We start from the raw sequence: 70,905 nt of genomic DNA, 5'->3' as shown, positions 1-70,905 counted from the left end.
TGTTGTGCATGTGAAATTCAAATTTAATGGAACATCCTGTGTTTTATCTGGCAACTCTGTGCAGCAAGAAGGGGAGGCCTGGGTGGCAGGGGCAGTGAGGCTGGGGGCAGGCCTGGGGCGAGTGACAAGAAGACTGCCTGCCCCTTTGTGACAGGCAGCTGCTTGCTGTGCAGTGTGGCCAGCGACCTGGAGACCACAGTCAGTGTTCTACCGGAGGGAGGTGCCTCATGGGGGTGGACATGGGGCTAGGATCAAGGAGAGGAAGGCTCTGTCTCACATTTGGCTTGGCACAGGGACAGACAGAAAAGCAGAACTGCCTTGTACAGGGTGGAGCCCAAGAAGCCGCCAGGCAGGAAATTGGAGCAGGGTGTCAAGGGGTAGGGGGGCTGGCACAAGACCGTCTCCTCCATCCCCTGAGCACCAAAGCGTTCTCAGTGTCTGGGAGGAGCATTGAACTTGAGGGAGGTGGGATGGGGCTTGATCCAACCTCATTACTAGACTCCAAGGAAAGGATGACTCCAGTTGACCTTGGGTCACAGATACTTGTATACGTACACGTGTACATGTGTGTGTGTATGATCTTACCTGTTACATGTTAGTTTTATCAGTCTAACTCTCAGAATCCTAGGGATACCTTATTGTTATCCTTAAAAGGGACCTCCAAGACCAGTTATTTCAGTACCCTCATGGTAGACATGAAGAAATTGAGGCCCAGAGAGGTGAAACAGCTTGTCCAGAGTCTCACAGCTGAGCCAGAACTAGAATCCCCTGCGGTAACCACAGCTCCGTCTGTTATTCTAGGTTTTCTCTCCACATTTAAGAGTTAACATTGCTGTGTCTCAGTTTCCTCATCTATAAAATGGGGACAATGATAGTATCTCACAGGATTGTTGCAAGGATTAACTAAAATGCTATGTGATTAGAAGTGTCTATCACGGCTACCTGTTCAATAAGGGCTGGCTGTTTTTAATTGTCATCTGTTTATGCCTGTGTTGTTTCAGTCTTTGAAAAGCTGATGCCACGACAGAATTAGACATGCAAAAGATTAACTGGAGGAAATGCCTTAGAAAGAAAAAGAGGAGTATATTAGTTACCCACTACTGCATAACGAATTACTCCAAAACTTCGTGGAAGTGGAAGTTAAAACAACAGACATTCATTATTTCACAGTTTCTGCAGGTCAGAAATCTGGAGAGACTGAGCTAGGTTTTTGTGGCTCAGGGCCTCTTGGGAGGTTGCAGCTGAGTTGTCAGCGTGGGTGACAGTCAGTTAAAGGCTTCCAAGCTCACTCAGGGGACTGCTGGCTGGAGGCTCCTTGCCGTGTGGGCTACAGCTGCTCAACAACAAGGCTGATGGCTTCCCCCAGAGTGAGTGATCTGAGAGAGAGAGCAACCAGGCAGAAGCTGTAGTGGCTTTTATAACCTAATCTCAGAAGTGACATGTTATCACTCGTGCTCTATTCTACTGGGCACTCAGACTGACATAGTACAGAGGGGGAGGGGACGGCTGAGGACCGGGGTGGAGGGAGGGGCCGGGAGGAGGCACAACTGTGCTCACCACCAAGCCAGTGTCCAAAATGCCTGCAGGTGGGAGGTGCACTTTCTCTGCCTCTCCTCCCTCCTCCTCCTCTCTCTCTCCTTCCCTCTCCTCCCCTCCTCGCCCTTCTTCCTTCCTTTCTCCCTTTTTATTTTTATTTTTTGTTGGGGGAGGTAATTAGGTCTTTTTACTTATTTATTTTTAGAGGAGTTACCAGGGATTGAACCCAGGAACTCATGTATGCTAAGCATGTGCTCTACCACTTAAGCTGTACCCTCCCCTCCCTTCCTTTTTATTTTTTCAGACAAATGCAATACACAAATGTTACAGGAAGTCTTACTTAAAGGGTGGGAAATCACATACAACCCATCTTCTTCACCTTAATACTTTTTTTCACTCCCAATTTTCTCATCTACATACACATTTTAACATAGCTGCAGCCACACCTAAGCACCAGCCTATAGAGGCATGCAGGTGGGGCCAGGCAGCCTCCAAGCAAGAGAAGAGGAGGGGACATGAGAGGCGGTTGGGTTGCAGCTGAGGCTGGGGTAGGGACTGAGGCTGGGATGGGACTGAGGCCGGGGTGGGACTGAGGCTGGGGTGGGACTGAGGCTGGATAGGGACTGAGGCTGGGGTGGGACTGAGGCTGGCAGCAGCACTCACAACAGCGTCTCACTGGGAGGGATCAAACATGGGGGGCATTGCATGTAAAAAAAATTGAGTTGATTCTTCCTGGGTGCCCAGAGTGACAACTAATAATTAAAGAAGGTTTGACAGGATGAGGGAGGGAAGGGGGAAAGATGGCTCTGAGGATGTACCAGAGGAAGAAGGCCACGGAGATGGTACAGCCTGTATAATGGAGCAGAAGAGGCAGAAATGCCACAGCGAAAGACACCGAACAAGAGAAGGATTGGGGTAGGCATCAGAAACAGGCTGGTGGTCAAGGAGCTTCTGTGCCGAAGTTCTCATACCTTGGAGTCACATCACATCCAGGAAGGAGCTACATCTCTCACCCCAATCTCCATCGACTTGCAGGTGGTCGTGGGTCCTCAGGTGGAGGTGAGAGAGATGACTCGGCAGGCTTACTGACCCTGGCCGATTAACGAGGGAAAGAAAGTGCCAGGCTGATGAAAGGCAGGACACTTCTCTTATCCCACAGGTGGCTCCTTAATTCCAATGACATAGTACTGTAGGACGATTTATGATTTACAATTGCTGCATTAGTCCCAAGGACATACCCCAGTATCTCTTTCCTTGTTCTCTTTCTCCCCCTGAAGTTTCAGGTTTAGGGCTGAGCTCCATGGGAGGAAAGAGCCAATAGGGGAAGACGACTGGCCCCACTGGCCCGGAGGGAAGATCACGATGGCAGAGTCTTCTGATCATTCTCCTGCAGCCTGATGTGGGCAGGGGGCTGTCTCCACCAGCTACCAGGCTGACGCTCCCTGCTCCAGTGTTTTCCTCTCTGAGAAATAAAAGCAGTTCTTTTTTTTTTCACTTTGTCCCTCTGCCTCTACTGAGAATTCTTTCTCCATTGATGGACAAGGACCCACACATTTGGGGTGCTTTCCAGTTTGGGGGTCTCTATCCCTAACAGAGTCACTGAGGAGTCACTCCTCTGCTTTGCTGCGGCAGGAGGACTAAGGAAGATGCTCGCCTCAGCCGGGGGCCTTCAGCTCCCATCCGCCCACAGTGAATGGCTGGAAAGGAGAAGGGGCCGCCCCCACTAAAGGGAAGCTGAGGGTTTACACTGGAAAAGGGGAGAGTCAGGCCATTGCTGGGAAGGGGAGATTGGAGGTGAGGAGGACCTTCTAGGGGCCTGGGGGTTGTGGGGCAGAGCAGAGGTGCCTCCCACAGGGGCCCCAGGGAGGCGCGTGGGGTGGGGCCTCCCTCAGTTGGGGGGGCCTGCTCTGTACCCGCGCTGTGCTCCGTGCCCTGTGCCCTCGGAGATCCGCTGAGCCCTGCTGAGCCCTCCCTCACAATAATCCTCTGGAAGGGGACTGCTTCCTGTCCCAGCCAAGAGGAGACTGAGGCTCAGGGAAGTCTAAATCGCTGCTTCCCACGGTGTGGTCCGCAGACCTGTTCTGGTCACTGTGAGGTTAGTACAGGAATTGAGAGCAGGTAACTGGAAACCTTTACAGCACTTTGACAGAGAAGTTGTCTTCTCTTGTATAATAAAACAGCTTGAAAAGAATTGTGAAAAAGTCTTATGAAGAAAAATTTAAACTGTTAATGAAAGAGTTTTAAAAGTCCTGAATAAACAGGCAGACATGGTGTGTTCCCAGATGGAAAGCACTGATAGTATAAACATATTCATTCTTCCCACATTCATCTCTGCAGTTAGGATAAAAATGCTACTGTTATTATTTGGAACTTGAAAATGTGATTCTGGAGCTCATATGGAAAAATAAATTTTGAGTAAATTGCCAGACATCAAAATGTAAAACTATAGCAACTTAAAAAAAAGTATAGTCTTGGTCCAAGAATTGGTAAACAGATCAATGTAAGGGAATAATATTAGAGAAAAATTACGGAAATTAAATGAAGATTTTTGACAATGTTGAAACTCTGGTACTAAATGAAATAATATCCCTCTGTAGTTAATACACGCGTCTCTAGGGATGTTAATTCCACTTCATACTGCGCTGGGGAAGTCTATATTCAGGGGACCCATCAAGAAACACTCATCGAAAACAAAATTTTGAAGAAAAATTCCACAAGGAAGAAAAAAAGAGTTGTTTGCTTTGCAAGAGTGTGATTTGAAAACCAAAATACTCTTACGGAGTTTGATAAATCCCACAAATGTTTGGCTGAAATGGGAAGGGTTTGCAGACTACGGCCCACAGACCAAATCCAGCAGCAGCCTAGTTTTTTAAATAAAGTTTTATTGGAACACAGCCACACCCACTCATTTTTATACTGTCTATGGCTGCTTTCATGCCCTGATGGCAGAGTTGAGTAGTTGTGACAGAGACTGCATGGCCCTTTAAAGAAAAAGTTTGCCAACCTCTGCTTTATGTAATTAAACTAGAATACATTAAAAGTTAGATGGAGTGTTATAATTATGCTATAATTTATTTTTAATCAGAAAAATACTCTGGGCAATCATTGTGTATTTATAATCATAAAAATGTTGCAAATTATACCCTACAATTTAATAAATATGAAATAAACATATTATCATATAAAATGTTGGGATTAATGCTTTATATGTCTTTGGGTTTTTGTTTTCCTTTTTCTAGTAATTCTCTTTTTTTCTGTTTTTTTCTTCCAGCTTTATTGAGTTGTAACTGACATGCAGTGCTGTATAAGTTTAAGGTGTACAGAATGACAGCATGATGACTTGACTTACATCATAAATGATTGCCACAATAAATTCAATGAACAGTCACCATCTCACATAGATACAAAAGGAAAAGAAAAAAAAATATTTTTTCCTTGTAATAAGAACTCTAGGGTTTTCTCTCTTAACAACTTTTGTTTATGGTATATAGCAGTGTCAGTTATCTTTGTCATGTTGTATATTACATTCCTTGTACTTACTTATTTTATAACTGGAAGTTTGTCCCTTTTGACTACCTTCATCTAATTCCCCTCCCTCTGCCTCCTGCCTCCAGTAGCAACAAATCTGATCTCTTTTTCCATGAGTTTGTTTGTTTTGCTCTTGACGTATAATTGACCTACAACACTGTGTTGGTCCCTGGCATAAAACATAATGATTCAATGTTTCTGTACACTTCGAAATGATCACCATAGTAAGTCTAGCTGTCATCTGTCACCATACAAAGATGTTATGTAATTATTGACTGTATTCCCCACATCATACATTTCATACCTGTGACATTTCTTTTCTGATCGGAAATTTGTGCCTCTTAATCTCCCTCACCTATTTCTCTCATGCCCCCACACCCCTTCCCTCTGGCAACCACCTGTTTGTTCTCTGTATAAATGACTCTGTTTCTGTTTAGTTATGCTTGTTCATTTTGTTTTTTAGATTCCACATATAAGTGAAATCATATAGTATATGTCTTTGTCTGATTTATTTCACTTAGTATGATACCTTCTAGGTTTGTCCATGTTGTTGCAAATGACAAGATTTTATCCTTTTTTATGGACAAGTAATATTCCATTGTGTATGTGTCTGTGTGTGTATCACATCTTCTTTACCCATTCATCTAGTGATGGGCACTTCCTTACTTTCTGCATTTCTACAAGATGCTCCAGTTCATCTTCTATCTTTCTTGCCTGAGTCCTAGAATTAGTCATTTCTCCAAGGAGCCCAGTCTCCTTTTTACTGGAGAATAGCATTAGAAACTAAGATCTTGACACTAGTTGTGCCCACTGCTACCACAGTGTCTCTCAGCTGACAGAGCAAGGAAATACATGTATATACTAACCCACATACATACACATATTTATATTTTGTATATACCCATCTGTATCTATGTTAAGCTAAACATGAGTTTGTGCTGATATCTGAAACTCCAATCTGTTTCCACACGGATAAATCTAGCCTTCTCCCCTTGCTTACCTGTAACTTCCCACTCCACTAGGGAGGTACCTCGTTGCCACCATCACCAATTACTTAATGTCTCAATTCCAGTATACATCAGAATTGTTAATATGTACCCCCTTGAAAAACAACTTGATATACGTTTATTTTGCCTTTAGTCTTCTACACACCACTCATTTGCAAAATTACGTATGTCAGCACCATTTCCTCCACCTCCTTAGTGAGATGGTTTCGTACATGTATAGCACAGTTAGACTATTTTGTTCCATTCTGCATTCTGTTGTGGGATTCCTGACCTCCTGAATGACTTTTTTTTCATTTGCACACATTAAGGTTTCCTCTTTGTGCTAAAAAGTGTTATGGGTTTTGAAGCAGAGGGGAGGGATAAATTAGGATTTTGAGATTAACATATACACATTACTATATATAAAATAAATGAGAAGGACCTACTATATAGCACAAGGAACTATATTCAATATCTTGTAATAATGTAATAATGGAAAATAATCTGAAAAAGAATATACATACATATATATGTATATATATAGATACCTATATATCTGGATCACTTTGCTGTACACCTGAAACTAACACAACACTGTAAATCATCCACATTTCAATTTAAAAAAAAGTGTTATGGGTTTGACACATGCATACTGTCATGTATTCACCATTACAACATCATACACAAGAGTTTTATTGCCCTAAAAACCCCAGTGCTTCACCCACTCAATGCCTCCCCCCTCCCTTCCCCTTAACAACCACTGATCTTTTTACCTTTTGCAGAAAGTATTGTATTATATAAAAATATTGACCTATCATGAATTTTTTAAAACTAACCTAATTCTTCAGCACAGATATTTTAAGAAGCAGTGGTCTCAACAACCAACCCAATGTCACCCACTACCCCAAGGGAGAGTGAGATTTTGAAGTCACATCTGTTTGGTTCTGAGTCCTGAGCTGGTTTCCATGTCAGTCTCTTGCTTCTCCCCTTTTCAAGCATTAAGAGGGAGTCCTCATTCTGAGCTCTGAATAGCTACTAGGAGATGATTCAGGAGCCAGCTGGACAAGATTATGGAGGAAAACAAAAGTGGACAAGCCATGGTTCCCCCAAAAAGGCCTTTTGCGGACTCAAAAAGTTGAAGGAAGAAGGAAGAAGTAAACTATGTACATGGCCCTGGGCTCTAGGTGAAGCCCATTGTATTTTGGGGGGATTCCATAGCCCGAGATGGGGACCCTCCCATATGCCAGGCCCCTACTGACTATCTAGGATACGGGACACAAAAGGACACTATCCTTCAAGAAGTTCACACCCCTGCAGGGTATTTATCAATACATATGCAACCTGATACATTAGAAAGAGAAAACCTGAAACCATTAATGCTTTCAAAATGATAAAAACGTCAGACTCAGGAAAAGAAATGAGTAGTAGGATTTTTTCCCACTCAAAAAAAAAAAAAAAAGTCACATGAAAAGATCAAATAATTGCATTACGTGGTAAGTAACCGAATGACTGGAAACCTCTTGCTCCATTTGGCGAGGGGAGAGAATTGTAAGATGTGAAATAGAGAAAAGAATCTCTGTGCATAAATATCAAAGTGAGACTAAAAGCACTCGATGATTACAGTGAATGTGGGAAGGCGTTCAGATGGGATTTGGGTTTAGTTCAACCCCAGAGAAACCAAACAGTGAGTAACTCTGGGTGTTGACACTGGGAGATCTGAGGTCCCATAGCATTGCTTCTGAAGTCACACTCTGTAACAGAAAGTCCAAGTTGTGGTGGGCTGGGTCGGCCTCGGTAGCTCTTTTTGTCAGACTGTATGTGTGGTTGGCCTCACGTGAAAATTAAAAATTTGCATCACAAAGAAGACTACCGCAAAGGGCAACCTGACCTTTGTCTCTGTGGGCACAGACTAGGCAGCGAGCAGGGGCTCCCAAAGCAGGATGGACCAGGAGAAGGGGGGCTGCTTGAGGCTGAAGCAGCTTCTCTGTGGTTCTCTGTGTTGAGAACTCCACCTGAGTGAGGCCTCTTTCCTGAGTTCAGTGTCACAGCCCCGGGGGTGTCTCAGACACTCCAATTTCACCTCTGCCAAAGCAGTCATTGCATCCTGAGCCGACTCTTTTCTCTTTGATTTTGTGTTGAGACAAAATGTATATAAGCATACAATTCATCATTCACCATTACATAAAATAATGCAAATAAATTATTTAAATTCACCCATTTTAAAGTGTGCGATTCAGTGGTTTTAGTACATTTGCAATGTTGTGCAACCATCGTTAATTCCAAATAATTTTTATCACCCCCCCAAAACGACCCTGTACCCATGAAGGAGTCACTCCCCATTACTCTCTCCCAGCCCCTAACAGCCACTCGTCTTTATGGATTTGCCTGTTCTCTGGATATTCCACAGAAATGGAACCACACAATATGTGGTCTTCTGCATCTGACGTCTCTCACTTAGCATAAATTTTCAAGATTCATCCATGTTGTAAGCCTTGTCAGTACTTCATTTTCTTTCTGTGGCTGGAAAATATTCCATTGTATAGATACTCAAGTTTGTTTATCTCAAACCTGCTCTTGTGTCTCTCTTGGGTATCTACTGAGTAGCTCCCTTCATCTAGGGTTCCAAACCCCAGATGGGGATGTCTTCCTTCATCTTTTTCTCTCATTCACCCTCGTACTCCAGTCAGAGAAGACAGAAGTCTTGTCGTTTCTCTCTCTCCAAACCTCTCCTCTGTCGTCATAGACCCTCCCCCAGATCAGGACACCCTCCTCTCTCACCCCGATGATGACCCCAACCCCCTGAACAGTCACCCTGCCTCCAACTCCATCCCTTCCATCCATTCTCCATGTCATGGTGGGAGCGGTCTTGATTTTCAGAGCTGATCAAATCTCTGCCCATCTTACAACCCTTCCATGTCTGCCCATGGCCCTCAGGATAAAGTTCAAATTGCTCATCATGGCTTACAAATCCCCTCAGGACATGGGCCCTGCCTGGCCCTCAGCCTCATCTTGCACTTCATACTCCAGCCAACTGAACTCTGTGCTGAGACATCCAGGTTGTCCCCCAGACAAGTAGGAGCTGGTCAACCCAAAACTCACCTTGGTGGCCATTTTCCCTTTTTCTCTCTTGCCCACCCTCCAAACTGGCTTAGACCCTTCACGAGCCTCCCATGGCAGTTAGCACACTGGGTTGCTCTCATTTTTACCTCTCTCTTAGGTGGCCACGTGGCTGACCCCACCTCCTTGTTCAAATCTCACTCAGTATCACCTCCACAGAGAGGCTTCCTTGGTGAGGCCATGACACCACCCACCCCAGTCGCTCTATCACATTTCACTTTTGACATTTACAGCTACTTGCAGTATTTTCAATGTGTTTGTCTGTTTGTTACTTATTCCCCACACTAAAATATAAACTCCCTGAGAGCAAACATCTTGCCTGTCTTATTTTCCTCTGAACCCCAACCTCAGAACAGGACCTGGCACACAGAAGGGACTCAGTAACTGTATATACAATGATTAATATATGTTCAGTGTGAAACTAGCTTTCATTTTGTTTCTTTAAAATCACATAATGACTTTTTTTAAAGTCACAAACCTGAAGACTCTCTGCAGAAGTTAAGGGCTCATATGCCTGTGATGCTTCCAGCCCGACTCCCTCCTCTTTTAGGAAATACTTTTCACTCTGACCTTGGTGGCTGCAGGCCGCCGTGGCTCTTCTCTCACTCTGCCTGGTCCTTTGTCCACTTCTTTCCTGTTTCCTCTTCCTCTTCTTTCCCCTCCCAACTGTGGGCTTTCCCCCACACCTGAGCCTTGGTTCTCTTCAGCATATGATGCAGCCCTGCGATGGCATCTGGGCCTCTCTGTGTAGACGGCTCACCAGTCCATACATTTGACCCTAAGTCCCCTCACTACCTGCAACCTGCAAGGTCCCACTTGGAATTCCCTTTGTGCCTTTAAACTGTGTCATGAAAGACTCCCAGCTCCCAGCAGTGAATTCCTGGGGATTTTGTCATCTCTGCGAATACATCATGTTGAACCCTCATCAGAGCCTCTTTACGCAATTGTACATGGTGTGACCATTGGAAAGAATGAGACAGCTCCATATGCATTCATTTGGAACAACTTCCACAATATATTACGTGGGATAAAGCAAGATGTGCAATAGTGTGAGGGCGGTGGTGTCCAGGAGAAATAGGCAAGTGACACACACCATTTGACATGTTCTGATGGCCACATTAGAAGTAACAAGAAAGAGGCGAAGACCACTTTAACAATATAGTTTCTTTAACCCACTGTATCCAAAATAGTACCATTTCACCTTAGCAATATGAAAAATTTTTTTATTGAAGTGCAGTCAGTTACAATGTGTCGATTTCTGGTGTACAGCACCATGTCGCAGGCATGCATATACAAACATATATTCATTTGAAAAATTATTAATATTTTTCCCACACTAAGTCTTTGAAATCCAGGTGTACTTTATACTTACTGTACATCTCAGTTTGGTCACACATGTGGCTGGTGGCTGCCATATAGGACCACACAGGCATCCCCCTTAAGGAGTATGTACGAGGCAAGCACACAGCAGGAAATGACTACACGGCACCACTCAGAAAAGCATTCTTCACATCCTCTGTCATCTTCCCCCTTGAATGCTCTATGGGACACTGGCAACTGACCGTGAGCCACAGAACCAGTTGGGGGTCCCTCCCTGAAGTGCACACTTTAGATCCGTCGCATGGCTCTGCTTAGATGTCTCAAATGACCACCATTCTACAAAAAGTCCCCTGCCATTTATTCCCAGAGGCTGTGTTTCTCCTAAGAAACAAAGCTCCTCTCCGTCCAACCCCATTTTCATCATCTTTTGTGCAGCCACCCTAGATGTGCTTGTTCAAAATCAATCCGTCAACAAACGTTCACTGAGTGCTTACTAGGTGCCAGTTGCTAGCCAGGCCCCAGGGGCATGAGACAAACCTGGCTCCTGCCTTCCTGGAGCTCCCAGTCGAGCAGGAAATCTCTTGGTGTCCCTTTTCACCCACTCCCTCTGCCTGTCTCTCTTCTCACCCTTGACCCTCTTCCTTCTTTCCCTTTGGCCTCAGGTCTGTCTCCCAGCACCCACGGGCCGGGCCATGACAAAAGGCTGCCCGGTGGCAAACCACATCCTTTCAGGTTTAGTTTCGATTTCAGAGGTCAACCAGGTCTTGCCCTCTCTAGGGAGGTTTCTGGGCATTAGTCACTTGGCTCAGGGAGCCTGGGGTGGCAGAGATGCTGGGGTCACAAGGAGGACAGGAGGAAGTCTGGTGGAGGAAGAACTTGGCTTGGGGTCTCAGCCTCTGGGCTGCTCTGTGATGACCAGAGCCAAGCTGTCCTGGAGAGACAGGAAAGTAGGGACCACAGTGGGTTTAGTTGAGGCTGGAGCTGGGTGGGGGTCCAGCAGCGCTCACAGCCAGAGGAGAGGTACTGGCTGCCCTGAGGTGTTTTGGCCTGCACTGGCTCTTCCCTCCCCTGCAAGACTGTCACAGATCAACTTGCTTCCTGCTCAGCACCATGGTGCAGACCCTCAGAACTGCTCCCTGGGGCCTTGCAGGGGCCTCCTCCTTAATCATCCCCTAGACTCCCCACCTCTGGTTTACCCACCACCACGTTGCCCTCCGCATGACCCTTCTCGGAGGGCGCCCAGCCTGCCAAGCAGCCCCGCCTAGCACGTCACCGCGGCCTCCGAGGTGGACCGCAGTCATACCTTCCGGGTGTTTGTCCTACTAACCCATAAGCATGACCCACCACCGTGTTCACACTGCCCCACGCTCTTCCTGTTAGAGGGGCTCTTTAGGAAGATGGAGTGGGCAAAATAGAGATACTCTGTGCATAATCTTGCACCAAAGTGGCGAGGCAGTCAATACTGGCAAAAGAAACCTTTGCTGGTTTTGTGATGTGCCTTTTTGAGGCTGGACACGAAGGGCCATTTTCCTTCATTCTCTCCTCTTGCAACATGCGCCTGAAGTCTCCTCAACTCCAGCAGGAGGAAAATCTGACAGAGCCAGGACCCTGGGCTGAGGGAAGGGCCTACAAAACCCATGGAAGTATTTGTGTGGATGTGTGTAGGGGTGTCCTTGGGGTCAGAGCAGAAAACCTCCAGTGTCCCCAACGCCCAGACAGTGATGACCGTGGCAGAGACATTACCCCATTCCTGAGAGCACAGGCTCCAGGATTCCCTGACGGCTTTGCCGAACCTTCTGTAGACTATGTGGCGGAGGGTCTAGGATGCCCCACTTAATCTTCCTTCCCTCTCTCCTTCACTCATATTCAGGCTTGCACGATGGCCTGGAGACTCTCCTGGTGTCTCCATCTCCCTCCTTATTTTCTCTTACACAGTCATTTCCCCAAATAAAGTCCTTGGGTTCTTTATCTCAGCCCTTAGTGACTGCTCTCGGAGGATCTGGGACTAACGCATTTATGCTGTTCATTTTTTCACACAAGTTCAGGCGCAGCCAAACCCAACTCACTGAAGAAGTGGAGCAGGACTCTACCAGCAGGGGGCAGAGGCACACAGACAGAGGGTGCCCCTCGGCCCTCCTCCTCCACCAGGCTGACACTTCAGGAGAATGTGTTCTCTTCTCAGTCCTTTCCTCCATGGCTTTGTGTGCTCCCACGAACACCTGCCAAATGTAGCTGTCCTTCAAAGTCTCACTCAGGTCAAGTTAGTTCAAGGTGAAGGGCATGGCATCTGAGCTGAATACTGGAGCACTCCTTGATTCTTCTGGAGCCCAGATGGAGAGGGTGGGAGGGGTGGGAGAGACCCACAGAGACACTCACTGGCACCCCTCCAATCCGAGCCTGCTGTTTGTGATGTGTTGGGGTAGACAGCCACTTGAAGTGACTCCTGAGGAAGGGGGCCTGGGGCCATGGTTCCATCTGCCCACCCTCACCACCCAAGGTTGTGAGGGCACAGGGCAGTTCAGGTGGGGGTTTCCCAGGGAGGCCCCGCTGCTCTCAGCCTCAAGTTCCTACAGTTGCCTGTGTCCAGATGGAGGGTGAGCCCTAACAAAGATTTGTTCTTTTCTGTTAAAAACAAGCCTGGCCACACCCCGGTGACTATATAACTCTCGATGAACTAAACACCTGCAAAGCAACCCAGAGAGGGGAACCTGGGCTTTGGCGACAGGCAGACTTAGTTTCAACCTTGCCTGCTCCCTCAATTCCTAGCTGTGTAAACACTGACAAATTGCTTAACATCTCTGAACTTGATTTTCTGAGCTGAGAGGAAATAACACTTACCTCCTACGCTTACTGGGAGGAGTGGATAAATAACATGTAAAGTTCCCAGCCCAGGTTTTTCTCTAGAGGACCAGTGGTTCTCTGCGAGGACAGTAATGACCCCCAGTAGACAGTCTGGGCAGTGCAGGGTGTTTTCAGTGGTCACTGTGCCAGAGGCCGCCTGTGACACAGGCAGGGGCCAGGGACCTCCAGCCCTACACAGCACAGTGATACAAAACGAGGAAATGTCCTCTGTTCCATATGCAAGAATAGGGGAGTTCTTGCACAATTTTAAGACACATTGAAGTTTCCAGGAATGCAACTACAGGGTGAATTGAGGGAATTTTCTGTGCTTAGTTTGTCACTTTACCAAGAGTTGTTCATCGATTTAGGAAAATCTCACCACTGACAGCGCCGCCACTTAGGGTATTTGAGTGGCCTGACTCTTCTGATGTCTCTTAAGGATGTGCTCTAGCTTTGTCCACATGCATCCCCTGGGGACCTTGCTCAGGTGCAGATTTGGATTCTAGCAGGTCTAACGTGGGGACTGAGATCTGCATGTCTCACAAGTCCCCAGGAGAGGCCAGCCTCAATGTCCTGGTGCAGTCAGTCACACATGTTCAAGCAGACAATATGCTTTCTGTTATGTTATGCTTCCCCCTTTGTATGACTTTAGGGCATTGTTTTAGGTCGAGTTTCCTAGGAAACACTCTGGGAGGGAGATTTCCTTGCCCGTGGTTAACTGGGGCATGTTCCCGGAAACCCCTGTGAGGGGTGGGAAAAGCAGGGTTGGGCAGAAAAAGGAGCTGAGCTATGAGGCCATCACAGCAGAGGCCTCAGGGAGCTCAAGACCCAGATGGTCCATTCAGAGATGCAGGGGGCTGGGCTTCTGCTCGGACTCTAAACGATTTTGGCCATTGTTTGCCCATCCTTTAATTCATTCATTCACTCATGTATTTATTCATTACCTTCTCACTGAGTGCCTAACCCACTCTGGGCCTCTTCCCCTCTGCGGCTGCCCCTCCACCGTGTCACCCAGCACCCAGGCCCTCGCTGACGCATCACTGGGAGAGATGCGCAGAGACGGGGGGCCAAGGAGTCTCTGGGTCAAGGAGGGGAGGGCCGGGTCCCGAGCAGGAGGCCCCGGTGGTCCCTCCACAGCAGCCTCATCCTTCCCGGGGTGTGCTGCCCCGTCCTGGGGACAATCTCCGCTTTTGCCCAGAGTCTGGGCCCTCAAGCCTCAGTCCCAACCTCAGGGGAGAGCCAGGTAAGGGCCCAGGTTGGGGAACAGAGTGCTCATTTTCTGTACAAATGGACACGTGCACACTTTCTGCATTTTCCCCACTGGGAATCTAGAAGCCTGGGTTTTCTTCCAGACTCCTCCACTAAACATCTGGGGAATCAAGATCCGTCAACGCCAAATAACTATCTAACTCATTAAAAACCACAGTTATTACAGTGAGTCTGCTTCTTTAATGTTTGGATTTCCTCTGGTTATAAAATCATGCACACAGGCATATATGATTCAGAAAGTTGAAAAATTTAAAAAAAAATTAGGAACTGAAGGTCACCCACAACTTCAGGCACTGCTAATTTAGAATGGATAATCTTCTGGGCTCTTCTCAGAGTTACAACTGAACTGCTCTCAGTAGCCACTACTACCGTCATGGCTGCATTTTCATTGAGACCTTAGCATCTGTTCCAGGAGCATGTTTTTTAGCAAATTACTTCCACCAAGTGGGGCTCTGTTGCAGCAGAGAGTCCCCCTAACCCCACACCCTCTTCTGAATCCCTCTCCTCCAGCTTCTCCACCCTGCAGAAGGAGAAACAGCCATTTATGCCAAGTGCTTTACATTCTACATCCCGTTGAAGCTTTACAACCACCTTAAATTCATGTTTTATTATGCCCACTTTATGGATGAAAAAACTAGAGTTCAAACAGACTAAATAGTTCGGACTCTAAATAGTTCGCCAGAGATGGCAAGCAGAGAACCCAGGATTCCGGGTTCCAGCGCTCCTGCCCTCGGCACAGCAGCGTGCAGCCTGCCAGAAGCCCTCTGGGGGTTCTGGAGGCTGAAGAGGCTGAGAGGAGATTCAGGAAACATCTTCTGGTCTCGTTGTAACAACTGTGGTTTTTAGTGAATTAGATAGTTATTTGGCGTTGACGGATCTTGATTCCCCAGATGTTTAGTGGAGGAGTCTGGAAGCGAACCCACGCTTCTAGATTCCCAGTGGGGAAAATGCAGAAAGTGTGCACATGTCCATTTGTACAGAAAATGGCTACTCTGTTTCCCTGCCTGGGCCCTCACCTGGCTCTCCCCTGAGGCTTCATTGGAGGGGCTCATGCCTGTCCTGTGCTGAGAAAAGGGCTGGGCTGAGGATACGGTCAGAGGCATGGTTAAGCGCCCCCCAGTGGCCAGCTGATGCTATTATACTCGAGTCTGTTCTCAGACACATTTGAGAGTGAACAAGGATGCTATTAACAATACACAGGAGATGGGCATAAACGGGGATGTGCAGGTAAACTGGGAGGTATGGTCACCCGGCTCAGTGGAGGCAGAGGGTGGCACAAATTCTTTTAAGGGATTGCCCAGAGTGGCCGGAACCCACAAGCTTATCCCCTCAGGTGAGCTCTGGCCAGCAGGAGAGGTTCCGGAGAGTCACGTGGCATCTTCAGTTGACTCTGACTCTCCTCGGGACTGGGCTTCCAGGACCCAGCTTGGCAGCCCCGCCTGGTGTTCATGCAGCAGGCAGCTATGTGGGTGCTGTGGTCGCCCAGATCTGAATTTGGATTTTGGTGCTGTCTCTTTCTGGTAACTTTGAGGAAATTACCTAATTTTTCTGAGCTTCCATTTCCTTGAGTATAAAATAGGAACAATAAATTCCAGTTTGTGAGATTATTGTATGAGATAGGGTCTATGAAAGTGCCGACTGCTTAGCAGGAGCTCAATAAAGACAGTGTTAGCTTCGGAGGCAGATTTGTATGCGATGTTAGTTAATGAAGTGACAAGGCCAACTGACTTTTCTAGGCCAGGGGAAGTCCTGGCTTGGCGTGTGGCTTTCTCCCACCTGAACTCCCTCAGGCGCACTAGGCTGGGAGGTAGATCCCCATTCTGGTCCAAGGCCTGCCGCTTGAGACTTTGAGATGTGAATGGTGGCAGATGGATGGGGAAGAAAACCAGAACCTGAAGTATCATCCAACTAGCATTGAATTTTCCTTTTCTCCTCTGGCATCTCCAGGCCTGGACTAGGACAGCTGAAACCCAGAGCTGTGGTCAGAAAGCTCTCCGAAGAAACTCTACTTCTGGTCAAAGGAGCAGAAAGGGGGCTCCTGAGGGTTAGAGCGAGTGGAGAGAATCTCCTACATTTTCTATTGTTTTTCATTCTCTCCCACCCCAGATCCCCAGCAAAACTACAGCAGCAGTGGCAGCAGCTGGACAGGCACCTAAAGCCCCAACGCAGAGAACTCCTCTCTGACCAGACAATCTGCGGCCCCCAAAGTGTGGGGGAAATCGCACTGCTTCTCCCCTTCTCTCTCTGTTCCCCCTTTGCATGGTCAGAGGATCGCTGTCATGGGAAGTGTGTGGGAGAGCAGGGAAACCGAAGCCCTGGCTTTCAAGCCAGGGAACCTGGGAACCAGAAAGTGTCAAGGAGACAGCGAAGAGGAGGAGGCTCCAGTAATCAATCCTATAACACTGTAGAGCAACTCCTGGGCTCAGTCCCAGACTGCACATGCCTGGATCTGTCCCGAAACAGCACACCAAACACCGAAGGAAAGGGACAGTCTGCCACTCAGGTTGCAAACTGGCCCCTGGGTGATCACAGGTGGGCGGGTCTGACTAGCACTACAATCACCAGCGAAGACTTGAAAAATTGAACTGACATTGGAACCACTGCTGAGGGCAGGCCAGTAGGAACTTGTCGTAGTAAATCAACTGCTAAAATAAGCAAACAAAAACAACATTCTCCATAGACTTTAAACAAGACTTGAGTCTCACAGCGTAATATTCAACCAAAACAAAAAATTTCCCGGATGGGCACAAGGCTCGAACGGGCCATAGACCATGGAGCGAGCACAGGCAGCCCAAGGGCTCTCCGGGTCTGAAAGGCTAGGGAGGGAGAGCGGTAAGGCCTGCGCCGAACCGGGCGGCCTTGGCCCTGGCGCCCTCGGTGCGGCTGCCCTGGGGCCTCTCTGTGTCTAAGTCTGCTCAGTCCTTCCTAGACCAGCTGCACAAGCTGCCCACTCAGAGCCTGGCTGTGCCTGCCCTCCAGCCGTGGTACTTGCTTACCCACCGCTTCTGTGAACCCCTCCATGTATAAGCTCCCACGGGGAGGGACCGTGGCTTCTCTCTTCACAGTGCTCTGCACACGGCAGCGGGCGCAGGAGGACTCCCCTCCAGGTAGGGCTCTGGGGGAGAAGCAAAAGTTAAGGTGGTAAGACTTCCCAGCTGGAAGCCCTGACCTGTTGACTCCCTCACAACAGCTCACTCCCATTTCAAGAGGAGAAGACTGATGCTCCTGAGAGTTTACAAGACAGGAATGAGGTTGAATGTGAGAAGCAGAGCTGGGATTTAAACTTGGGCTTCTGCTTATAACCCTGGGCCCTTTTGATGGAGAAGAGGAGAGGGACAAGGGAGAGGCGCACAGATGGAGCTGAGGGCAGAGTTAAAGCATCCGCCTTCTCCTCCCAGGGGCAGAGCACAGAATAACTGAGGCAGCAGATAAGGACCCTCTTCCAACCCCTCCTTTACGGTCTGTGAAACTAGGATCCAGGGAAGGACAGGGACTTGCCCTGGGTCGTACAACTAGTGGCAGAAATACTGGCTTTCCTGAACTTTCTATATTTATGGAGAATTAGGTACTATAAGGCTTGTACAAGTTTCATTAAGGATTTTATTTTTAACAAAATATGCAAGTTCAAGAAAAAAGGTTCTCATATTTAGATAGCCTTAATAAATATTTTATTAAAATAGCATGATGGGTACTGATTCTTTTTTTTTTTTTTAAAGGATGCACCAGATTAAATGCAAAGCACTGAAAGGAGTTGGTTAAATAGATTTAGCACAGTTTGCTTTGGCAATAAGAATTGTGAAAAAAAAGAAGCAAAAACTTCTATATTCAAGCCAAGGAGAATGATTAAGAATATTTTGGCACATGTACTCAATGGACTATGTTTATGAAACTGTGACGAAGTTGAGTACAGTCAAAAAAATAAAAAGCAAAAACAAGACAAACACCAAGATGTTAAACAGTGGTTGTATTCAAGTGTCAGGCTACAAATGAGCTCAAGATTCTATTTTTCTATGTTCCAGAAATTCTATAATGAGAGTGTTCTTTCAGCAAAGAAGGAAAATGTTTTATTTGGGGGAAAAAGCCACTCTTTTATTTTGGTGGGAGGACAATAGCTGGAACAATAGCTTATCTGACTTTAAGCAAGCTCTGTGCCTAGTAACCCGTTTCTCTTTTGCTCATGACTATACCTCTAACTCCTAGTACAGCGCCAAGTACACAATAGGAATGCAGGAAATATTTGTTGATGAGAAAATAAATGGGGGGAGGGTATAGCTCAGTGGTAGAGCTCATGTTTAGCATGAACTAGGTCCTGGGTTCAATCCCCAGGACCTCCCTTAAAAAAAAAAAAAAAAGATGGATGGATGGATGATATATGTGGAAATATTTAACACTTGAAATTTAAAAACACCTAGTAGAGAAATTTTTTAAAAAGTTAAAAATAAGAATTATTCCAAATGGGAACTGTGTAAATGAGACAAAGGAAACAATTGCATATTAAAGGAAGCTGTTAGCCTTCTCACCTGTGCATTAGGCTGTGGTTAAACAGAGAATAACTATGACATGACAGTACTCACAACCCCAGGGCTTTCAGCAGCTAAACTGCTCCTCCAGCTAAACCAACATGGGCCTGACGTTGATGCTCCGCCCCCTCTGCCTTCCTTCTCTGAGCAGCTCTCCCTTAGCTCCATGGCCAATGTCAACACTGAGATTCTGAGGGGAAGCGAGTGAGAGGGGTGGGCAGTTGGCAGGCCACGAGGAGATCTGGAGGAGATCTGGGTGCCTTCCCTCGAGGCTGAGTGGTTCCAGAGGCCCGCCCTGGACACAGGGATGCTCGCCGCCCCGAGCGGCCTCTGTGGTACTGGCCGGGCAGGATGGGACTGGGGAGGCAGTGATTTCCCCACAGTGTGTATGTCTTATGTAACTACAACTAATGTAGCCTTTCTTCTTGTTTTTTCTTTTTTTTCAATTAATGTATTCTAAGTACCCAATATTAGCCACTCAGGTATAATAACAGGCAGGGAAATGCTGGCTTAGAAAATGACGAAAGCAAATAGGAAATCCAAGGGACACACTTTTCTGGAGCACAGAGGATGAGTAAGATACAGGTCTGCTCTATGGAACTTAAGACCTAATTACAGAAACAAAACCATCCCCTAGGCCACCTGTCTGTCCAACGTTTCCTCTGGACTCTCCGCTGCCTCCCTGCACTCCTGTCCAACCACCATGTCCTACCACAGAGTGTGATTCCGGATCTTTGTTCCTCCTAACCTCCCTCTTCGGTGCCTGGAAACTGCTCATCCTTTGAGGTCCCTGCATTTCTTCCATTGTGCTGCCAGGGCCCCATCCCTCTCTGTCCTGTCACAACTCTCGGCTCAGCGTATTATAAGGATTTGTGGGGTTAAGGGTGTAGCTCATGTGGCAGCGTGCGTGCTTAGCATGCACAAGGTCTTGGGTTCAATCCCTAGTACCTCCCCCCAAAATAAATAAACCTAATTACTGCCCCCACGCAAGGTTAAATTTTTTAAAAAAGGAAAAAGAGGATCTGTGTGTGTGGCCACCTCCCCTCATTCACTGTGAGCCCCTAAGAGCCTAGAAACTGCTCCAGGTGGCGGCTCACATAGACAGGACCCCCGTGAATGAACCATGTGGGTAGGATTGCGGCCGTGGGCACGCGGAAGAGGCAGCCTGGGCTGGAGGGGCCGGGAAGGCCGTGGGGAAGGCGGCCCTTCACAAGGACCTCCACACAGATGCAGAGCCAGCCTGGTGGGGACGCAAGAGCCACATATGAGGGGCTTCTCCTCCGAGAACCGGGTGTTAATGACCAACCTTTAGGGCAGAAGGTGCTGACATGTGTGTAGGGAGAGCCAGGCTCACGTTGCAAGGTTGGAGACAGGCAGAATGCGGGATCCCTAAGGCCAGATGGTGAGAGAGGAGGCTCCAGGTCACGGGGTCAGGTACAAGGGCAGTTAGGAAAACAAAAAACCAACAAACCGGCTGAAAAATGGAAGACATGACCAACAAGCTCATTAAAAGATGCCCGACATCACTAATCATTAGGAAAATGCAAATCAAAACCACCTTGAACCCATTAGGATGGCTGCTATTTTAATAAATAAATACATAAACTGTATGTGTATTTTACCAAAATTTTAAAAAATTAGAAAAGAAACTATAATAGGAAGCCATTTTGCAATAAAACAAAATACAGTAGTTTAAAATAAAGCTACACTCCTATCACTAAGAAACAATTACTTTTAATATATTAATTGAATATTCTTTTAAGGATAGTTCGATTTGCTGTGTTGTAGCCCAGTCTGTGGATGAAAAAAAATTATATTTAACCAACCCCCTATTATAGGACATTTTGATGGTTCCCAATTGTTCACTATCATAAAAGCTGTTGTGATTAAATTCCTTATATATATATTTTAATGAATTGTTTATTCAAAACAGGGGGTTCATTAGAAGGGATGACAGTTCCCTGGGGAGGGCAGGGCAGGGAGCACAGCCCTGCAGGGAGAGGAGCAGGGCTTCCAGGAGCCAGGCAGGGCCACCCATGGCCCGCCAGCTCTTTAGGATTACACTTGGAGCTGCCAAGTGTAAACATGCTTGATCATGTCTGAGGATCACCCAGGAATCCTGGTTGGACAGAGATTCCAGTTCAGTAGGTCCAGGTAGGGCCCAGGTTCTGCATTTCTAACGGGTTCCCAGGTGATGTTGACACTGCTGGACTTCATGCCACCCTTTAAGTTGGAAGGATAAGGATAAGGAGACCCTTAGAATGAAGGGGGAACACACAGGATGCAGCCTATGATAAGGCTGGTGATAACAGGGCTGGAGAGATTTCCCTCAGAATTTGTCCACTTTTTAAAAGTTCCACCTTGTCTCTACCTCACAAAGGCCAGTGAGAGAAGGGGATTCCGTCTGCCTTGTGTAATGAGGGAAGCCGTGCATCCTAGGGGCCATCCTGGTGGTGGCAGGAGGAATGAAGTGAGAAACTTCCAAAAGGACAGCTTCAGAGGAGGCAACTGGATCCTTGAGAACGTCCCCACCTGGAGACAGTGTATTTTAATTTGACTTTTGATCGTGGAAAGGTCCATTCACCCTCAAGTAGAGTGAGCCCTCGTATTCTATCACCAGCTTCAACAATTACCAACTCATGGCCCATTTCCTCCAACCATCTGGACTGTTCTCAACAGATCACTTCATTCAGAAATATTTTTAAACATAGCTCCAAAATAGAAGTCCTCTCTTTAAAAACGTACAGGTTTTCTATTAATAAGGGAGACCAATCTTTCTGAAAAGCCATTTAGCAATGCCTGTTAAAATTGTTACAAAGCAAAAATGTTAACAAAATAATGTGTTCATAGAGACTTTCTATATTTCATTTCTAAAGAATGAAAAATATGAAGTGTTTAAATATCATTTGAGAAGATGAATTTTAAAATATAGAAAACTGCTTGTAGTATCAAATGTTAAGTGACAAAGGCAGGTACATAGCAGTACCAGCCACTTGACCTTATTTTATAAAACCACAACACATACAACATGTATGTGCAGAGGGAAAAAAACTGACAGAAAATATATCAAAATTTCAAGTGACTTTCTGGGTAATTTTAATTCTCTCATTGTGCTTTTCCGAATGTTTCATTTCAACAATAAGCTCATATGAGAATCATAAAAACAGCATTTAAAAATACAGTAGTCGTGGGGGCTTACCAAAGGGCACCAGTGTTCTCCCAGTACTTTCCCCTTAGCCCACAGCATTCTCCCAGGTAGCCCAGGGCTTCTTTCCTAAGTTAGGGGTTGCCTCCTTCAAAGCCCCGCACTCAGTCCCTCTTCCAAGCATCAAATCCTAGGTAGCCCGTTTGGCTCCAGATGATTGGCAAACCTGTTCCTTCCCTTCCCAGCTTCCTTGGAATGAGTCTCTTTAAGCACCCTTGGGCCTGGGCCAGCCTCTTTTGGACTTAATTGATTTATTGGGCAATGACTTGACACAATCTTAGCCCTCCCTTCTATCTGACATTTATCCAAGAGACTGCAATGTCACACATCACCAATAGGTGGTGCTGCCTGACACAAAAGCACTCTTGCCCAGGCGTTCTGAAGATAGATTTCAGGGAACATGATTTAAATTAATAATTGCTTGAGAGGATGTGATGACTGTGCAGACACAGCATTGCTGCATAAGGGCACAGGGACAAATTTACCACCTACCACTCCCTTCACCGCACAAGAATAGCCATTTCTATACCAAAAGTGTAGGAAGACAAAAATCTCAGAATAAAGACCATCCTTGAAATTGAGTACATTTCATTTTAAGAAAAATTCAGTTATGTGGTTCTTATTCTTTTTTTTAAATTTTTATTGAAGCATAATAATCAGTTTACAATATTGTGTCAATTTCTGGTGTACAGCACAATACTTCAGTCATATAGGAACATAAATATATTCATTTTCATATTCTTTTTCACCATAAATTACAAGATATTGAATATGGTTCCCTGTGCTATACAGTATAAACTTGTTATTTATCTATTTTACATATGTTAGTTAGTATCTGCAAATCTCGAACTCCAAATTTATCCCTTTCCACCCCCTTCCCACCCTGGTAACCATAAGTTTGTTTTCTATGTCTGTGAGTCTGTTTCTATTTATTTTCTTTAAAAAAAAAAAAAAAGGTGTGGTTCTTATTCTTATCATTTCACTGCAGGCTGGTGAAAATTTGAACCTGGACATGGACTGGCCTTCAGGAACCCCTACTCTAGCCAAGGATTCCAGGAATTGGTGGTCCCTCCTCCATTCTCCAAGTTCAAATTTCTCTAAAAATCAATGCACTTCAAATTAAGAACACCTTTATCTTCTTTGTGTGCAGTGTGGCCCACACGCTAGACTTTTCCTCTACTCGTGGCTGCAGTAGAGCGGTGAGCCTCTTAAGCAGAGCCATTTCTCTTAGAAACACAGATCTGACTTTATTCCTCTTCTTCTCTTCTGCCATCTTCCTTTGTCTACGAAGTCACAGAACTCAGCATTTCACACCAGTAGCTTCATGATCCAGGCCTGCCTCACTCACCAGGGCCATACGAAAGCCATTTCCAGCCCACCTCAGAAACTTAACAAAAGGTTGGATGCTAGACTTGCCAACTTCAGTACTGAGGCCAGGCCAGTTCGCATCTCCATGCTTTGCGCATGCCATTCCCCACACCTGCAATGCTTTCATGCCCCTTCACCTTCCTGGCACATGCCTATTCTTCCCCATCAAGTCAGCATAATGTCACCTCCTCTGCGGAGCCCCCTCTTCCCATGCCAAGTCACCTGGCACATAGTGATCTGAGAGCACTAATCGTCTTGCTGCAATGTCACAGTCCCCTGGGACACAGACTGTATCCATTCAACTTGTATTCCCTCTTCAGGGTTGACACAGAGAAGGTGTCCAATGAATCCTCATTGATTTATCAGTTCTTCATGTCGGCAAACCTGCGCCAGCTTTTTCAGTATCGTCCCTTAAGATCTTTTCAATAAACCCAAGAGATGCTGGCAAAAGCTGGCAGGTTGATGAGAAGTGGAGGGAAAAAAAAACAGCAGGAAACCCTAGAGTTTAGGGAACTGTGTGTCTGGCAAGAAAAGCACAGGGTCTTCTGACCCTTTGAGGAAGCCTCAGATGATTTGGTATCCCTCTTACAGGAAATACTTCTGAAATGTATTAGCTCTGCCATCTTTTACCCCAAAATGACATTTTTTAATAGAGTCAAAAATGCCCACGATCTAAAAAAATAGGAATGACTTTGTAGCAAAAGAACAAATTGTTTCCAAAAAGGGGAGGAATGGGAAAAGAAGACAATTGTATACAGAGTTGTTCAGTGTATAATACAAGCTACTGATTGGCAAAGATAGGCAGGAACATGAAGAAACAAAATGCATTGTGACTCAGGTTATTGGGTACTTATCATGGCCCATGAACTTAGCAAAATGTTCTACCTATATGACCTCATTTAATCCTCACCATTCTATAAAGGAGGATTTAATTTCCCCCAGTCTACAGGCTCAGAAAGGTTAAGAAACTTTTCTAAGATCCAACAGCTGAAAATGAAATCCAGGTCTAGCAGCAATGCCCAAAGTTAACTTAATACTAACTTTTCCCCTTTTATGATATTATATTTGACTGATTTTTTTTAATTGCAGCTAAATATAATTCAATTCTTGCCTTAGGGAACAGGGTACACAGAACATGTTTGGATCTGAAGGATATCAACCTCCCAGGCTTGAAGGCCCACCACGCAAGCCAGCCTAGAGCCCCAGACACTAAGGACAGTGCCCCAGACCCAACCTGAGTGGCCTTTGTCTTTTGTAAATTCAAGCCATCAGCTTACTTTCTTATGATTTACCTCTTTTCCTAAAGTTCAGATGATAATAATGGTAAAGTTCAAAGGGCTATATTTCTTGATCCAGTAAATTCCTAAAAACCAGTAAGAAACAGACTAATAATCTAACTTTTTTAATGGCTCAAGGCTACTAACAGGTAGCTCATAGAAAAGGAAATATATATGACCCAACTTATTTTTTTAATGTTTATTCATTCATTAGAGACATGCAAATTAAAACTATAGACACCATGTTTCACATGTCAGACTGAGAAACCAGACAGCTGCGGTACCACATGGAAACCTCTCACACTAGCATCTGACATGGGGAACAGCCTCCTGTATGGAGAGAAAGCCGGCAGGATCCCTCACGACTGCACACACACTCTGACTCAGGAGCACCACTTCTGGGGACTCATCCTTCAGATTGCCTTGCAAGTGAAGAATAACCCACGTTCACCATTTATGGCTGCAACAGCTGTAATTGCAAAGGACTGGAAACCACCAAATATCCGTCCATCAAAAGGGGCCTGGTTAAAGAGATTATGGAACACCGATATCCATGCAACCCTAAACAAGAGTGGGGATGCCCTTTCAGTACAGCTATGGAACTCTTCAAAATACTGTAAAGGGTAAAAATAAGAAACACACCAGAAACTGATGATAATAAAGGCAGCCTCTGGAGAGGGGAGGTGGCAGCTGGGGTGGGAAATTTCACTGTATACTCTTTAGTACATTTTGAATTTTGAGCCATGTAAATTATTAGATATTCAGAAAAGGAAAATTAAAATACTTATACATATTGAGGCCGTCTGTATTATCAAAGTATCTGGCTTAGCTCCAGCTAACTGAGTTACTGTACTCTGTCCTGCAGTATATCCTGCCTCATGGAACTCTGGAGCAAAAGCTGGGGACTGTGAGTCAGTGACTTCATCAGATGGGTGCTCTGCCCTCTGCCAGCCTCTGTAGGGGAGAGACCCCTTAGGGTCAGCCAGGCCTGCACTTCCTCCCTCTGCCCACAGGTGGTGCTACAGGGCCTGCTGCCTGGGACAGATGGCAGTGGCTTGGGGAGCCCAGACCTCAGGCGTCTGACCAACAGGCAAAGAAACAGGCAGACACAAGTAAGTAACATAAAATAGAAACTAACTTTATTTCTCTGGAAGAAGCAAATATTCATAGCTGGGGCAGCAACTTTGGCGACAGAGGCTGGTGGGAAGACATGGAACAGCACAGGGGAAGAGCTGGGTCAAAGAGGACGCACTGGTGTCCCTCCAGGGCAGCTGCCCCCTTGGTCTCCTTCCAACCCTGGGGCCTTGGGCCCTGGTCCCTGCCAGAGAACGATCTGGCACCCTTGCTCTGCTACACAAGCCACATCAGGCTATTTCCAGGCACAAGATCCTAAGACCGGCCAAGTCCTACAACATGTCCATGGTGAGGCTGTAAGTCACATCCTTTCTGACACCCCAACTGCCTGCCAGGGGCTCCCTAATAAAGGGCCCAGCCCCCATGGTGCTGGTGCACCTTTCTGTGTGGCCAACACACCCTCCTCGCCTGGGTCAAGCCTCACTTCCCCACCGACAGGGCCTGGGTACACACTCCAGCCACAGGCCCTACCAGGGACTGGAGCCAGAAGCAGGTCAGCTGCGGGGCCTGCTGAGGCCACCCCCAGGCCTCCTTCAAGAGGCTCCTTCCTGCACCTCGGCTGAGGGATGAGAGCTCCGAAGTTGCAGGGACAGCACGGGGTGAGGGAGGGACAGGCGAGGCGGTGCTCCCAGCCTCCTGCTGCCTAAGCCTCACTCTGCCACTGGGAACAGCGGGCGCAGCAGGCCCTCCAGGCCTGGGCAGGGCGTCTCCCTGCCCTTGTCAGCTGGACAGGCTCAAGTGGTTCTTTCAGGGCAGACCCTCTGGCTCTCCAGACATCTCAGCGCCTAAAGGATGGGAAACAACCAGAAAGCCCCTCCATCAACAGGGGTCGGTGCAACAGAGTAGGGAATGTCTAGTGTGGGCGGGGGCGAGAGGGCCTCGGTGCCTGCTGAGTCAGCTGGAAACTAGTGGTTCTAGGCAATGATTTTGGAACTTATCAACCTGGGATGCCATCTTTAATAAACTAAATATAAGAGAACAGCAGTATTGTATATTAGATTAACTGATACAAATTAGTAAGAATAACCACGAGATAATGTGGTTACCGCAAAATACCAGCTAACATGGCATCCCATGGGCCAGACACTGGCTGCGTGGTGTGACAGCTGCATCCCTTGTTAATTCTTCTACCCACCTCTGTGAGGTAGACACTGTCATTTACACACATCTCACAGATGAGGACCCTGAGAGATCAGGAAAGGAGATAAGCTGACACCATGCATGAGAAGGCTGGGCTCTAACTCAGGCTGTCAGCTGCCAGCACCTACCAGGAGAGGACTGCACCACTTTTTGACGTGGTAAAACTTTCACTTGTATGAGTTTATATTCTGTATTGTGTACATTATTTACATGTCTGTGTATTTTGTTTTATACACACACACACACACACATATATATATATACACACACATAAATTACATAAATTTTTTACAGGAAAGTAATGAATTTTTTTTTGGTTAGACATTCCTTTGAAAAGGCATTAGAACTTCTAAGTGTTACTCTGAACTGAAACAGGAAATGAAGAGGTGAGAAGCAGTTGTTTAAATCACTGGAACCTACACTGCTGCTCGCTGGGGCCCGCTCAGGAAGCCAGCCCCCAGCGCCCAGAGAGGCACCAATTCCTTTTACTCAGTTCATTTGAACAAAGTGGCTCTGAAGTCTAGATAGATGTGCAAGGTGAAACTGTATTCACCGAGAAATGTCTGCACCCCAGGATTGGGGCCCCCTTCTCTCCTCCCAGCTGGGGAGCCCTGTGTCTCTGGCTGTGTGTGGCCCGCGAGGGGTTGGCTTTTCCCAGAGTGGTGTGCTCTGGAACACCCTCAGGGACAGGAGGTGGCAGGTGTGGGGCTCGCTCACTTGTGGTGGGCGGGGCCGCAGGAGCCCAGAAGGTGGCAGCCAGCCTGCTCCAGGTTCCAGTCGAACATCTCCAGAACTTTGTGGCACTCGCCTCGTGGCCGCAGACCTAACCCAAAGAGCTGCTCCACCTAAAGGGCAGAGGGCGGTGCCATGGGACACACTGGGGCCGAGGGGTACGGATCAGGGTAGGGCAGAGGAAAGCTGGGGTGGGGGCAGGGAAGGGGTGGGTGGGAAGAGAGCCGCAGAACCAGTCTTCAGGGTCCCTGAAAGCCAGAGTGGGCAGGAGGTGGCGGTACCTTCAGATACTGGGCAGCCCTCTGCACGCTCCAGCCGTGGCTCTGCAGGGCCGCCTGGCACTCCTCTGTGGTCACCCCATGCACCATGGCCTGCAGCTGGGCACACCCACCCACCCGTCAGCACCACAGGCCCCTTCCTCTGGGTTCCCTGGGCCCCTGCCCCTCCTTGCCCTGAGCCAGGCCTGCTACTCACCATCTGGATCTTGTCTGCTGGCCGTCCAGCCTCTGTCCCGTCCCCAGGGCAGCCCCTCTGCAGCAGCCGAGCAGTGGCCCTCAGGGTTGGTGGCCGGGCCCCTGGGTTGCTGTTGTTGGTGGAGAAGTTGGCCTTGGGGTCTGGGGCAGCCTGGGGCATTGGTCGAACGGTGGCAGTGGGGGCAGCAGGGGCCGGGGTGCTGGGTGGGGGTAGCAGCAGGGGCACAGGCACAGGGGCCGGCTCTTCAGGGCTCTGGGCCTCACGCAGGAAGCGCTGGTAGCGCTCCAGGTAGGGCGGGCGCTCAGGCAGCAGGTAGTAGTGGGTGCTGCTGATCTTTTTGCCATCTCGGACGATGGGTAAGATGCAGGGGCCAGCCCGGGAGCCAGGTGCCTGGATCACCTGGGGTGTGGCATACTTGGGGTCTGAGGCGAAGCTTTGGGTGGTGGGCATGGTCTTCCCAGGTGAGCTGGACAGCCGAGGTGGCAGTGGGGAGCTGCCGGGTGGCACGAGGGGGCTGGGGGTCCTCGAGCCTTGAGGGGACAGGGGCTCCCGGGGAGGCACCCGGGGAGGGGAGGCAGGCCCAGGCCAGCGCCCTGCTTCCTCCTCTCCCGAAGGGGCTGGAGACAGCTCACCACGTGGGCGTGTGGGCCTTGGGGGGATGGGCACCCGGGGTGGAACCTGGGGCTTGTCGTCACCCCCAGGGCTGGGCGAGGGGACCAGAGAGCCGGCCGGGACCTGCAGCTGCCGCATGCACTCCTGCTGCAGCGCCTGGAAGATCTCTGTGGTCTCGGCTGAGTTGGGCGGCTTGCCCCCACCCTGAGGTGGGAGGAACAGGTTGTCCTCCAGCGGAGGGAGGAGCCGCGCCGGCTCAGGCACAAAGGCATAATTGGTCTCGCCCTGGCTGAGCCCAGCAGAGACCCCTGCACCCACCAGGGTGCTGTTGATGGAGCAGACCTCAAAGTCATCCTCATCTTGGGCCACATCATCATAGGCAGGAGGCGGGGGCAGCGGGCGTGCATCCCAGTCCACCACAGGCGTGGGATGCAGGGGCCGGGGCAGTGCCCGCGTGGGACTCTGCGGCGGGGTCTTGTCCAGCAAGGAGCAGGCATCCATGGCCAGCTGTGCCAGTGAGGGCGCACAAGGCTGAGGGGCTGGGACCACGGGCTCCTCACCAAAGTCGATGAGTGTGACTTCACCGCCACCGTGGCCTGCCTTGGTGCCTGGCACCCGGGCCGAGGGCTTCGCTAGCCACAGGCCTCGGGGCAGTCCTGGCTTCCGCAGGCCCAGCCTCTTTAAGTCGCTGGACAGGGGGTCTTGGTCCTCACTCACAGGGTCATAGGTTGGTTCTGCGACAGGGAGGCAGAGTCAGGCAGGGGGATGGGAAAGGTGGGGGTGTGGGCAAGATAGCCAAGCATCCCCCACCTACTGCTCACTCCTAGTTCCCCCAGAAGTCAGCCCTCAGCTGTCAAAATTCTCAGTGCGCACAGACCCTATTCAAACCACAGAGGGCAGAACCTGGTCCAGATGCAGTCAGCCTTTCTGGGGGTGGTGAGTCCCTGCCGCCATCTCAGCTAGAGCAAGCAACACCCCACACCTGTCTGCCTCTGACACCCCCTCCATCAACACAAGGCCCCAAGTACCCCTGCTCCTGGGCCCTGGTTAGTAATCACTACCCAGTTACGGCACACCATTAGTGCAGGCGAGGTGGTTCTGGGCAAGCTCCCACCGTCAAGGGCAAGAGGCACTATCCTTAGAGGATAGAGCTCCTGATCAGCTGGCATGAGAGCCCAGACACAGCCTCCACAGGCCCCAAAGGGAGTGAGGCAGGGCCAGGCAATGGCAGGGAGAGGCAGAGGTGGGCGCCAGGATCATACGCTTGTCCCAGAAGCCCAGGCTTTTGGGGGTGGGGGGAGAGGCAGGCATGCTGGGCCAGGTCAGCAGCAAAAGCTCACAGCACACACCCGCTTCCCCTCCCACCCGGCCAGCCAGCCAGGGCTCTGTACCTTCCAGAAGAGGAATGAGAGAAGAGAGGGGGCGGGGGCAGGGGCCAAGGCACCGAGAGCAGCCCCACTTACTCTGAGTGAAGATGACAGGCTGCGGAGGGCGAGGTGGAGGCTCCCCTGCAAGAAAGGCCATGCAGAGAGTAGAGGGGGCAGAGCAGGAGCAACAGAGGACAAGGGAGGCGAGACAGAGCCAGACAAGAGGGCAGAGCATGGGGGTGGGGAGGAGAGAGAGAGAGCCGTGAATAGGCGCAAGTGAACGGACAAACCCAGCAGCAATGGGAAGCAGTGGGGCGGCAGGATGGGAAAACCATGTTCCGGAGCGACAGGCCCAGGATCTGGGAGATGGATGAGGCTCCTGGCCAAGATGGAGCCCATGGGGTGGTTTTGGCTCAGGAGAGGAGAGCAGGATTAGGGGGAGTGAGGAGAGCCAGGATCTGAGCACGGTGGGGAGTAGGAGGGAGGGGGGAAGCGGGCAGGCCAGCTCAGGACCGACCGAGGATACCCACCTCGGCGGATACAGCTGCCTCTCACCGTCCACCCCACGCCCAGCTGGAGCCAGGGACACAGCTGTCCCCCTGCTGCCCTGACCCAACCATCCCAGAGCAGGAACAGGCGGCTCAGGGTGGCCTGAGGAGACAGCTGATAAACTAGGGGACCCAGGGTCACGGGAACCCTTACTTTTCACCCTGCCCAGATGCTGGGTGGGTCTGGAGGTGCTCAGTTCCACGCTCAGCAGGTCAGGAGGGTCCATGGGATTTCCCAGATACAGCCTGTGGGGAGAGAAGCAGGTCAGAGGCGGCGAAGGGTGTCGGGTGGTGGCAGTGAGGACACTCCAGAGGAGAGCTGGGCTTGTGCCCTGGGGTCAGACAGAGAACAGAACCATCTCGCCCTAGCCCCTTGCAGATGTGGGTCTGGAGCACAGGACTTCCAACTCCCAGTGGCTCCCTTCTGTAGATTTAGCTGTGACCAAGGGAGGGTACTGTGGGGGGGTGGGCAGAGAATGAATTCCTGACCACAGGTTGAAAATTCTAGGACTGCATGGGCTCCAAGGACACCCTACAAGGGCAGAGCTGGCCCTCTTACACCCCCACAGTGCCCCAGCCCACGCCCGGCAGCAACCTGCTGACACAGCCTCTCTGCCAGGCCCTGCAGCACCTGGGCCACATGGCCCGGTCAGGGTGGCCTGGAGGTGGGGTAGCGGCTGGGCCACCACTGCGCTGTGCCGACTGTCAGGATCTGGGACTTAAGTCACTGAGGCTGACGAAAGCCAGAAGAATGGGGCTGGCCATGGCATGGCGCCCTGGGAGCAGGCAGAGGGCTCCAGGCCTCCTTCTGGAGGGTGTCTGCGCTCTCCGGCCCCTGCCTGGCTCTTGTGAGGTGAGAGAGGGCCACCCTCCCAGAGCTTAGCATTCTGGTGTGCAGGGGCAGGCCTGAAGGGCCTGCTGCGCTGTGCCACTTGGGTTGGAGACATGTGTCCAGAGAAGTCAGGGGAGAGCGCAGCCATGAGTGGGACCAGCGGATTAGGCTTGGCGGGAGGAGCTCAGGTGGCTCCCTGGGGCGGGGCAACCAGGAAGTGACTAATTCTCCTGAGTATCCTCCCCAGATGCCCCCAGATGACCTATTCTTTCACTTAGAGGAGACTGAACCCCCCTCTCAGGCCCAGAGCGAGCAGACAGGTTAGGGTGCTGGGGCTGCTGCCTAACACTTCCTTTGAAGTTTCCCCACAGGGAGCTTTTTCTGTGCCTCGCGGCCCTGGGCCTGAGCCAGCAGCTCCCGTCTCCAGGACTCCCATACTAGCAGCAGAGGAAGGGAAACTGCTACCCAAGTGCTGGGGATCAAGAGAGGCTTTCCTATTGAACTGCTTCTAAAGGCTGTTCTGAAGTCCATTTTCCAAAGGCCAGAGTGTCAGAGGGAATTAAGGTGGGAACCTGGGGGCCTTTCCACTGAAAGAAAAAGTAGGTCCATCCTTTGAAGCACCAATCCCAGTTCCGCCTACAAGGAAAAGCTGCTAAACAGGAACCCTTGGCCCACGGTTGTAACGGGGACCTCGGAAGCCTGGAGAGCCATGTGCCCGGAGAGGGGGCTGCTGATCCTGGAGCTCCAGGTGGGGTGCTGCCTGTACTCACTCGTCGATCTTGTCGGGGAAGCCCCAGCAGTGGCGGGGGTCGCTGTCGCCATGTCCCGTGTGGATGAAGCTATTCTGCAGGGGCTGGCTGATGTCCTGGGCCGACAGGCCAGCCACGGAGGTCACCACGTTTCGAGGGAAGGGCCCCACACACAGCGTCCGTGTGTTCTGCCCTCGCCACCAGTAATTCTCAGCCCTGTCCAACAGAGATGACATGGTGAACACCAGAGCGTGGTGGGACAGCCCCAAGGAGTGGGGGCCCCTTCATACCATGCTCTCTTCAGCCATGGTATCTGACCACTTTGGCAGAAGGGTGTACAAGGGCTAAGGCCTCAGGATCAGAGTAGTCTACCATCAGCCCACCTCCTCCTGGCAGCTCTCCAGGACCTGCCACTCCCCCAGTGCAGGGCCTGGCATTTGTACACAGCCTTACCCTAGGGTGGGTCAGACAGCTCTGCCTACAGTTTACAAATAAGGAAACAGGTTCAAACAAGTGACATGACTTGCCTACAGTTACCAAAAAGAGCGCAGCAGACACAGGATGCAAATCCAGTTGTTAGTCTCATACCACCACCTCACCTCCCTCCTCCTCTGGCCACGCCTAAGCCCCAGTCCTCTCCTGGCCACCCGATTCCACCCTTCAGCCCAGTTCCAGTTCTGAGCTACATTGGCTCAAGGGAGCACCATGGCCTTAGCACTGGGCTTAGGGCCAAGCCCTCCAACCACAATCTATCTCCTCAGGCAGCCTTTCATCAGTTTGGAAGCACTTGGGGCAACCCACGCTATCACGCACCAGTTTACATGTCCCCAGTGCCTTCTGCCTCCCCTTGCCAGGACCGTTGGGCCCCTCACCCTTGCCCCCATCCACCTCCTTGCGGGGAGAGCTCTACTTTCATCTTAAACAAGGGGTCCAAAAGGGAACCTAGCCTCCCAGTGTGGCTGGACTGTGGGACCACCAGTCCTTCGCTCTAAACTCGATAGACACAAAATCTATTGACGCAGCCTAAGCCCAGGACTGGGGTTGGGGTAGGAGCCAGGCTAGGTGGGCAAGAAAGAACAGAGCGCCCTCCTAGATGCTTCAAATGCCAAAAAGCCAATAGGTCATGAGGCTCCTGCACCTGCTGCTGGGGTCACTCACACCTGAGGGCAGGGGCAGAATCTGGGCTACCGCAGAGGTGGTGAAAGCCTCATACTGCTGTGGTGGACGCGTGTGGCACCAAGCTGCAGGCCTCCACTGCCAACCCCCAACCCGTACATCACCTGTCCATGCCAGGAGCGTAAAGAGAGGCTTCCTCCAAACTGCAGCCAGAGCAGAGGGGTTGGGGAAGGTGAAGGCTGGCAGGAGGCAGTGAGGCCTGAGCACCTAGATCCTCCTCCGTGAGGTGATGCGGCCACCGGGGCAGCACGATCCCCAAGTAGCCCCTTCGAGAGACCAAAAGTTGCACCCCACGAGCACAGCAATCCTTGGGGAGCCAAGAGGTGTGGCAGAGGAAGGCTGGGAACCCAGCCTCCTTGCCAACAAGGCTGCAGGCCGGCCACCACAGACACAGCAACCCTGTGATTACCACGCTGCCCTCCGGGTGGGAAGGGCAGGCAAGGAAGGAAGAAGAGAGGACAACACACGGGAAGGGACAAAGCCCATCCAAAAATAGCAGGGCCAATCCAAAGAGAGAAACGCCTCTCCTCCCTACCCTCCAGCCACCGACCGACCGGCTGAGGTCAAGAGGCAGGCTGGGGAACGCCTGGCATCCGGACCCCCTGCTGCTGTCCCCCAACACCCATGGGCCCTCTGGGTCCCGCATGCCCCTCCACAGAACAGTCTCAGACACCAAGCCCACAGCTGGACACTGGACTCTGCTCTCCACACCTCTTCAGAGGTGCTCATTAACTAAGGTGGAGAAGCAGTGCACAGTGCAACAGACTCACGTCCAAGGCCAGGTTTACACCGTGACCACGCCCTCCCAGTGGACCCTGAGTAAGGCCAGACTAGCAGGAGGTCACTCCCTCCGCTCCTTTCCTTTTCCCAACACAGCCCCTCACTCAGAAGCCTCCCCAGACCCATTTCTGAGAGTGAACGCAGAGCCAAGCCCACCTCCTTTTGTTATAGGTATGGCCGAGGGAAGAGCCAGGCCTGGAAGAAAGGGCTCCCTTGATCACTGCTAGAAGTCCTGACGCCAAGTCTCAGAAAGGCTTTGCTACTGCATAAGGGGGAGTCAGGAGTGCACACTACGCATGAGAAAGAAAGACCACCTCGGGAACAACATCCCAAGCACAGAAGCAGCATCCTCCCAACAAAGGTCAACTCCGACGACGCCGGAGATGCTGCCACCCTGCCCACCGTCCCCCTTGAGGCTCAGTGGGGTGGAGGTGCCAGCAGTCCAGCTGCTTCTCACCCAGCCTGCTCTGGCCACACACCTCCCTTTCCCCTCCAAGAACAGCCTAGAGTCTTTATAGCAACAAGAGGGTGCAGCCCTTGCAGCACAGACAGGCACCTCTAACAGGATGCCTGTCAGCATCCTGGGACAGGCAAGCTGTGAAGCAGCACTTGGGAAGGGCCTGGGCTGAGAACCGCCTAAGGCGGCCCCAGCTCTACTAGGGACCAGCCTCCGGAAACCTCAGCCCCTTGTCCCAGTCCTGGCCTACCTAGTCCCAAAACGGCTGACAAATGTGGCTTAAATTCTGCTCAAAACACCATCCTACGCACTTCTCTCCGGGTGTCCCCAGCAGCCCCTGGCCTTAAGGGACAACACATACCCTTTGCCCCCCCTCCCCCACCTACTACAGGAAGCAGAGGCCCCAGGGACCAGGCCAGGCCAAGGGCCTGCACACGGACTTCAAAACCTCTGTCTTCCTGCCCCACTTCGTGAAAACAGAACATCGAAGTACTGCCAGCCATCCCAGCCTCCCAGTAAGACCCTCTGGAAAAGAGTGGTCATCCTCTGTCCCTCATAGTCCAGTCAGAGCCTCACAAGTTGGCTCACAGAATATCTGGTGTTCTCTCTGTGCTCACTGCCTGGTACCCCAAAAAGCATGGAGTCTAACGAATCAGGCAGAGCCAGGGGCAAGGGCACTGCCAGACTCTGGACTAGGAAACAAACACCGGAGACAGCTTCCACAAGAAGGAATCCCAGCCTAGCAGAAAAGCACAGACAGGAGACAGCTGAGCACTGGGCTAAGGAGAGACGGCGAAACAGACTAAGACCCACACACGTACAAACCCAGACCCAAAGGGACACCCACAGAGAGCCCATCCACCCGGAGACATGGAGACAGAGCCTGCCAAACAAACACACTTCGGGCACTGAGGAAACAAGGGGGCAGTTAAAGCTCTGGTACCACCGACACACAGGCCCACTCCCAAAGCCTCACCGGCTGTCGTGCCTCCTGCCCCTCAACTCCCACCTTCTGAGCAGCTCCAGGGACCAAGGGCAGGCCCTGTGGTCCAAGTTGGGCTGGTAGCCCTGGGGGGGAGTCCGGCAAGCCCACACTGGCAGGCAGCAGTGGAGGCAGCAGCTGGGCCAACCCTAGCCGGTGACGGAAGGGCGGGGCAGGGCCTGCCCACGTGGCCTCCCAGGAGGAGTGGCTCCCCGACCCCTCCTGCTCCCCGCCTCGCTCCGGTGGTGACCCAGGGCGCCAGCTCCAGAGACAAGTGCCCCAGAAACCCATGAAGCCCCTGAGTCACCCCCTGGGGAACACTGGGCCCTGGTACATGGGCCCTCACTGAGAGCAAGGGATGGAGGAAGAAAAGACCTGGGGACCACAGGGCACAAGAGGGTTCAGGTCCAAGGCCCTCTGGCTCCTGGAGCTGGGAATGGTTGTAGGCTCAGACTCTAGCCAAAGGTCCTACCATGCACCTCCAGAAGGGCCCTCACCCCAGTCTTCCTATTTCCAGAACGCTCCCCAGACTGCCACACTGCAGTCCCTCCCCTCAGCTCCAAACCACAGACTATATTCCTTCCTGTCTCCAGGCTTCTCTCCTTCCAGCAGCTTTCTGCTTCTGTCCACCACTAACTCCCCAACCATACCTCACCTCCCCTCAACCTGTTGGTATGTCATTTTTATTCCCAGATACTGGACCCTAAGGGAGTCCTGGCCTGCAGAAGAGATGCCAGGGCCACAGCAGGTACAGGTCATGCTCCTCCACAGCCGGCTCCAGGATCCACTCCATCACTCTGACTCAGACCCAGAGGCTCCTCTCACCAAACCCCCATGAGGCACAAGGTTCAACCAAAGGCCCCAGACCCCCGAACCTGAAGTCCAGGTAGAAAGGGCTCTGTAGGAAGCAGTCCCTGCTCCCATCCCTGCCTGGCTCCAAGTCAGAGGAGTCAGAGGAGCCAGGAGTGCAGGGAATTTCCTCTGCCTCGCTCCTCTTCCTGGTCCTCCATGCTCACCCCCTACCGCAAAGGCAGCTGTAGCCTGCCCTGCCTCAACCAGTTCCTCAGACACCCTGCGGATCGGATAACAAAAGGGTGGGGTGAGTGGTAGGTGGGGCCTCCACAGAGGGGCGGGCTTGAACCTCAGGGGCTGCAGGTAGGAGACGTGACTTATGAGATGCTGCCTGCAGGCAGACATGTGTTGCCAGGTGTGAGGGAGAGGGAGGGGTCAGGAATAGAGGCCCTGCCAGGGCAGCCTGGGGACAAAGGAGCCAGGGTGGGAGGCTCAGCAAAGGATGGAGGGGAGCTCTGGGAGGGAGCAGTGGGGCACAGTGGGAGGGCAGAGGCTGCTCTGAGCTACTGAAGGGCACCCAGGTGGGAGTCCAGAGTCCTTATCCTGGGAGGGGGAAGGGGGGGTAGGATAAGAGGAGGACCATCCAGGAGTCCCAGAGTCCCCGGTTGGGCCCCGAGGCCATGCTGCCCCGCTTTCTATGCCTCGCCATAACGGTAGTTTGGTCCTGACCCACACAGTCAGGGCTGGAGCCAAGCGGGAAAAGGGTGACAGAGGAGGCGCCAGGAAGAGAAAACCCCTCTGAGCCACAGTACCTGCATACCTAATGTGAAGCACTCAGGAGTGGACCAGGCCTGCTCCCCTCTTGCTGCAGGAGCCCATGTGTTGTCACAGGGACAGAAGAACTCTCAGCCCCAGGCCCCTCCACCCTGTGCCCTTCAAGGCAGTGCAGGTGCAGCCCCGACGCTCCCTACCTCCCCTCGATGACAGTGATGACATCGTTCATCTGGATGTGCAGCTTGTCTGGTTCCTCAAAGTCCTGAAGGGCCCGCATGTCAGTGGGCTGGGCCTGGGGGGCAGAGAGAGGTCATTGTCCACCTTGGGGCTGATCCCTGTTTGGAAACCTCAGCCTCTGTGAGCAGACCAGTCCTCACCTCCAGCAGGAAGTCCCGCAGGGCCACAAACGTGGGTCTGTCCTCTGGCTTATGAGCCCAGCACTGGACCATGACATTGTAGATGTCCTGGGGGCAGTCCTCGGGCCGGGGCAGACGCTCTCCCTCCTTGTCAATCTTATGCAGGATCTGGTGGTGGAATGGTGCAGTGTGAGAACAAGAAGAGCACCCAGCCCCCACCTTCCCCCCACCCATGGAACAGCTGGAACTACAGGCTGCCATGCCTGCACCCCAGAAGAGCTCTGCCACTGCCCTGGGCCTCTGACCCTCATCCCCAGGTCTGGGGCCTCCAAACAAGGGGCTAGAGCATAGGCAAGACGGCGAGCAAGCCCCAGGCCACCGCTCCTGACCACAGGGGCCGTGCCCCTTGCTCAGCCATCTGAAGGGTTGTGCTGACACAGGACATGGTTAACAGGGACTCCAGCAGGGCTGGGTTATGAGCCAGGGATCGAATCAACCCCCAGCTGCCCTGTGGGGAGCACAGCCCCAGCCCCCTCACCTGACTGCCATTGAGGCCAATCCAGGGCTCCTGGCCATAGGTAAACATCTCCCATAGCGTCACCCCGAACATCCAGGTGTCGCTGGCATGGGAAAATGTGCGAGTCTTCAGGCTCTCAGGGGCACACCTGGCAAAGGCAGGGGTAAAAGAGGAGGCCTCTCAGAACACACCCGCCCCTGCGTCAGCCCCAGTGGACCTAAAATGCTCATGTGTTGTTGCCCCATGTGCCCAGTACAGTAGGTACCAGGGACACAGGGACAGGGCAGGGGCGTCTCAACTACGGGGTGCACAGACTTGGACAACATCATCGCCGCTCAGGTCTTTTATCCACATGTAGCCTGGGGTGGGAAGAGGGGGACGGGAAGAGGGGGACCTTCCCACATCAGGGAAGCAGAGGCTCCAGGAGGGGCGAAAGGGGTGGCGCAGCGGGGATAAGATCTCAGGCTGTTTTCTAACTGTGGTGGGAGGATGACAATTTCCAGATTTTGGGCAGGATCCGAGGATTTGGGTCATTTCAGCAGGAAGGTGTGGGTGGGAAATTTGGATAGGGACTGGGGAAGAAGCAAAATGGGTGGGAACAGTCACACGCACTTCACCCAAATATCCTCACTCCCTCTGGGGCCCCCTTTAGGGTGAGGGAAAAAAATGCCACTCCAGTGAAGCTAGCAAAGAGGTATTCATTCAGGACAGACTGAGGCACAGAGAGTGAGGAGGAAGCCAGCCTCGATGGGAGAATCAAAGGCCTCTCGTGGGACTAGAGAGCTGGCCCTGCCACTCAAAGGGGATGGTAACCCAGGGAAAGTCACCCAAGACCTCTAAGTCCCATGTTCCTCACCTGTGAAATGGGGATAAAAATAATCTGCTCACTTTACACAGTTTAAGGGGGCCACACAAGAAAAGCTGACCTTATAGTTTACCATTCAAACCAGGATGCCTGAGTATGAAAGGGGGTGCTATTAATTACTCCAGGACATCAGCCATGAACCAGGATGCGTGGTCACCCAAGGTATAAAGTCAGCAATTAATTAGGGTGATTGTACATCCTGAGTTAGAACGGTTTTCTGGATGGTAGAACTGGACTGATTCCTCCCAATCTAAAGCAAGGAGATCATACTCCTTTGTGTGCCTCTGATAGCAGAGGATCATGACGGTCTCAACACAGGATAAGCTCACACAGGAGCCAGGGCAGGGCCAGGTACCACCCCAGTGTGCAGGTGAACATCCTGTCACAGTCTGTAAGGCCCTGTGTGCCCCCAACTCTACCTGGAACATGCTTACCAACTAGTCTCTGCCTGGCTAAATTCTGATATTTTATGAGCTTAACACTGGGTCCTCCAGAAAGCCTCTATGGGTCCCCACAACACTTATCCCTGTGCATTCTAGCACCTGGCACGTGGGCATCGAGAATTTCTGGATGGATGAGTGAATGGATGGCCACACAAGGGCACCCCAGGCCCTGAAGAGACGAGGGCTGATGGGAGTACAGAAGGCCCTGGAAGCTCTGAGGCCTGGGTGCGTAGGGACCACGTCAGGGCAGAGTGGGGTCCAGGCCCCTTGAGCCAGCAGCCCCTGCCCCTCACCAGGCAAAGGGCACCTTGCGATGCTCCTGCATGACGTAGTGGTCGTCATTCTGGGGCAGAGCTCGCATCAGCCCGAAGTCCCCGATCTTGACCAGGTCACGGGTGGCCAACAACAGATTGCGGGCGGCCAGGTCACGGTGAATAAAGCGCTTGGACTCCAGGTAGCCCATGCCCTCAGCCACCTGCACAGCATAGCGGCTCAGAGTACCCAGAAGGAAGTGGCCCTGGTGCTTGCGCAGCCGGTCCAACAATGATCCCAGAGGCGCCAGCTCTGTCACCTGAGGCCACAGAGGAGGAGGGAGAAATAAGTGTGGCTGAGCCCTGCCCCTTCCTCAGCCCCTTCCCTGGAGGCCTGCCAGAGCCACCCTCCTTGCTCCTTCCTGGTCTGTCCTCCAGGGACCTCCAGGAGTCCTACAGCCTCCCAAGCCTCTTCCTCCAGGCAATGTAGGAAACTGAGGCCCAGAGAAGCAACCCAAAGAGTCTCAGGTTAGCAATGCCAAAAACTAAACTCTGGGGCCAGTCCCTCCCATGGGTGCAACTCTCTGCTAGTGAACACAAGCAAAATCCGGACATGGACGGAGCTCCAACAGACACAATCAGTGCTGGGTTAGGCCTGTGAGCCCCTCTGCCACATCAGGCTGGGACCAAAGCAGGATCTGGAGGACCTGTGACCTTTGTCAGGATGGACAGAGTAACCCCAGTACAGGCAGGAGGAGTGGTGGACCTGCGGGCCCAAGACAACAGGCCCCTCCCTGCCCCCTGCACCCCTCTGCCCACAGTACTCACCATCTTCATGGGCGGCGTGAGCACCACACCATAGAGGCGAATGAGGTTTCGGTGGTCGAGCGAGTGCATGGCGTTGACCTCCCGGATGAAGTCGTCCATGGCCTCTGGCTGGCTCAGTACATCGGGCTTCAGGCACTTCACAGCAACACTCAACTGGACGGAGCGGAGATGGCAGGCAGTCAGGACAGGCTCCAGCCCCCGACACTCTGGGCTGACCTGCTCCTCCCTCCAGCTTGGCTCAAACATCCCTGCCTCAGACCTGCTCATCTGGAGGGGTGAGTGTGTCACAGAAGCCTGTGGCCTGGTTAGGGGAGGGCAGGTGGCTGACCCACAATGGCCACAAGCTGGGCCTCCTGTTTCTATGGGAATGCCTGGGTGACTACCATAAGGGAAAAGATGAGGCATGATGATAGGATATTAAAGTGTTGCAATAAAAAATATTTTTGGTGTAGAAGGAAAATGCTTTAAATATAATGCCATGGGGGAGGGTATAGCTCAGTGGTAGAGTGCATGCCTAGCATGTATGAGGTCCTCGGTTCAACCCTCAGTATCTCAATTAAAAAAAAATGAATAAATAAACCTAATAACCCCCCACAAAGCTCATATGTATATATAGCCATAAAATTAATCTACAGTGACAGAAGTCAGAAGAGTGGTTTCCCTATTCTGGGAAGGGGAATAGTCAAGGGAGCATTCAGTTAGGGGCTACTCAGAGGAAGAGGCCTGAGGGGTTCCGGGATGACAGAGATGCTCTATATCCCAATCCGGGTGGTGGTTGCACGGGCCCATGCACATGTGAAAATTCACTGAGTTGCATACTCAAGAACTGTATGCTTTACTGCGCACATGCTATCCATCCCTCTGGGTGAAAAAATTTTAAATACTATACTAAGATGAAAGGGCAAGATTTAAAAAATTGAATTCAAAATTTGTATCTTAACTAAATTCAACAAAATACCTGAGGAGTGAAAAGGGTGGAAATGCTAACTCTGTTTCCTCTGAGTGGTGGAATTACAGGCAATTTTTTTCCTTATTTTTAAAAGTTTTCAAACTTTTATTATAAGTAAATTAGTTTTACAATTGAGAAAAGAAACAGATGTGTCTAGTTAAACCTGAGCACAGATGGACCCCAGGACAGGCCATGCTGGATCTGTCCCCATCCCTCTTCACATCCCAGGAGAGGGGACAGATCCACCTTAGAGGGCAGTGTGGCCTCTGCCAGAGTTCCTTAGGAGCCTTCCCCTCAGCCACCCCACAGGACCCAGAAACCTCACCGTCTTCCCCGAGGGGGCGTCCCACTCGCCCCTGCGCACCACACCAAAGGAGCCATCTCCCAGCTTCTCGAAGAGATTCAAGTCCTTCTCCCCAATGAGGCAGGTAAGGCTCTGCAGGGACCCCTCCCCTGCTGGGCCCCCAGGGGTAGGCGAGGTCTTCCGGAAGGTGCTCTGAGAGTGATGAGGGGGGAACTCAGCCTCCAGCCGCTTTCCACTGAACATCTGTTTGAAGGCAGCCAGGGGCCAGATGGAACCCTGAGGCCCCAGAGCTAGTCACTCAGTCCTGCCCCACCAGGTCCTCAGCTAGGCCTCCAGGTCCTAGCTTAGCCAAAATTCCAGGGGGCAGCCCCTGGGAGGCCTACGCCCACTCCCAACCACATCCTCAAACGGGAACCACCCCCTACCCAGAGAGGCCTCAGGATTTGTGCCAGAAATGGACGGCCAGGCATATAGCCTGTGGCTGCTGTGGCCCCACACCCAGCTGTGGGGTCAGGAACAGCCCGAAACCACTCCATGCTCCACCTTCTGCCCCACTCATCCCTCTTTGTACCCCTACCCGGCACAGACTCCAGCCCCTCACCCGAGCAGGTGGGCAGGAGACTGAGGGGCCCTCACAAACACCTCCTGTCCATTTTTAGCCCTGGCCCCTTCTCTGAGTTGCCCATTTGGCGCTGTCTGTCTCCACCCTCCCCAGGGAGTCGGCTGCCCTTCATCCTGCCAAGTGAGAGGATAATTTGAGCCTGAGGTTGGACGGTGAGTGTGTGTTTGGGGAGGGGGGTCGGGTAGATGAAGCAAGGCCTTACTGGGGAGGGCCTGGGAAGACAGCTAGGCTTCTGGAGGGAGTGCCTAGAGCTGAGGGCTCAGAAAGAGGAAAGGTTGGAGAGCACTCTGTAACCTGGGCTGGAGAGGGAGGGGGCCAAAGGTCAGGGGACAGGAGGGAAGCCCTGAGGGTCAGAGCGGCTTGTTGGTTTGACCTGGTCACCCCATCGGGGCATGCAAAGCCTTGGCTTCAGGCCACACACTTTGCCCAGTTGGGCCCCTGACCCTCAAGTTTGGCAGAGGCTTGTCTGTATAGGGTGAGGGGATCTCCAATCTGAGGGCCTCTTCTGGCCACCGTTCCATCCTTCTTTCCAGTAACTGGAATCCCTTATGTTTGCATGCAACATTCAGTTGACAAGGTCCTTTACAGCCTTTCTCTCCTGGGACCCTCCCTACAGCCCCAAGAGGTGAGCTGGGGAAGTGTGGCCGGCAAGGTTTTACTGAAGACATGCCTCAAGCCTGGAGATGTTCCCTGACTGGCCTGGGGACCTCCTTTGAGTCAGTGGTAGATCCAAGACCCCCTGACTGAATCGTGCACACAGTACAGCTCTTTCCTTCTGCCTTCACCCGCCCCAACACACTCATCCTTCCCTAAAACCTGGGCAAGGGACCAGAACAGTGTCCCCAGAAAAGGCCACAGGATCCCAAGAGACAGCCCCTTTGCCAGATCACAGCCAGAAAATCTCTGCTGCCCAATCCCAGTCCAGCTGTTCTGCCCTGCCCGCCCCCCACCTCAGCCCTGAGGCCAGAAGTGGGGAGGGAAGGCCCGGCTGGTTCACTTCCTCTCGCATTGTCTTCCAGACAATGGGCAAAGTTCCACTGAGTCACACCAGGGACTCACCACTCCACAGACCCAAATTAGGGCAGGGGGGATGGGGGCAGGCTGGGGGGAAGGAAGCTGTTAGCAGGGCCGGTGGACAAGAGAAACCCTGCACAGACTAGGGAGGTGGGGGAGCGGGAAAGCAAAGATGTCCTAGGTCTAGACAGTCCCACTGCCCCACACTGGACACCGGCCCCAACACTCAGACAGAGCAAGGGCTCACGTTACAGCGCACCTGTCAACGAGCGCCTGTTCCCTGCCCAGCACGAGGGGACATGAAGCCACCACTGCACACAGGCCACTCAGCGCCAGCTCTGGCGGAGACAGACACTTAGCCAGGCAGCTCTAAAAGTACCCTGCCTGATAAGACCCCAGAGGAGGGAGGTCTGTACAAAGTGCGAGATTATAGTGCCAAGAACGGGGAAAGCTCCCAGGACAACATCAGAGCGAGCCCCAGTGGGCAGCCCCTCCCTCCTTGTCCACCCACCTTGCTCATCCATGACTTGCGTTTGCACATGGCCTTCCTCCTCTTCACAGCCTCCCACAGTCGCCGCTGGCCTGTGGGGAGGAAGGGGAACCTTGTGCTGCTTAGGCACTCACAACCCTCAGAGGTTGCTGCCTGTTGCAGGCTTCCTCAGTCCCCCTGGGGGGAGTCTATCACTAGATACTGCCCAAGGAAACAAGCCACCCCACCAACCAGGGGCCGCCATCAACCAGAGGGTCATTGCATTCCACTTCTAGGCAGGGGTTCTCAAACTGAATGGAAGTGTTTAACCACCAAAATTGAACAGTAGTGCTCTTATGCCAATTCTCAAGAAAAATTAAGAAATCAAGGTAAAGGACAGAATTTTTCCCAATTTTGAGCTTCTCTCCCACAAAATTTTATTATGTAACTGGCATCGGACATCAACTCTCCAAGCTAAAAAGCAGCATAAATTAGTGTCTAATTTAGCATATTATTACTTATTTAGCTATTTTAGGTTGAATGTACTAAAAAGTTTCTAATGTTCTGTAAGAAACACCGTGACTTCTAGATGCTACAGTCACTACTTTTAGGATAAATACATAAAAAAGAAATCAGTTCAACTTATGGAACAGATCTTTGTGAGAGAGACAGAGAAAGAAAGAGAGAGATTAAGAGACAAGAAGTAAACCACCCGAGGGTTTTTATCTTCCCTTCTCCACACAGATCTCTGGCCATCAACCCCTCTAGTGCTGAACAGTGAACAGAACAGACTCAACTCTACATTTATAGAGGAGGAGATGGAAGAAACACATCCTACAAATATCTGCACAAACAAAACAGAGTATGCAGTTAATCCTGAGTAGCCAGAGATATAAGAATCCTCTAACTCCAGTTCACCTTCACAACTGCAAACCGGTCTCATGCATTCACTGTGTGCAGTATCTACTGATGCCCACTGCCCCACCATGGGGGCTCTCAGATAGGCAGGGAGAGTTCTCAGCTCTGCCATCCGAAAGAATAAAGTGGGGAGGGCTCTTCTATGTGGTTGGCAGTCCTGAGGATAGATGAGGTAAATGGTCAGTGGGGCAATGACAAGTGAGGCCAACGCCCCTACCTACCAGGCCGGCCCATGCCAATCTTCTCCAGGTCCTCATTCTTGACATACTCGAAGTGGGACAGGCGGGTAACGTTGAGGTCGTCACGGAGCCGCAGGAAATACTGCTGCAGCTGCACCTCGGACAGCAGATCCAGCAACCAGCCTGTGCCCTCCTCTGGCTGCATGCTGCTGCTCCCCAGCCTCTGTGGGGAGAGAATGGCTCAGGGACCATGAGACGCAGGGAGGTAAGAGGTGACCTTGCCCTGTGCACTGGGTTCACCTACATCCTACTATGCTGCTGCAGGGAAGGATTCAAACCACCTTCCTGCTTCCCAAAGCAGCTGTACAGAAAAGACTGTACCCACCTGGCTTGCTTCCTGTGACAATAGGGGTAGAATTAGAGCAGATGGGATTCAGCCCAGGCCCTGGAGTTAGGGTCTTACTCCCCAAATCTCTCATCCATGGCTGAGTGGCCTGAGATCAAACTCTGTTCTCAGGGGTCTCCATTGGCTTTTTTTTTTTTTTTTAAGTATAGTCAGTTACAATGTATCAATTTCTGGTGTACAGCATGTTTCAGTCATACATATATATATATATTCATTTTCATATTCTTTTTCATTATAGGTTACTACAAGATATTGAATACAGTTCCCTGTGCTTCACAGAAGAAATCTGGTTTTTTAAAATCTATTTTATATACAGTAGTATTTGCAAATCTCAAATTCCCAATTTATCCCCTTCCACCTGCTTTCCCCCTATAACAATAAGTAGTCATTCCCATTGGCTCGTAAACTATCCTGGTATCACAAGCCTTTTGAGAATCTGAGAGTAACTATCAATCGTGTCTCCAGGAAAATATATACATTCTTATTCATAAAGTTTTAATGAACAATTTTGGAAGGGATAGTGTCCCTTGAGAGCTATCCATGAGCTACCCAGACCTGACGGACCCGACAGGGACTAGATGAGCTCTAGCTATGTCCCTCCCAATGCCTGACATCTCAGGAGCCTCCCTTGCCCCCGTCCAAAGACCACTCCACAAGCCGCCACTTGAGTATCTCTGGGATCACAGGAGGGGAAGATGAGAGGGAAGGACAGAGGCTGGGGTGGGCTTTCAGACGTGGCCCAAGGATGCAGCAGTAATCAGCTGCAGTCAACAGCTGTCACAACAGACTGTGGCCCAGTACTGTCAAAGCTTTCAATTTTTTTCAAGAAAATACCAGAATTCTGAATATGTGAAATATTACCATTAAAAATTTTTTTGGAAAAGGTAATACATGCACATGGTAAAATATTCAAAAGGCACACAGGAGCCATAAAGTTTCACTCCCTGTCTTACTGCACAGCCACCAAGCTCTCCATCCCCAAGTCAGCTGCCATTAAGGGCTCTGACATATAAGGGCTCTGACAAGTCTTCCAGATTTGTTTTCCCCATACAAATACTCACCCATAACCCACACCGTTCTGTTCCTTGTTTTCACTTGACATTATATCTTCCTCCTGACTTCTGAACTATGTCAACTAATTCAAGTTTGAAATACACACATGCACACACATGGATATGCTTTGCTGGCCAAACAAAACGACGTGCAGGCCACAATCAGCCAAGGGGCCACCAGTGAGTGAGCACCAACCTACACCCTCTGGGGCCCAGAGAAAGAGGCCGGTGGTAGCCCCACAGCTAGGCAGCCTCGCTCACCTGACACCAAATCCATCCCTGTATGAGTAAGACTCCTTGGAGCTAAGGGCCTGTCAAGCCCCTGACCTGTGTTCAATCCCCACCAAAGAAGAGAGGCATGAGGGAAAAGGCCAGCTGCCCTGAGATCCTCTCCTCCCAACTCAGAGGTGGCTCATCCCCCAGTTCTCATCACAGGTCATATTAAGAGAAGCAGGCACTCTCAGCCCAGGACCAGCATGAGGCTCCTGCCCCCAGTTCCCAGTGGGGCTGCCAACCCAGTGCCAGGAGCTCAGGCTTTCCCAGGCAGCACAAAGAGCGACAAATGGGAACGAGAAGCCCTCAGTTCAAATCCTGGCTCCTTCACCAAGGTGGCTGGGCCAGAAGAGTTTCCAAACTTTAAGCCGTAACCCTTTACTGGGATGGCGGACAGTTCTCACGAGGGCTGTACAGCCCCCTAGGGGACATTTTTGATTGTCACGTGCTGAGGGACCACTAGGGTATTTAGTGGGTGGCTGGGGGACAAGAACACAGTCTCACACACTGTCCCAAAGCTCACACAACTTAATTCATGCAGGTGAAAAATTGTGTATAATCATCTTGAGAAGTGAATTCCACTGTCCATATGAAAAAGAAAGTATGTTTGCAGTTTTCATACTTAATTTTCCTGGAATAGAACTACTGTGTACAGTGAGGGAAAACTGGTCTTTTGCTTTGTTTAGAACTTACCAAAAGTTGTCCACTAATTCAGAAGAATGTCACTTGAGGCAGCCCAACCTTATTATTTCAAAACTCTCCTCTCGGTCAGCCCTTGTAGATGTTGCCTCCATAGTGGTTCTGCCTGAGGTCTTAACATCTGACTACTTCATAATGCCACAGTGACATATTAGAATACATGAAATGTTATCACTGATCTCCTCTTATCTCTCTTATATGTTACAGGAGGCATTATGTTGACTGAATACACACACACACAAACACACACACACACACACACACAGTAAACAAGTTATATTGTATTTCTATTAATTTTATTTAAGAAGAATAAAAAATAACTAACACTTCAACTATAGTTAACTATATGTTGGGCACAAGTTCTATACACTTAGCTATATTAACTCATTTATTCTCAACAAAGCCATCTGTAAACAAACAAGGGGGTGTGGGCTTAAGAAGGCAGGGCACCACTGCTTTCCAGAAGAAAGCCTAACCTAGGCAGCATCTTTCCGTGGCCTGACCAGACGGGGCCAGCTAGAACCACTCTCCTGTCCCTGGAGCAAAGTGATTCCACCCCTCACATGGCTCAGCTCAACATGGGGCCTGCAATGAGGGCAAGCGGTCTGAGGGCCCCCATCACTTCCTCCTCAGCCCCCAAGTCCCAGGGCTCCGGGCCCCTCATTCTACCTCCTCGAGAGTAGGAGGCAGCAACTCCTGAGACCAGCTCTGCCCTGGGTGGTGGGGGCCGGGGGAGGCTCAGAGACCCCTCCCCTGAAGAAGCTGCTTAGAAAGCAGTCTGGCCTGTTCCTTTTCCCTGAAATAACCAGCTAACAAATCTCCCTGCTCCACTAGGTACTCCTCTCCCTGCTCCCCAACCCCAGACACAAGGCTGCTCTGCGTAGGGGTGTGTGGGAAGACAGGAAAGAACATTGGGATCCCAGTGAGAAAGCAGTCAGGGTGACCCTAGACAAGTCCCCGCCCTTCCCCTAAGTCCCCCTCCAACCCCAGTATCTGTGGAGCACAGAGCACTGCTGCGGTGTCCCCCAGCACAGCCCAGTTCACACACCTATGTCTAACACGTGTGGCTCCTGTGACTGGCACGCCTGCTTCCCGAACATGCTTTTCTGACACACTCTCCACCAGAACGCAGCCACCAGAGTGGGGAAGCCTTGAACCCCTGGCAAGCTGTAATGGAGGCAGCCCTCAGCCATTTCCAGTCCTGCTCTCTGGCCCTTAGTGAAGCTCTGAGGAACCGATTCAGTCCCTGGTCAGTCCGGCTCCCGCCCCCAACCCCCCACTCACTGTGTAGAGTCTCCGCCGAAGTCTGGCCAGAAGAGGGAAGGAGAGCTCGAGGCCAGGGAACCGACGAGCTGCTGGCATCTCCACGGAGCTGGACCCCCGATGGGGTCACCAGGGCTCTGGCCCAGGACGTAGGGGGTGGGGGGTGGGTGGGCAGTGGTCTCTGCTCCTGAATTTCAGGTTCTGCCCAGAAGGGAAGTTGGCCAGAGGTCTGCCCCAGAGGTCCCCTAAATCCCACACCAGGGGTGGGAAATGGAGCAGAATAGGGTGATCCCCTTTTCTCTGCTCTACAGCTGTTTCCACAGCTGGTTAGCCTGGCAGAAGCAAGGTAGCTATTCTCTGTGTTGGCTGTAGCCTGGGTCCTCTGTCCGGTTTCTCTGTCTTCTCTCCAGTGCAGTGGTCACAGCTCCAGCCCTACTCCCTGGCTCCCCCACCAGACTGCCCGCCCTCCCTCCCTCCTGCTTCCCTCCCGCCCCAGCTGAGCAGCTCTGACACTGGCTGAAAAAGGACCTTTCTGAATCACTGCCAAGAGGGCAGCGGGAATGGGGGGACTCTTCCTCCCAGCCACCAGAGCTGCCCCCCCGCCACTGCCTCCCCATACACAAGGCCCCCTGTCTCTGGCTTCCACCCCAGCCCCCATAGTTGCAGACAACTCCTGGGATTTTAGGGTGGGGGCAATGTCAATCAAGCAGTAGTGTACAAAGAGGGGTTATAGACTCCCATATGGGCTTGTCTGGGGCTGTGAGGGCTAGTGCATAGCCTGAGTTGGGGGCTTGGACACTAGAGAGCCGTTTCTGGACCTTGCAGGCAGACCCACTAGAGACCCTCCCCCATCTCCCAGTCCCAGCCTTGGCTAGGCGTCTCCTGGCTCCGGCCCTAATGTGGCCCTGTTACCCTGGTGCCCGACGGAAATAGGAGTCCGGCAGCCTGCCAGTGTGGGGCAGTCCAGCCAAGAGCAAGGGGGGTGGAGTGGGGGTGAGGAATCTCCACCTCCTCCCCTGAGATTGCCTTGTCTGCTGCCCACAACGCCCAGGGTGCCTCCTCCCCAGACCAGCTGGCCAAGATCCAAAGCCCCCTCAAAACAAATATGCAGCTAAACCCTGCAATGCCTCCACCTCAAAGCCACAGGATTCCAGGCTATAGGATGTCTCTTGAATAGCACCTACACAGACAACAGACCCGGCAAAAGGGAACTGGAGACACTCGATCAAGCCCCCGTGGGCCCCCCACGTTCCCAGAGCTGACAATTGATCCCTCTGCTCCTCCTCAAGGGCACCAGCTGCTGCTCTTACACTCTCCCTCACTACAGCCCCCAGACACACCTGACAGCTGCAGGAAGTCCTCTCAGGCCCCCTCAGCGCCCCCCTCCCAGCCCAGGGAGCCCATTTCTTGCACACTGCTCTCTTGTCCCTATCCAGCTGGCCACCAGCTCTGGGAGTCCCAGCTGGCTGGCGGAGTAGGCAGCTGGAGTGAGAGTTTTGGGGAATCAGCATCCCAGGCTTTTTCCAAGGCCTCTCTCTCAGTGCTTGACCTCCCTGGCAGGGAAGTGCCCAGAGGGACAGCCATTTCCTGATCTGACCCAGGGAGGAGAGTAATGGGACACCCCCCAGCAATCAGTCCCTCTTTCCCATCCCCCTGTCATCCACCACTATCCAAAGCTTGTGCAGCCAGCCAGGTGCAGCCTCCCCTCGGTCCCAGTGAATCACCAGTCTGAGACTGGAATCAGAGATAAGGGACAAGACAAGGTCAGGCTGAGGTCACACTGGAGCTGACTTTCCCTCAAACCCTGGCAGACAATGTCCACAGCAGAGAAGCCTACTGCCTACCTCCCACCAGACACCTGAAGGAGACCCAGGGATCTGACCACAAGTTAAGGGGCTGCTGGAATGGAGTGGCCAGATTGAAAATTCTAACCACCTCCGAAAGATGTGCCCCAAATCCACCAGAACCCCATGCCTGACTCTTCCTTTAGACATTGGGTAAGAACAAGCCTCAGAGCTTGCGCAGTAATCCAACTGTGGGAAGTTGTGAAGAAAAGCAAAGCATGGTCAGGGGTCGGAGCTCAGGCCAGCTCCTGGACCCCTTCTCTCAGCCCTGGAAAACAGCCACCTTTCTGCCCGACTTTGTCCTGTCAGTGACTGCCCTCTGCCGGCCAAGAGAGAAAGTGCTTGATTTCTAAAGTAAGGGAAGCAGCCCCATAAATAAGATGCTCATATTTTCCAAAGCAAACAGGGACATTTGGCTTAATATGCAGATTCATAAAGCCAGTAAAAGGCAAGGTCCAGAGCACAGGAGCTCAGTGACCATAGAAGACTAAACCCACATCCTGGCAGTGCTTCCGGGGCTCCCATGCAGCGATGAAGCAAGCCCAAAGGGCAGCTTAATCGGTTCCCAGGGGACTCAGAGACACTGAAGCAGATGTCAGCATCAGGAACACACCACCACTGACTCGTCCCACCCATCCCACACACAAGCACATCACCCTTCTTTACCCAGTCTCCCACCCCCAGGATCTGTCCTTGGTCCCAGGAGTATAGACACCCCTCCCTCCTGAGAGGCTGCCCTCAGCTCACTGGCAGATGATGGGGCCTATTACCTGCTGGCCCTCCTCAGCCCTTATCAGGCGCTGATACGCAGATCTCCCCGCCACGGAACCCAAACTCCCGGCATTAGTGCCAGGGAGGTAGGCAGAGCCCTCGCAGCCCCCGCCCCTCCAGCGCACCGGCAGCGTCAGCGTCACTGTCACTGCCGTGCGTTCTGAGGAGCTGGGCCTCGAGCATCCTCCAGGGGGGCTGGAGCTGTTAAAACGCCTCAGCCAGGGCCCAGCCCGCTCCCCACTGCCCCGTATCAGCCTCCTGCAGTCAGAGGAGAGGAGCGGAGCCGGGTGGTCGCGGTCAGTCTTGCTGGGCCTGCGGCCGCCCCTCCCCCAATCCCCGCGCCCAGCCTCCATTCCAAGGAGCCGCTTCTCCGCCGCGCAGCACCACCCGCTGGTCCCCAGAGAGCCAGGTGCGGGGCCCCACCTTCACTGACCACGGAACCACAGCTCCCCTCAGCCCCTGGCCGTCTCCAGGACCCAGAGCTCCATAGTCACCGATCAGGTCCTGGGGATTCAAGGGCACTCATATCCATGATAAGGGAGTCCATCCAAGAAGCTCACAGAGGGGAAGCCTCCATCCTGACTTGACCTGAGACCCCTCCCTCCAGACGTTGGGGCCTGAAGCCTATCCTTCCACCAGCCAAGTCTCCACGTGGCTCCAATAATGCGCCCACCTGTCGGGCTCCCTGGCGCGCTGTTCGGCACTCCACTCCACCCAGAGAACCTGTCCAGCCCACTCCTCGCCCGCCGTGGAAGCCACGCCTCCGGCACCCGAACCCGGAGGGAGACCGCGCCCCGGCGCAGCCCACGCCTCTTCTCACTGGCCTTGACTCCTCCCTGCCACCCCCTCCCGCCCCACCCTCAAGACCGAGCTGGCTGCACCGGCTGTACGGCGCATTCATGGCCTGGCAGAGTGCTGGGGCTGACCTCTCCGGCCTCAGAAGAGTGCCTCGAGAATCCACACTCCCTTCTGGAGGAGCTGCTCCAACATGTGTCCACGCAGGGCTGTCACCCAGTGCCGGGGTGAGGACACTGCTAGTGGAGAAAGTCCCACTGCAGGGGCTCTTCCTCTCTCTCCTACCGCAAGGGCCCCAAGGGCCCCAAGGTGCCACAAGCACACTCTCTCATCCTTATGGCATCTGAAGCATCCACCGACTCCTGAGTACCAGGTATTTAGGGCTGATCTCAGGGCACCCTCACCCCTTGGGGTTTGGGGCAGAGCAGGAGGGAAATGCTGAGACTTCTCTACTCCCCACCCCCTCCTACACACACACTCAAACTCAAGACTGAAAAGAGACCCCAAGAGGGCACTAGGTGAGTTTCCATAAGGCTCACTCTCTTCAAAAGCTCCTTCTCCATCTTGAAGCACCCCAGGGCAGGGGATGACCCTGTGCCAGGAAGGGCGTCTACTCTAGGCAGAAGCTCCTCTGCACCTTACTGCAGCTATGGCAGAAAGTGGCCTCAGGAGCAGCTGCAGGAACCCAAACTCAGAAGGCTGTGGAGAGAGGCTGAAAATGTCAGGCCCACCTATCTCTTCTTTCTCCTGGTTGGATAAAGGGTCTGATCCAAACCATTCTGCCTTCCTGCTTTCTCCCTGCCTCCTCCCTCCATAAGCCCCCTGCCTCTTAATGCCATCCTGTTACAGGATATCCACAAAATCCAAACTGCCTCTAAGATTTGGGGAATCTACCCCACATGTATTCCCTCTGGTTTACAACTTGCCCTCTTATCTCTAATGGGAGTGGGTAGTGGTTAGGAATCAGCCTGCCTCTGCTGTCTACGCCCCTCCCCCAGGCTCTCCAAAGCATCAGTGAAGTGACAAATCCACACTGAGAAGCAGACGTGACATGTAATTTCCGGCCAAGAGGATTTTTCCAAAACAATCTACCGTATTCTCAGGAATATATGCCAACTCCACCTCCAAGCCAGCCTTTTCCCACCTCTGCCCTCTCTCTTTTCCAAGCCCTAGAGGGAAAACAACAAACTAGGGAGGAAAGAAGAGGGGGCTTATGACTCCTCTCCCACCCAGAGAATTACCTTGCCTCCACATTCCAGCCCCACCAAGCCTGATCAGCCTCAACTCACCCCTCTGTGCACAGAGCCTAAGCTTCTGGACCAAGGCCAGGCTGGTTCCCCTTGGGACCTCATCCCAGAGGGAACTGCACAGGCAACCCCACACCTTTAGGTCATCCCAGGTCTGACATCACACTGGTCTGTGGAGGAGGATGGCCAAGGGCCAAGGGAGAGAAGGGGGTGATTCAGACACACACCATGGCTGTCCACACCCTTTCCATCTCCAGGACACAGTGGGCCACTGCCTTCCAGGGGAGCTTGGCAGCTGAGGTCCTGAGGACAGTCAAGGCTGAGGCATATTTGCCAGCAGAACTGGGCCCACAGGCTCTGAGTCCAACCTTGATACCTCGTTATCCTTCTCCTTAACTGTTGGTACTTCCTAAGACTTTGGATCTCACCCTTTCTTCTCTTCCCTCCCTGGGGGTCACCTCCTCTCCTCCCAGGGCTCCAATTACCACCATGTGCTGTCTGTCTCCATTCCCAGACTTTTACAGCCAGCTCCCCTAGGAGCATGCACAGGTACCACAAATTCTGCATATCCAAACTGAGCTTACCACCATCCCCTTAAACCTAGTGAATGTGTGCTCCTGTATCTAGACTGAGAACATCACAAGCCAACATCAGCCATCTAGGCTAGAAATCTCACCTCCAACATTAATTCCCTACCTTCCACACTGAACAGGCCACAAAATCTTGTTTCTACCTTCTCATTACTCCCCGCATCAATAACATTGGGACAAAAGTCAGACAGACCTGGGCTGAAATCTTGCCTGGGTCACTCTCTAGTCAGACAACTTTGGGGCAAATGACTTAACCTCTAAGCCTCAATTTCTTCTTCTGTAAAATGGGGATAAACAGTACCTCCTTCATAAAGTGTAAATTCAATGAGATCATAAATAGCACACTTAAAACAGTATCTGGCACATAGTTATTTATTGTAATTACTGTCATCTGAACAGAGATCTGAAGTTCCTCTTCCACTTACATCCTTCTGTAACTCTTCATTGAGTCAAGTACAAGGCCCTTTAGGATCCAGCTCTTGCCTATCTGTCCACCTCTACCTGTTGTCTTTTCCTTCAAAGTCTCTATATTCCAACCAAGTCAAATACTCGCCCTTCCCTAGACATACCGTCTTCTTTGAGCTACTCTTTGTGATACTTTGTTTGTCTACATGAACTCCTACACATCCCTCAAGACCCAAATAAAATGTCATTTCCTTTGTAAATTCCCATTTCCTCCCCCTAAATGGTTCTTTTTCCCATGTTTCCCATGTTATTTTGTTAAAGTGTGTCTGAAAACAAGAGTTGTATAAACACATGTGGAAAACAGCCAAAAGAATAAAATATTTTTAATCATCCACCATGCTCTGAACCTTAATGGGTCACTATTTCTGTAGCACTCTGAATTAATACATAATTCTATTGAGGAGCCCTATGTACATACCTCTGTTGTGGTTTGTACACTGTCAATTAACCATCTGTTTAGCTGTCACCTTGAAGGAAGAATCTGCAGGGGACATGGTCAAGAGTTTCCTGACAGAGACTTCAAGCCTCTGTGACAGACACTGGAGAAAGGAGGCCTGCTTCTTTTCTAGTGAGCTGGTGCCACCTTACGTCTGTCCAGTGAATACCAGCAATAAGCCTGGTTGCCCTCTTAGGCTCTGGCTTTGCTTTCCCGCTTATTCCTAACCCTCAAAAGCAAGCACTTTCATGGGAAGAGGGTCCGTCAATCTCATTACAGCTACTCCTGCCCTAGACCCATTAAGCTACTTTTCTCCCCCAAAGCTGCTTCAGCCCCAGGGACAACACAGCCAGTCCCTCAAGGCAGAAGGAGAGCTTTGACTCAGCCTTCTCCACGAAGGCTGCCGTCTCATCAAACTGGACGGAGAGCTGGGTTACAGGACACAACAGGGTTAATGGGAAGGAGGTCTGGTTTGTTAGGCACCCCAGCCTTGCAGAGAGAGAGGAGGGGGGACGGGAGTGACAAGGTGGGAAGGTAGAGTGCAGAAGCAAGGTAGATACACTGGGATACAGGGACCCTCCTATGCCTCATCTCCTTAGACTCTAGCAGAGAAGGATGTGTAACTTTCAGAGAGGAGATGAAAGAATCTGACTAGACACCAGAACAGACCCACACTGAACGCAACACCTCCCCAAATTTACCAACTTGGTCTTGAAAGTATTTTGTAGCTGTTTCGTGCTCCACCAGCAAAAGACTGGTGTGCCAACCCTAACACCCAGAGACAGGACCCTGAGAGCCCTACACATTCCTGGAGCATCCCTCCCCCGCACATAAACACCAGTCTCGTGTGACAGAGGGTAAACTGCTGCAGCTGTCTGGGTCTCGGGCACACTCACACCACACAGGCCTGGGTGTCAGGCCTAGGAGGCAGGGTACGGCAGAGAGCTGCCTCTCACCAATCCTCTGGCCCAAGCATCATCACAGCACTGAGGCCCGGCAGAGAATCCCAGGAAGGAAGGATGCAGTCTGGCTCCCAGCCACCAGCCACTCCCTAGCTCTTCCAGGGCTGGGCAGAGGCTGCCCAGCTGGTTACCCCGCCTGCCGGCTCAAGCCTCACCCCACCCCCAACCCCTGAGCGGAGCCTAGAGCTAAAGGGGCCTATTGTTGGGCCCTGGAGGTGGGGTGGGGAAAGAAGACAGAGCTGTGAATTGGAGAGCATTTACTCTGCGAGAGGGACTGCTCATCCCCTTGGGACCATGTCCACACCAGTGCAGGGCAGGCTGCTGGGCCCAGGAAAAGAAGGGTCTGAATCTGGGAGTGAGAGAGATGTCAGGGACTTCAAGATATTTAAGATACATTAAATCCCACCCATTTAGCAATAAAGAAACCGAGTCCCTGAAAGGGAAAATACATGCTGGGTCTAAGGCATTAAGAAGCTGGGATAGGCAACGGATCCCTAGGAGATGGGGAAGATCAACAGCTCAGAGCAACAGTGATTCCCTTCTGGCCGTGGAAGGGCAGCCCTGCCAAGGTTAGGGATTAGTAAAGATCAGGGGCCAGGGAAGAGAACTTGCCTCAAAAGGAGACACAGCACCCATGGGACAGGCAGAGACAAGGATAACCAAGAGTTCTCACGTCCAGCGAAGCCCTTGGCTCCAGAGTACCAGGATGTGCAGCTGCTGAAGGGATGGCCCAGGCCAACCCCCTCGCCCCACGCCCCTCTTCAGTCACTCACCATGTACCTACTATGTGCTCACCTGGTGCTAGGGTTTGGGGAAATGTGAAGAAGTCACTACTCAGGGCCTCAAGAAGACACTATGTGCATGTTCTTTACTAAAAGCTTTACCTTCACTGCTTGATTAACCCTCGCCCCTTACTACCCTACATCATCCTGATTTTACAGAGAAAGAACCTGAGGCTCTGGAGAGGCGACTGGGGTCACCCAGAGAGTAAGAGATGAAGCCGGAATTCAGTCCATATACACCTATACACTAAACTGTTTGGCTCAAGGATTTGGGCCCATGGAGGGCAGAGCTGGAGTCTAATTTGTTAAATATATGCTGGATACTGAATGAATTCATGGATTCTGCGAGGAAGTTTTAAGAGGGATTAGAGGTTCCAGGAAAAGATAGTGGATTGCACATGCGCACATAATTTCACCCCTTCCCAAAACCCCACCGAAGCTATATAATTTCCAAAAGAGAAATTATCTGAACGCAAAAGTAAGGACAGGAAAGATAGTGGAGGAAAAAACCACAACAAAGCCTTGGAAGCTGAAAGTAGATGGGCCAGTGATAACGGAGAGCAGACCTGAGAAAATCACATACCACAGGGTAAAAAGTGCCTGACTGACCCCTTAGAATCCTCAGAAGGCATGGGAACTGGCAGTCCCAGAAACCTCTAGAAGAAGGTGAGAGAGCGAAGTGCTAAAAACACAGAGGATTAGTTCAAAGCTGTTTAAGAAGCAGTAACACCCCCTAGACTCCCTCCCCAACACAAAGCCACCGGGCGGCTGCCCCAGTGCCCACCACCCAGCACAAGGATCTCCCTGCAGGGGTAAAGGCAGGTCTCTGCATAGGCACAGTGGGCGCGGCTGAGAACGGGGCACCGCGTGCCCCACAAGGAAGTATAGATGTGGAGATCCCAGTCCCCTTCTTGACTTGTTCCCGGGCCTCCACTGCCTGGCAAAGACAAGAGTGTCCTTTCTAGGGACTCTGATTAGGCCAAGAAAGTTATAAAGAAACCAACACTGAAGTTCCCAGCCAGGTCACCATACAAAGAAGCTCCATCGACAGCCACCCAGCGCTGTAGTCCCCAACTCTCAGCCAAGAGCAGACAAGAAAAATTACCAGACACCCAAGGAAAGCCTCTAACATGAAAGAGGGTAAAATACTCAGAAAAAAGCAACCAAGAGGAAACTGACTATGCAGGAGAAGATTTCAGACAGAAAATGCTCATTAATATCCTGAGACACAAGATGCTGTGTCTACAAAGTAAGAACAGGATATGACTTTTTTAATAGTGGGAATAAAAAATTATAAATACGACAGGAGACATAAAATATTCAACAGACCTATCCCCACCCTACTCAGCAGAGTGCGCATAAATATTTGTTGAATGGATAAATGAGTCAGTGTTTCACAAACTTGAACACACATACAGATTATCTGGGGAAACTTGTTAAAATACAGATTCAGATTCCATAGATACGGGGTAGGGCCTAAGATTCTGAATTTCTAACAAGCTCCCAAGTGACAACGTGCTCGTCCTTAGACCATAATCTAGGGCCCTCGTTAAACTCTGGAGTGGTAGCTCTTTGCCCTGGCTGTGCATTTAAGTCACCTGGGAGGTAGGAAAGGGTCAACGTGTGGGCCCTACTCACTAAGATTCTAATCAACTTGGTCTAGGTGAGACTCAGGCATCAGATCTTGAAGTCTCTTCAGATAATCTAGATTGGGGTTAAGAACCAATGTTCTGGAGAAAGCCTGTAACTGTGCCAATCACTGGTCCTGGCCAGAGCAGTCCTGTTTTCAAACATTCTCTCCCATTGCTGACACTGACCACTCTTTCAGAAGGCCCTTCTCATCATGGCCTTGAGCATCAGCTTATGAGACTATTTACTATACAGATGATAATTCTCAATTCTAAGTCCAATTAGTGTCAGTGGATGGAGAAATCATTCTACTAAATTTCCAAAATTCATGCCGAGAATTTTTTCATTAGATTCACACACTTATCCTAATTTTTTTAATTAAAAAAAAAACTAGACCTTAAAATTTTAGCAAGTCCTCTCTTTTAAAAAAAGATTTTTTTTTCAGTGAAATGTGGGTATCTCCCTAGCCAAAACTCCTAATCCATTCTCCCAACGTTTCTGTTAAAACTTAAGTTGAATTTGGTAGTTTTGTGTCTATCTTATCCATGCCACACATGAGATAATTTAATGTCAACAGACATTTACTGCTACTATAACTGCCAAAAGCACAATAGAAGGAATGGAGGATAAAGTTCAAGGAATCTTCCACAAGGGAGAGCAGAAGCCCACACCCAGCCACATAATTAGGAAATGATTAGGAAATAGAATCCTGGAGACAAAGGGTCCTGAATGACTGTAGACTTCAGTGTTAACTCTGGAACCTAAAAACGATGTCTTTAAAATTCTGAAGGAAAGCAATTTCCAGCCTAGATCTCTATATTCAGGTAATTGAGTGATTGAGTATCAGACTGGCAAGGTCTCAAAATAATTTACTACCCTTTCACTCTCCTCTCTCAGGAAGCATATACTTTAATACTTTAGTAGCTTCCTGAGAGAGGAATGACAGAGAACAAGGAGTCCATACTGCTTCAGGGCACAAGGCTCTGAAAGAGACTTCTTCAGAAAGATGAATTTGATAGAATACCTAGCGGAATTGACATCCTGAGAAATTTAGATAGCTACTAGAGAATTTGACTAACTGAAAGGTGCATAGAAAACTAAGCAAACAAATGAAGCAAGTCCAGGAAGGACAAAAAGGTGTGCAGAAAAGGAAAAGTCATCACAGTTTACTATACCATAACAATATAAACACGGACAGTAGGATGAAGAAAAAAAAAAAAAATGAGATACATCCAGAGTGCATGAACTGGAAGATGGGAAAAGTAGAAGGGTGGGAATGAGGGAATTAAAGTAAAATCTTCATCTTTGGCCAAGATGGGTTAAGAGGGATCAGAGTTACCCTTCTAACTGAAATGCCACACAGACACACAAAAGAAGGATAAAATATAAAAAATGGTTTTGAAGACACCAGACATTAAGAAGCAAAGGGCAGTGATACCAATGAGACAGGAAACTCAGCCCTATGGTTGAGTTTCTAGGCTACAGAACAGGGAAGGGAGCCAGATGGACCCCGAAAGACTCTCTGAGTTGAGGAGATAGAGCTGAGACTCTGGGGATACTTAGGTGGCCAGAATTCACAGAACAGAGCATCTGAGAAGAGACAGTACCACAGAGGTCTGTAAAAGATTCCCCCTTGAGTAGTCAGCTGAGTTCTGATCATTACACGAATGTGCAGAAACTACCCAAGGCTGGTGAAAAGAACTACCCAGAAGGATTAGATGTAACAGTGCCTGGCGCTCACAGGGCTGGGAAAAGTGCCCTTTCCCACTAGCCAGACTGGAAAAGTGAGGTGCTTGGTAGACTAGAGAGGCAGATCTCAGCAGTGGGAAATTATTAGCCCTAGACTGAGCATGCCTCTGGTCCCACCTATCAAATGTTAAAACCGAGACCCAAGAGGATCAAACTGTTTCCCAGTCACTTAACTGCATCCCAGAATAAAGCCCAAGAATACTTAAAGGAATACAAAAATAGCCAGCATCCAACGAAGTAAAATGCATTGCTTGGCATCCAATAAAAAAATTATTAGCCATGCCCCCAAAAAAGAAAAAAAGGCAAGAAGCTATAATCCATAATGAGGAGATAAAGCAATCAACCACAACCAATCTGGAACTGACACAGATGTTAGAATTAGTAGACAAAGACACTACAACAATTATTATAACTAAATTTTTAAAGACTGTAATTGAACTTCTAGAATTAAAAAACACTGAATGAAATGAAAAAATAAGGTAAACAGAATCAAAGGCAGATTAGACAGTGCAGAAGAAAAACTAGGTGAACCTGAAGACACAGTAACAGAAACTACCCAAAACGAAAGGGAGGAAAAAAGATTCCTTTTCAAATGAGCAAAGCATCAGTGTGCAGTAGGACAATTTCAAGTGGCCTAAAATATGTATGATTGGAGTTCCCAAGGAAAGGAGAGTTGGGAACAGAAACATTTTTTGAAGAAATAATGGCTGAAATTTTCCCATATTTGATGGAAACTAAGAGATTCAAGAAACTCAATGAACTCCAACACAAGACACATGAAAAACACTACACCATTGCACACAGAAATCAAACTGCTCAAAATCAGTGATAAAAATCTCAAAAAGTAGCTAGGGAGGGCAAGGGAGACAAGTTACACACAGGAAATAAAAATAAAGATGACAGAAGATTTCTTGCAGAAACAAGGGAAATGAGGACCAGTGGCACAGAATCATTAAAGTACTGTAAGAAAAAATGACCTATAATTCTATTCCAATGGAAATATCTTTTTAAAACAAAGGCTAAATAAACTTTTAAAATATACAAAAGCTGAAAGAATTCAACACCAGCAGACCTGCCCTATAATAAACGTTAAAGGAAGTCCTTTAGGCAAAAGGAAAAATAATATCATATAGAAATACAGATCTATGAAAAGAAATGAACAGTACTGGAAATGGCAACTATATGAGTAAACAGTTAAGATGTATTATTACTATTTAAATTACTTTAAAAGATAAATCGACTGTTTAAACAAAAATTATACCAACATAGTGTGTGGTTCATCACATGTGTAATTATAACTTTTGACAAAAATGGCATGAGAGGAGAAGAATGAAAATATACTATTTTAAGGCTCTTACACTCATATCACTTGAAGGCAGACGATGATAAATTAAAGATGTACATTATGGATCCTGCAGACATTACAAGGAAACTATCCTCATAAACATAGAGGCAAAAACTCTTAACAAATTCTTTAGCAAACAGAATCCAACAATATATATAAACAATCATACTCATGACCCAATGGAGTTTGTCTCAGGAATGAGAGGCTGATTTAGTATTTGAAATTGCTATGTAATTCAACATGTAAATAAACTAAGAAAGAAAATCCTATGATCATTTTGATAAACACAGAAAAAACATTTGACAAAATCCAACATCCATTTCTACTAAAAATCTCAGCAAAATAGGAATAGAAAGTAGCTTCTCCAATCTGATAAAGATCATATATGAAAAACCTACAGCTCAATCATTCATAATGGTGAAAGACTGAATGTTTTCCCCTGAAGATCAGGAACAACATGTCTAATCTTCTATTCAAACTTATACTAGAGGATATAGCCAGTGCAGTCAGGCAAGAAAAGAAATGACAAGACTTAAAAAATCAGAAAGGAAGAAGTAAAATTGTCTTTATTAGCAGATGACATGGCAGTCTATATATAAAATCCAATGGAAGCTACGAAGAAGCTACTAGAGTAAGTCTGTTGGCAATTTGGCAGGATATAAGGTCAATATACAGAAGTCAATTGTATTTACACATTTGTATTTATACATGCCAACAAACAACTGGAAACTGAAATTTAAAAAACAATACCGCCTTACAGCCACATTTTTGGCAACAGCAAAAAGGCAGTAGCAACTATCAATGGATGAATAAACAAAATGTTGTATATTCATACAGTGGATTACTATTCAGCCTTAAAAAAGGAAATTCTGACACTTGCTACAACATGGATAAGCCTTGGACACCTTTGGTAAGTGGAAAAAAAACAGTCACAAAAGGACAAATACTGTATGAGTCTACTCCCATGAGGTATTCAGAGTAGTCAAATTCACAGAGGCAGAAAGCAGAATGTGGCTGCTAGGGGATAGGGTAGAAGGGGGAATAGAGAGATTGTTTAATAGGTACAGTTTCAGTTTTGCAAGATAAAAAAAGTCCTGGAGATGGACAATGGTGATGGTTGCACAACAACATGAGTATACCTAATAGTACTGACCTATACACTTTAAAATGATTAAAATAGTAAATTTTGTTGTGTATATTTTACCACAATTAAGGTAAATTTAAAAAACTGAATTCCATTAAAAATACTACTTACTTCAAAAATGAAATACTTAACGATGTATCTGACAAAAGACAAAAGATCTGTATACTGTAAACTACAAAACACATGAAATTCTTAAAAATCTAAATAAATACAGGGATACCCACTGTTCATGGGTCAGGATCAATATTGCTAAAATGTCAATTCTCCACAAATTGACCTCTAGATTCAGTGCAATCTCAATTAAAATCCCAGCAGGCTTTTTGGTAGAAATTACCGAATTGTTCTAAAATGTATATGGAAGTACAATGAATCTAGAATAACTACGGCCAATTTTGAAAAGGAAAAACAAAGTTCAAGATCCTTCCCTGATTTCAAGACTTACTATACTATAAAATCTACAGTGATCAAGAGAGTATAGTCCTGAGATAAAGATAGAGAAGTCAGATCAATAGAACAAAACATTCAGATTTAGGTCTACACACATACAACTGATTTTCAATAAAGGTACAAAGGCAATTCCATGAAGAAACAAGTCTATTCAGAAATTCTGCTGGATCTCCACATGCAAAAAACTGAACTTCAATTCATACCTTGCACCACATACTAACCCAAGAATTTGCCCAAAATAGATTGTAGACCTAAATGTAAATCTCATAACTATAAAAGTTATAGGAGAAAGCCATCATGCTTTGGGTTAGGCAAAGAGTTCCTAAAAGCATAATCCATAAAACAAGTTGGTAAATTGGAGTTCATTAAAATTTCAAACTTCTGCTCTTGCCATTGTGGAAAACAGTACGGAGATTCCTCAAAGACTAGGAATTGACTTACCATATGACCTAGTAATCCCACTCCTGGGAATATATCCAGAAGGAACCCTAATTCAAAAAGACACCAGCACCCCAATGTTCACAGCAGCATTATTTACAATAGCCAAGTCATGGAAACGGCCTAAATGTCCAACGGCAGATGACTGGATAAAGAAGTTGTGGTATATTTATACGATGGAAAACTATTCAGCCATAAAAAACTGACAACATAATGCCATTTGCAGCAACATGGATGTCCCTGGAGAATGTCATTCTAAGTGAAGTAAGCCAGAAAGAGAAAGAAAAGTACCATATGAGATCGCTTATACGTGGAATCAAGAAGAAGGAAGAAGGAGGAAGGAGGAGGAAGGAGGAGGAAGGAGGAGGAAGGAGGAGGGAGAAGGGAGAAAGAAGGAGGGAGGAAGGAAGAAGGAAGGCCACCAATGAACTTAAATATAAAACAGAAACAGACTCATAGACATAGAATACAAACTTGTGGTTGCCAGGGGAGAGGTGGGTGGGAAGGGACAGACTGGGAGTTCAAAATTTATAGATACTGACAGGTATATATAGAATAGATAAAGTTTATACCATATAGCACAGGGAAATACATACAAGATCTTGTGGTAGCTCACAGTGAAAAAGAATGTGAAAATGAATATATGTATATTCATGTATGACTGAAAAATTGTGCTCTACACTGGAAATTGACACAACATTGTAAACTGACTATAACTCAATAAAAGAAAAGAAAAAATAAAAAAATAAAATAAAACTTCTGCTCTTAAAAAGACACTGTTAAAAAAAATTAGAATGAAAGCCAGAGCCTGGAATAAAATATCTACAAATCAAATATCCCATAAAGGGCTTGTGTCCAGAGTATATAAAGAATTCTCAAAACTTAGTATGGAAAAAAAAAAAAACTTCACACAACTATAAAATGGGTAAACAAGTTGAATAGACACATCACCAAAGATACACACACACATGGCAAAAAAAGCACAGGAAAAGATGCTCAATAACATCAGTCATTAAAGAAATGCAAATCAAAACCAAAATGAGATATCATTACAGACCTATTAGAATGTCTCAATTTAAAGAGACTGATCATACCAAGTGTTGACAAAGTAGTGAACAAACTAGAACTTTCCTACACAGCTGGTGGGTATGTTACACGGTACAACCCTTTGGAAAACAGCCTGGCAGTTTGTTAAAAGTTAAATGTACACCCACCATACGATCCAACTATTTCAGTCCTAAGGATTTACCCAAGAGAAATAAAAACATATGTCCATATAAAGACTTATGCAAATGTTCATAGTACTTTTACCTGTAATAAGCAAAAACTGAGAAAAACCTGTCAGGAGGTGAATGGATAAACAGACTGTGGTATACACATACAATGGAATACTTTTCAGCAATAAAAAGACATGAGCAATTGATACACATGACAACATGGATGACTATCAAAATAATTATGCTGAATGAAAAAAGCCAGGCAAAAAAAGAGCACATACTGTATGATTCGACTTAAATAAATTCTAGGTGATGTGAATTGATGTCAGTGACAGAGAGCCGATCATTGTTACCTGGGGAAGGGTGATGGCAAAGGAGGTGTGGGAAGGAGGGATTACAAACAGGCACAAAAAACTTTGAGGGGGTTGGGAATAATGGGTATGTTCATTACCTTGACTGATCTCGTTTCACAGGTATATGCATATGTTAAAACTTGTTAAATTATGTTTTAAATAGATTCCATTTACCATATGTCATTATACTTTAATAAAGCTATTATTAAAAACAAAAAGGCACTTCAGCTTCCAGAATAAAGCACAAGGCAGGGGGTAATCGTCAGCTTAGAGGCCAGAGGAAATGATCTTGGAGCACTGACCCCTCCTCCCTACCATCACAGCTCCTGGGATGGTGGGCACCGGATCGACAAAGAAGGGTCCGAGCCCTCTGCACTCAGGACACTGAGTGGCGAAAAACATGCCCCACCACACAGACAAGGAAACTGAAGCCCAGAGACGTTATTCTGCCTCAAGAGGTTCACAGCTGATAACCTAGATCTGCCAAAGTCCTTCTCCCTCTCTTCGTCTACCACAGATTCAAGAGTCAACCTGAAACAGGGTGAAGATGTGTGCTTGGGTGTATGTGTTTAGAACAGACAATTCTCTCTATTGAAGCCAGAGAGCCAGAACCAGTCTGGCCATCCCAGAAGCAGATGCCATGGATATAGCAGCTGAACTTCCGGTGCATGAGTTGGGTGGTAGGACGACAGGTAGGCGTGGGATGAAGAAGCTGACAGTCAAGTTTAGGTTTGCATGAGGACCAGGCTAACCGGCTTCTCCAGCATAATTCCAGCAGCTGCCTGCCTAGGAGGCCACCACCAACTCCCCCTGCCCCGACAGGAAAGGACTATCTCCACCCAGTCTGGTTGGGACAGGAGTCTGGGGGCCATCTGAATCAGAGCTACTCCCTTGGGCTGGGCAGAGATGGATCTCAGCTAAGGCACCCACCCCCACCTGAGGGCTAGAGAAACAAGAACTCAAGACAGTGCTAGGTAAGAGGTGAACAGCCCTAGGAGGATGAGGCCCACAAGTGGCCAGTCAAGCTCCTTGGGGCCAGGAATGAAAAGGCCTGGCACCCAGGCCACGAAGGAGTCAACAGGAGGCCAAATTTAGCCCCCATCCCTGCAAAGCCCCAACTCTAAGCTGGGCTGGGAGCTGGCCCTGACTGGTACAAAACCCATGATGCCACAGCTGCCCATCTGTCCACCTCCACAGGGTGGGGCTGAGGTCTGGGCCACAGAGGATACCCACAGACCATCAGTGCAGATAACCCCTCCTCTCCCACACTTTCAGGTTTGGGTCGTAAGAGCCCACATGGAGGCAGAGATAGCTCTCTGCTCTTCTGCCCACTATTCATCCTTGGCTCTGGGCCCTCAGGATTAATCAAATGTGACAAGAAGGTGTGTCTGGCACGGGTCAGGCTCGTGCCCAAGTCACTGGCTGCCACACTTGCATCTCAGCTCACGTGGCCAACAGGTTTAAAAGATAAGGTCCTCTTAATATAATGCTGCCCCTTCCCTTTTTTGGAATGTATTTTGAGGACGTGCGGCAGCCTGTGCTGATTTCACCACCCCAGCTATGGCACAGAGGCACCCCTATCTCCACCAGTAGACGGGTAGAGGGGTGACTACCTCCTCATCAACCTCAGCCTGGGGTTCCCCCCTCTTCCTTCTGCCCAGGCCTGGCAGCCACCCAGACAGTCTCACCACCAGTCTAGACTCTAAGGAAATGTCCCATCACTCCAGTTGGCACATACAGTACTGGGGGGAGGGGTCCTGCATTGCTGCTGAAAACTGCACCGCTTCCTCCTTCTCCAGGTTTAAACACAAGGAATGAACAAGGGCAGTTTGGAGACTACACTCTCCTGAGATAACTGCGGCCCCCTCCTTCCAAACACACCAATTTCTGCTGAGAACAGGACTGGCTTCCTTACCTGAGGCCTTCTGCTGCCTCTCTGCAGACACAGCTTTGGATGTTCCGGCTGAGGTTGCAAAAAAGGATCCAGCAAGACGCTTGCTTTCGGACAGTGGTTTCCAAAGCTCCCAGGTTCACGACGCTCTTCTGCTCCCCACTCCCCAAACCCCTACATCCTGCTTTCACCTCGGCCCTGCCCTAATCCTGATACTGAGCAGCCGACCTGGGGGTTACCACCTCCTCCTCCGCCTGCGCCTCCGGATTCTGTGTCCCTCAGGGGGCCCCTCTCCCTCCGGAGACCCCTTCCCGTCCAGGTATGTTTCCTGGACAGCGCGCACCACCTGTCCTTCCTGCACCCCAGGCAGCCAATTCGCTTCCTGCACCCCTAGGCGCCCCTCCCCCTCAGGCCCCCGGGGCCCCACTGGCCGGGCCCTCCCCACTACCTCGAGTCTCTTGCGACGTGCCGGGGCCTCTCCCAGAACCACCGCCTCCCTTCTGTGCCCGCAGCTCTCCCAGTACTGCTCCCCAGAACTTTCGGGCTCCTCTCTGCGCTCCCAGGAGCGGTCTCCGAACTCAGACAGTTGCTCGGGGTGCTGCAGCAGCCTGCGTGGGCTCCCCTCCCCCCGCTCCTGCACCCCGGCGAGGGCCTCTCCCCGCTCCTGCACTGCAGGGCTGGCTCCCCCCTTCTCCTGGTGCTGCTTGCGGGGCCCTAGCCCCTCCTCCTGCACCACAGGCCAGCCCGCAGAGCCCGTCCACGACGGCGGATGCCTCCAGTCCGCTCCGTCCGGCGGCCCCCACACTACCCCCAGGCTGGGCTCGTGGCCGCGACCGCCCCGCTCTTGCACCCCCGGGCCCACCTCCCCCTCCTCCTGCACCGCCGGACCCACGCCCCCCTGCTCCTCCACGCCGAGCTTCAGCCCGCGGAGCTGCTGCGGGCCCCAGCTGAGAACCCCGACCCGCTGCGGTTGCTGCTCCGGCAGCGCGGGGCTGAGTCCGCCCCGCTCCTCCTGCGCCCCTGGCCTAGGGCCCCCAGCTGGCACTGCCCAACGCACTCGCCTGCCCCCCAGAGGCCACGCGGTCCCGCCCCTCCAGATGGTGCTGCCCTCCGCGCCCGCTCACACCGCCCCCCTCGCCTGGCTTCTTCCGTCCGGTCCCTCGGGGGAGGGGGCAGCGGGGTCGCGTCCCCTCCTGCTCCGCGCCCGCCCTCCCGTCCCGATCCCCACTCCCAGCCTTCGCTTCTGGGCGTGGACGTCCGCCCCCCGGGCGCCGCGCCCTGCGCCGGCCCCCGCAGGTGCTGCGGCCCCGCGCGCCGGCCCGCGAGCCAGGAGCGCCGCCCTCCCGCCGGAGTTCCTGATGCCTGCCTGCGCCTGCGCCGCCCCAGTGGGGCGGAGCCCGGCAGCGTTGGGCCACCCCCTTAAGGGGCCAGGCCCCTCTCACTCCTCCCATTCCCCACTCCTTCAGTTCTCCTTCTGCCCACTTCGTCTCACCAGAGGCACCAATTGCGCCTTCCTGAGGAGCCAAAAGGAGGAGAGGTGAAGCAGAAGGTAGGGAGTTCACACTGAGTTGGTGTAGTCAACCGGGCCCAATGGAGGAGCACTGAAATAGGAGTCTCGAATGCTAAGCAGCAGTTCACCTGCTGCTGACTTACCATGTGATAACGTGAAAAAAAATCACTTCCTTCTGGCCTCAGTTGCTTCGTTTCTAAAATGAGGAAGTTTGGAAAGTTTCCAAGGTACCAATCCAGTTAGTGTTTGACTGCAGAGAGAGACTCTAGTCCTAATCTCTCAGCAGCAGCCCAGAGGCCTGTGAACCTGAGCTGCCTCTATCCTTTCTCTGGGGCCAAGGGAGAGAAGGGGGCACTTGAATAAAGGAGAGCTGGGCTCAGACCTGTGACACTTCCTGGTGGGAATACAGGCAGAAACAGTCCCAGGCAAAGGGGGCCTTCCTCCCTCCTGCACTTCTCCCTCTTGGGCCCTTACTCAGAAAGGAGGAGAAAATTGAGAGCTCCTTTTCCCAGTGACAGTGCAACCTGCATACCCAGATCCTAGTCCAACAGGAGGCAGTCTTTGGATATAGCTTAGCACCCAAAGGCTTAAGGTGCATTGGCCCTGTTACTGACTGTACTCGTCTATAAAATGGGTATAATAATAAAACAACTCTAGACACAACTGTCCCAATGATCAGACATCAGAGAACTGTGTAAAGGATGATTGTATCTGCACTCCTATTTTCTAGCACTGAGCCCAAGGGCTCTGGCTTGAGGACAGTAGGGCAATGAGAAGGGGGTGTGTTCTAGATCACTGTGGGGGGAATGGACTGGATAGATTTGGGTCATGGCATCCTTCCCTGTGAGGTGAGCAGGGCAACTTTCTACTAAATCGTTTGATAATTGTGTATAAAGGATGCCCTTTCCCATGGAGCCAGCGCCACTGAGCAGGAGGTTGAATGCACCCCACCTGGGCCAAGAGAGGGTCTAGGGCAGGCAGGACTCCACAGGTGATAGAACTGAGGCTCTACATGCTTAAGTAACAGCTGGTGGTAGTGAAGCCAAGATTCACATCCAGTTTTCTAACTCCACAGTCTGCTCTGAAGCACTAAGGCACAACAAATCAACACCAAAGCCAGAAGCTTTGGGAAACATCAGGTCTGACTAGATTTTTAGGATCAGTAGATGCAAACAACTGATTTGGAGCCAATTTCTCTGCTGGTAAATCAAGTTATAAATGAAACAAGGCAAGGGGTCAAATCACCCATCAGGACCAACCAGCATGCAGCCCAATTCCCCATTCTTCCATCTGCCCTCCAGTTGCTCTCAAGAGCCAGACCCATGCCTCTGACATCCCTAGTACAGGGTTATCTGGAGCTTTAGGCTCACAGGAAAGAGGTCTCCTGCTCCCTTCTTCCATCCTGCCTAGTCCCAGCTCCTGGACTGTCCTCACCACCACACTGAGCACTGGGGCATTGTCTCGGAGCCTGTCTCCTTCTCTGCAACTCTGGTACTAGTAGCTGGGGAGACTACTCTTCCCAAAGAGGGCTCACAGCATAACGGAAGAAATGAGATGCAGTCTTAAAAACACAAGGCTCAGGAGATTCAGGAGGTAGCTGTAGGGATAACCCCAACCCTCCAACGTGCCTGTGCCAGTCTTTTCCCAGATCTGGAATTTGAGGAGAGCTGCCCATAGCAGAGTGACTCTTCAGGGAGAAGGGCTTGTCAGGTCTAGTTCTAAGCAGAGGCGGCTCAAGCTGCTTGAGGGAGTCTTGGAGGCAGTGCCCTTAAGAATCTCCACTGTGAGATGCTTGTATGCAGGGTAAGCAGGAGGGCAAGGAAGGCAGTTATGGGTGGTGAAGGCAGCCTGGCTCATACCTGCAAGCGGGTGCTCAGCCAGGAGTGGTCAATGCTGCTGAGTGATTGCCCTGAAGGTTTTTGTTTGTTTGTTTTATAAATAGAGCGATGTTTTTTAAACTAGTTTGAACCTATTAGTGGGAGGTAAAATTGAATTAGTGGGTTTTAACTGGCTTTTTTTTAATGAAAGAGGACAATAATAGAATAGAAAATATCAGAATATAAGGTTTTGAACTTTTCATTGCAATATAACATACAACCAGAGAAGTGCAAAGACTTGGGTATTTTACAAAATGATTATACCCAGCACCCAGCTCAAGAAACAGAATGTAACCAGCATCCGGAAGTCTCCCAAATGTAAGTTTTAAAAGAAAATGTATTAATCTTTGAGCATGCCTTTCATATTCATGATTTACTTTCTTTTGGGGGGAAGGTAATTAGGTTAGTTTGTTTATTTTATTTTAATGGAGGTACTGGGGATTGAACCCAGGACCTCGTGCATGCTAAGCACATGCTCTACCCCTGAGC

At 50.1% G+C, this 70,905-nt stretch overlaps 1 protein-coding gene and 1 long non-coding RNA gene across 18 annotated transcripts in view; one reads left to right on the top strand and one right to left on the bottom strand.

The window, feature by feature from the left end:
* Nucleotides 1-3,030, top strand: part of LOC116153615 (uncharacterized) — a 32,270-nt gene extending 29,240 nt beyond the window's left edge. For 5 of the 6 annotated variants that reach the window (XR_010384052.1, XR_010384050.1, XR_010384048.1 and 2 more), the window contains one exon: nt 1,002-3,030. This is a non-coding gene — a long non-coding RNA (uncharacterized LOC116153615). The remainder of the gene's footprint in view (nt 1-1,001) is intronic. The other variant, XR_010384053.1, reaches the window with a different exon arrangement.
* A 23,054-nt stretch (nt 3,031-26,084) lies between these two features.
* On the bottom strand, nt 26,085-68,293 carry TNK2 (tyrosine kinase non receptor 2). 12 transcript variants are annotated; one of them, XM_064494229.1, is made up of 17 exons: nt 67,054-68,293; nt 48,946-49,125; nt 45,274-45,454; nt 44,177-44,247; nt 42,046-42,272; nt 40,777-40,924; nt 39,991-40,268; nt 38,411-38,537; nt 37,894-38,040; nt 37,714-37,808; nt 32,577-32,771; nt 31,129-31,220; nt 30,523-30,567; nt 28,448-29,793; nt 28,255-28,350; nt 27,959-28,086; nt 26,085-26,886 (listed from the first exon to the last, which is right to left on the bottom strand). In XM_064494229.1, exons 2-17 carry the CDS (start codon nt 49,021-49,023, stop codon nt 26,880-26,882), a joined length of 3,261 nt encoding a protein of 1,086 aa, XP_064350299.1. In that variant the 5' UTR covers nt 49,024-49,125; nt 67,054-68,293; the 3' UTR covers nt 26,085-26,879. The 12 variants fall into 12 exon arrangements, with proteins under 12 accessions (XP_064350299.1, XP_064350296.1, XP_064350301.1 ...); XM_064494226.1 differs by having other exon boundaries at nt 40,777-40,929; nt 42,051-42,305; nt 67,054-68,292; XM_064494231.1 differs by lacking the exon at nt 30,523-30,567 and having other exon boundaries at nt 67,054-68,292.
* Between the last annotated feature and the right edge of the window lie 2,612 nt (nt 68,294-70,905).

The sequence above is a fragment of the Camelus dromedarius genome, chromosome 2 (assembly GCF_036321535.1).
Source record: "Camelus dromedarius isolate mCamDro1 chromosome 2, mCamDro1.pat, whole genome shotgun sequence".
NCBI classification, from domain to species: domain Eukaryota; kingdom Metazoa; phylum Chordata; class Mammalia; order Artiodactyla; family Camelidae; genus Camelus; species Camelus dromedarius.
The sequence above is the reverse complement of the archived record's forward strand: the minus strand, read 5'-3'. Positions and strand labels throughout refer to the sequence as shown.

Bases quoted from the DNA above. Each gene is read 5' to 3' on its own strand.
- TNK2 (XM_064494226.1), bottom strand. From the start codon at position 49,023: ATGCCAGCAGCTCGTCGGTTCCCTGGCCTCGAGCTCTCCTTCCCTCTT. The intron at 30,568-31,128 runs GTAAGGGTTCCC...CCTTTCTTGCAG, and splicing joins GCATCTGGGCAGGGTGAAAA to GGGAGCCTCCACCTCGCCCT. The intron at 29,794-30,522 runs GTAAGTGGGGCT...TCCCTGTCGCAG, and splicing joins GCCTGTCATCTTCACTCAGA to AACCAACCTATGACCCTGTG.